The sequence below is a fragment of the Lactuca sativa genome, chromosome 5 (assembly GCF_002870075.4).
Source record: "Lactuca sativa cultivar Salinas chromosome 5, Lsat_Salinas_v11, whole genome shotgun sequence".
Taxonomy (NCBI): Eukaryota; Viridiplantae; Streptophyta; class Magnoliopsida; order Asterales; family Asteraceae; genus Lactuca; species Lactuca sativa.
Window position 1 is genome coordinate 320,545,807 of NC_056627.2, and position 72,089 is coordinate 320,617,895.

The 72,089-nt window shown below is 35.3% G+C and overlaps 3 protein-coding genes across 6 annotated transcripts; all 3 read left to right on the forward strand.

Moving 5' to 3' along the window:
- Positions 1-2,531: 2,531 nt before the first annotated feature.
- LOC111889443 (uncharacterized) lies at positions 2,532-5,187 on the forward strand. 3 transcript variants are annotated; one of them, XM_023885589.3, is made up of 9 exons: positions 2,532-2,641; positions 2,718-2,875; positions 3,889-3,944; positions 4,041-4,184; positions 4,257-4,330; positions 4,406-4,460; positions 4,545-4,607; positions 4,704-4,831; positions 4,938-5,187. In XM_023885589.3, exons 2-9 carry the CDS (start codon positions 2,830-2,832, stop codon positions 5,014-5,016), a joined length of 645 nt encoding a protein of 214 aa, XP_023741357.1. In that variant the 5' UTR covers positions 2,532-2,641; positions 2,718-2,829; the 3' UTR covers positions 5,017-5,187. The 3 variants fall into 3 exon arrangements, with proteins under 3 accessions (XP_023741357.1, XP_023741358.1, XP_052619560.1); XM_023885590.3 differs by having other exon boundaries at positions 2,561-2,641; positions 2,731-2,875; XM_052763600.1 differs by having other exon boundaries at positions 2,599-2,875; positions 4,257-4,320; positions 4,405-4,460.
- Positions 5,188-24,174: 18,987 nt separating this feature from the next.
- On the forward strand, positions 24,175-26,081 carry LOC122198148 (putative cyclin-D7-1). Its single transcript, XM_042902321.2, has 6 exons — positions 24,175-24,522; positions 24,628-24,714; positions 24,826-24,924; positions 25,122-25,329; positions 25,414-25,547; positions 25,635-26,081. The coding sequence occupies exons 1-6, from the start codon at positions 24,208-24,210 to the stop codon at positions 25,878-25,880; spliced, it is 1,089 nt and encodes a 362-aa protein (XP_042758255.2). The 5' UTR covers positions 24,175-24,207; the 3' UTR covers positions 25,881-26,081.
- Positions 26,082-52,297: 26,216 nt separating this feature from the next.
- On the forward strand, positions 52,298-54,917 carry LOC111889444 (uncharacterized). Of its 2 annotated transcripts, none has more exons than XM_052764071.1 (12): positions 52,298-52,508; positions 52,603-52,714; positions 52,836-52,909; positions 53,007-53,053; positions 53,158-53,305; positions 53,379-53,420; positions 53,494-53,698; positions 53,885-53,946; positions 54,039-54,139; positions 54,259-54,313; positions 54,403-54,453; positions 54,628-54,917. In XM_052764071.1, the coding sequence occupies exons 1-12, from the start codon at positions 52,343-52,345 to the stop codon at positions 54,792-54,794; spliced, it is 1,230 nt and encodes a 409-aa protein (XP_052620031.1). In that variant the 5' UTR covers positions 52,298-52,342; the 3' UTR covers positions 54,795-54,917. The 2 variants fall into 2 exon arrangements, with proteins under 2 accessions (XP_052620031.1, XP_023741361.1); XM_023885593.3 differs by having other exon boundaries at positions 54,406-54,453.
- Positions 54,918-72,089: the final 17,172 nt, after the last annotated feature.

Below are 72,089 nucleotides of genomic sequence, written 5' to 3' on the forward strand. Positions count from 1 at the left end.
TGTGAGGATCAATGGGGTGGGATAAGAGTTGCTTTTATATGGTGAAATTATATAATTTTGGATGTTCTATATATATTTATATGATATAACATTGTGGAATGAAAACCCTATATGCTCACCAGGCTCCCAAGCCTGACCCACTCAGTTTTCTTTGCATTACAGGTAATGACACAAGAGTATAAGTTGGTGGACTTGACGAGAGGTTTTGGATTATAGATCAGTAGTTATAAATAACTGTTGTAAGGTCTATTTTATATTGTTTATGCTTTTGGTCTGTATCGGAACATGACATCCCGAGGTTTTATTATTTAATGAAAATACATTCTCCTTGAGAAATGTTTTGATAAGTTTTTATCATATCTTATTTTGGGAACAAAATCCGCAACCGTTTTCTTTAAACGATCACTCTGATTTATAAAACAAAGCATAAACAAATCGGTCTTTTCTGGCCGTGAAATTGGGGATGTCATAGTGTTTGTCTTCTAGTATCATATTATGTAATATGATACAAGCATATACTGTGTCTGTAACGTCCCAACAATTCATAGTAAAATTTTCATTTTTTATAAACAATAAACCACACAAAGAAATTGTTCCAAAACCAATCAAGGTAAATATATATCATCTAAACATCAGAGTAAAAATCATAAAAAGCCAATGCGGAAATATCTGGGGGGGGGGGGATGCAGTGCAATCACGTCAAGCCCTTCCCGTTGAAACCGGAAGTACCTGAAACTATAATCATAAAACCGTAAGCACAAAGCTTAATTTTCCCAAAATACCACATATCATACATAGAATAAAGATTGTTGTGTGTCATCCATAGTCTTAGAGTTACTATCATGACATGAGCCATATCATGGTCTTTCCTTGACATGTTAGGGCCAAAACTCGGGACTTACAAACAAGTGCCAAGAGCCACCTGCTGGTCTTCCATGCAAGTATCACCAAGACAGCTAGCATTCTACATATAACTGCCAAGGTTCAGACCCTGGTCTTCGATACAATTTGTTGGGAGTCGTATCTAGGTCTTTCATACAATTGTTAGGGGCCACCACCTGGTCTTCCTATATACATAATCCAGCGGATCAGCATTGGTGCCTTCGACCCACAAGTACAATGAAGAGACTCCCTGAATCATAACGCCGACTAAAACCCCACTCAAAGCCGCACCGACCACAACCAACAGCTCTCTTAGCCAAGAGATGGTGCTAAACACAACCAACAACTCTCTTCGCCAAAAGATTATGCTAAACACCTCCTAACAATCCATACAAGACAATCCCTAAGTCTACCTTCTAAAAAATAGAAATTTGACCAAAAGTCAACCCATGCCAAAAGTCAACGGTCAACATTGACTTTAGTCAACTGCCACGTCGTGACCTTCATACAATCGAACAAACGGGCATTTTCCAGTGGTCACGTCGTAGCGACCTATGGCCATGCCGTGGGTGCTGGGTTTCCAACAACTTAATGGATTAAGCCATTTTCTTTGATTCTTAGAGCTCCAAAGCTTGGATTTAGTTTGTTCTATGGTCTAAATGGATAAAGTTTCCAACTTTATCAATTAAGACACCCAAAGAGATTAGGATCTCCAACCCTAGGTCCAAATAAAGCCAAATACCACAATGTCTTAATCTGAAAAAGTCCTTAATCCTACCACTCTATAAGGGTTTCTAATATCAAATATATCATAAAGGTGAAAGCTTTATAGTTGCTCCAGCCATAACTCATGCAATTGACAAGAACTCCAACCAAAGTCTAGATCCACAACATATGTTGCTCAAGGGACTCAGGAGAGTAATAAAGTTGCCAACTTTATGAGTTCCTTCCTTCCAAACGTGCTTAAACATGAAGAATATGAGACAATATCTTAGATCTAGCCACTTCAAGCCATAAAGTCTGAGCCTTTGACACTTACAAAGGTCCATAAGAAATGTGGTAAGTTGATGGTGTTGTTTCCTTACAAGAATCCATCAATAAAGCACCCAATTCTCTTTCTTTTCTTCTTCTCCAAGCTAACAAATGCTCCAAAAGGCCACAAATCACCAAAGGAATTAGGGCTAGCGTTCTCTAAGATAAAAGAGTGTTGGAGGTTGGAAACGAACCCTAGAAATGACTTATAGTGGTTTAGATACGAAAGATTCTGAATGGACTTGGGAATCCGAGGCTGAGATGCGGGAACATTACCATGAGTTGTTCACAACATTAGTCTGATTCAAGTAAGGGTTTTATGTTGAGTGTTGACCAAAACACACAAAAATACCAACCATAGGGATCAAAACCACATATGGTATCCAAAATTGGACCACTGAAACGTTATCAAACTTTTTTGGACAAAAAACTACATAATTTTGCCAGTCATACAACCATTTTTGCAATTTTGTCTTAAAAAATATAATGGTTTTAAAAAATTAGACAGTAGAATTTTTTTTTAATGATTTAATTAAAAGCCCAAATACACTTAATTGTATCATTATTTTTTTCAAAACCTTTAATACCCAATTTGATTTGATAGAATAATAGTATGAAATCAATTAGGTATGCCACTTCTCATCACATTAAATTTGGTATAAGGCTATCCATGGTGTAAAAAATAGTATTGGGTCGAAAATGGTGTTACCCCGAGAAACAGTGCTAGGTTGGAGACGCTGTTGTAGTTGAGTTTTTCATATATACATTTCACTTCCAACTTTGTTTTACCGATTTGTCGACAGTTTTCCTTTGCAGTCCCTTTTGATCTCCGATACACGCAGTAAATTTCAGTCGTTTGGTTGTATGCGAATCTCACTCTCCAGATATCGTTAAATTTTCGTAGATACAGCAAAAATGCCTGTGCGAATGGTGGAGTCTCCAGCACCTTCTAATTCTTCAGGTATGTCCGTCAAATGGTTTACCCGATGTGTCAGTAGTCCAATTAAGTTCGTATAAGGAAACGATTGTCGCCAGTATTTCAATCCTTTGAACTCCGGTTACGCTATCCTGTTTGATGCTTGCTGTTTACTGCTTTCATGGATAGAAGTAAAATGAATTGTGCAAAAATAGGATTTATTTGTGCAAAGTACAAATTGAGTTCGATCGATTGGAAGTCTCGCTTGAAGGATGACCAATTTTTTATTAACTAATCATCACATTGGAGATTATATTTGGATATGCATATGTAAGAAAAAAGTTTCAGTTGCGTTCACAAGGTCCTCAAGTTTACCTCTTACAAACTTCCAGGTTGACTTTATATCAAAATTTGGAGAATTGACTCTAGTTTCGCAGTAGAGGGATTACATATTTACATGGAAATTAAATAACAGAAGCCATTGATGACTGCTTGAAGAAATTATTATTAGAGAATCAAGATAGTTATATAGATTTTCAACACTTCTTTCTATCTTTCAATTACAGAATTTGTCAAAATAATCCTCATAGTTTTCTCAGATCCGATCCTATTTGACCAAAAATCTTTGATTCTCATTCATAGTGCCCTTTGGGTAGTAAAATTATACAGAACATAGAGAAGTCTAATCTAGTCAATTTGAGGAAGAAGGTAACAAGATAAGCTAGAGCCTAGATGTAAAGCATTTAGTACAAAATAGATTAGGGACAAACACATGGGAAATGATATATACAAGTAGCCTCAAAGGAAAGAAAAACTAGGTGAAATGAATCACAGTTTCAGTTATGTGACAGTTATCATATTAATGATCCAATACTTATATATGGTATTTTTCCTATTAAGTCATGGCACTTGATTTGTTTCTGTGCTCCTTTTTCCTTTATATCCAAATCTTTAACTTATTATGCAACAGTTTTCCTTTTTGCTAGTAAAACCAATCCATTCAATATTTATTGGATAATCTTAAGGTTTTTCTGATACATACTTTTATCATTATTCAGGTGCAAATTATGGACAAACTTGTCTACAACCTTGTTCACTTTTAAGTGTTGGACAGGTAATCTCTTCATTAGTTGCATCCTTTTTTTTTTTTTCCCATATACTGATTAATAATCTTGAAGTGTTTAATGAAACTTATTGAATGAATTTTCAGGCTTTTTCAGGAACTCAGAATGTTTCAAGTCCACAAAAGGATGAAGCTTGGAGAGTTAATGTGCGAATCCAAGGCTGTGACCTTGATCATGGATATCTGTGTGGGACCATGGAAGCTCTAAATGTTCCAATGGCAGATACACCTGTAAGTAGCATCTGTTTAAAATTTAAATGATTTGGTGCAAGAAGAAATAATTTAAAATTCTAATAACTGCAGGTGGTTACTTTTTGGGAGGGAGAAATTGTTGATACCAAAAATTATACCTTCTTTACTAACAAATGGAAAGCCACGTAAATTTTTTCTTCTCTAATTCAAAACTTCCATCTATAATAACACAAACTTTATAATTTTATAAACTGTGACAGGTCAGAAGTGGACATAGAACACTGGACGAAATTTCCATCTTTTTCACCTCTTCTAGTAAGTTGTTGAAAGACACAAAATTATAGTAAATGTTTATTTTATGATTTTGTAATTAACCTTGTGTTCTTGAATTTTTGTCAGAGTCAAGTTGAGGTTGATGGCGGGAAATCATTAGACCTCAGCAACTATCAGTATATTTTTATGGTAATTTTTTGGTTGCTAAAGTCGTAACAATTAACAAACAAACAGGGGACTATTATTATTATTTATTTATTTATTTTTCATTAAATATTTATGAAGAGATGGAAAGAGCAGTACTTTGTGAACGTTGGAGCGGATTGTGGGTTGACTATTGCTGGTTTTTACTATGTTTGCTTCTCGTGTGTGGATGGGTCTATCAATGGCTATTATTATGATCCAAATAGCAGGTAATAATTAGTCCAATTAAAAACGATAATTTTACTTTTTGGAAGTGAAAATGATTAATCATCAAGTGTTGACTGTTGACTGTTGACTGTTGACCAATAATTGCAGCCCGTTTCAGAAGCTTGAGTTGAAAACGACGAATGAAGGAAGATCCGGTTTCAGTTTCTCTTCTTATGAGTTGCAATAAGAGTCGGGTTGTTTTTTCCACGTCAAAAGGGACCCTAAATTAATTAATCTGAAATTCATGTAGCCATCTTGTTATCCATAAAAACTGAAAATTAATCAATATGGACTACCAAGTACCATCTCAACCACTATTATTGTATTAGTAGATTATTATTTATAGTTGTTTATTGAATTAGTTTGTGATATTAGTTTTTATTTTTAAAAGAATATAATTTCTAAAGCTGTTTATTTTTTTTTTATTTATTAAACTCTACAATTAAAATCTGTTAAAAGGTATCGTTTGTAAAGGGTCCATACAGGGTCCTGAAAAAGACATGAAAAAAGACGGAGACTAGACCCAAAAAAAAGACTATTTGCAACCGGTCCGATTAAATGAATGGACCGTTCCAAAACCAGTCTCAAAAAAAAAAAAAAAAAAAAAAAAGGGAGCCAAAGTTTACTACATATTATTTTTATGTTGATTACAAATTTTCTAATTACATATTATCCAAGTTTTTTCTTGTTTCTTTTATTAAATTTTAGTGTATCATTTCACTAAATCTTAATATATTATTTTGATGTTAATCTTATAATTGTTAATGGAAAAACTCAAAATTGAAATATACCTAAAAAAAACCTTAAAAGCAAAGATTGTGATCGTGAGTCCGGACTGATTAAAAAAAAAACGAGCTCAGTACTAAAAAAGATTGTTCTGGAAAAAGACTGAAAAGATTGGTCCAAAAAAAAAAGCAGACGGTACCAAAATTGGACCAAAAGACTAATAAGATCACCAAAAAAATAATTTTTATAGAAAAAAATAGTTAAAAAAAAACAACCACCTTAGCCCAACGTGTGCAAAATGGAGGAGTTTTTGACGGGTTTTTTTATAAAAATATTTACCAAATGACATCTGTGGGGTTGTTATATAAATTTTCGCCATAATTTTTAATGGTTAAAAATCAAACTTTATTTCAATAACAACAAAGTAATGTAATCCGAGTTAGTAAATTATTTTCTAAATCAATATTGATATATTTTTATGGGAAAATGACTTATATGGGTAATTATGTTTCAAAATTGTTCAAAAAATATCATTCAGGTTTGGTGTGTTCAAAAAGCACCATCCAAGTAAAGTATTTGTACAAAAAACACCAACGAAGTATATTTTTTGTTCAAATTTGACCTTGTGTAATCGACAATTACCGGTAAAAAATAAGTAAAGGCAAAAAAACAAGAGGAAATTACTCAAATGGGTAACTATGTTTCAAAATCGTTCAAAAAACACCATCCAAGTTTGGTATGTTCAAAAAACACCATCCAAGTAAACTTTTTGTACACAAAACATCAAACAAACTATATGTTTTGTTCAAATATTACCCACCAATAATTGGCTCTTACATGTTAAATGATGATTTGGCTTAATTATTATTACATGACGTAATTATTATTGACAAAACAATAAATGATATATTACTCCTTTAAAAATCAATTTAGGGTTTCTTAATGAACAAATGACTTCATCTTCTCCTATGATTGCTCTTCTTCTTCTAAAGTGATGATCTCAAACTCAAGTCCAAAACCCTAATACTGGACTTAAGGAATAAAGGACTCCTTTACCCCTGCATTAAGGTAACACTAAGAATTGCATACATAACATTAAGGTAACACTAAGAATCGCAATCTAATTTAGGCATCAAAGAGCTATGTCGGGGTCCAATTTAGATTGCGATTTCGTTTCCGAAGGCCATAACTGATAACCCTCTGTTGGACCCCAGAATGACGAAATCTAATTTAGCATTAAGATAACACTAAGAATCGCAATCTGAAGGCCATAACCCTTGGTGTGGGTGTTGATGCCTAAATTAGCTCTCGTGGATATAAAGAATGATGTAAACGGACTTAGAATGAAGAAATTATGGCCTTCGGAAGATTGGCAGTTATAGACCTTAGCCGAGTACATTGGGCGTACGCTAAGAGTACGTCGGACGTACTGGCTTGAAATCTGGATCGCAGAGGCTTCAGCATATGTTGGGCGTATGCATAAACTTGGTTAAGTTAGGTCTTGAGCCCACCTGATTGTAGCAGGTCATTTTTTATGCTTAAGGCCATGTTGGAGGTTCTTGGGCCTTAAAGGCCTTGTAGTTGGGCTGAGATGCCTTTTTGGGCTTTTTATGGATTTGGGCCTTAGGGGGAGGGTGGCCCATTGAGGTAGGGGTAAAGGAGCCCTTTTTGCCTTAAGTCAAGTATTAGGGTTTTGGACTTGAGTTTGAGATCATCACTTTAGAAGAAGAAGAGCAATCATAGGAGAAGATGAAGTCATTCGTTCATTAAGAAACCCTAAATTGATTTTTAAAGGAGTAATATATCATTTATTGTTTTGTCAATAATTATTACGCCATGTAATAATAATTAAGCCAAGTCATCATTTAACCTGTAAGAGCCCGTTACTGGTGGGTAATATTTGAACAAAACATATAGTTTGTTTGGTGTTTTGTATACAAAAAGTTTACTTGGATGATGTTTTTTGAACATACCAAACTTGGATGGTGTTTTTTGAACGATTTTGAAACATAGTTACCAATTTGAGTCATTTCCTCTTGTTTTTTTTCCTTTACTTATTTTTACCGGTTATTGCCAGTTACACAAGGTCAATTTTGAATAAAGAATGTACTTCGTTGGTGTTTTTTGTACAAATGTTATTACTTAGATGATGTTTTTTAGACACACCAAATTTGAATGATATTTTTTGAAAGATTTTGAAACATAGTTACCCATATAAGTCATTTTTCCTATTTTTATATGTGTATTTTTATTTTCTATGGAAAACAATGGGGCCCTATTGACACAAACATGTCTACCAAATGACATCATTGGGGTACTTATATAAAATTTTGCCGTAATTTTAATTGGTTAAAAATCGAACTTTATTTCGATAACAACAAAGTGATATAATCAGATTTTGGGAAATTATTTTCTAAATCAATATTAAAGATGTTTATATTTGTTAACCTTAAATATAACAAAAACTAATTATAAATAAGTATATATAGTATAATAAAAAGTTGGATTGGGTTATTGTTGACAATAAAGTGTTACAAATTGAACGAGTTGAATAATGAATAGTGTACGAGGATAATAAATAATTTAATTTTTTAATAAATGTCTTGATAAAAATGGTCTAAAGTCTCAAATTCAATCCATATCACTATATATTGACATTGCATATCATATTTGGCACATAACCGTTTTACTTTATAAATTGTAAAGGTTATACATATGTTTTCTCAAATCTGTTTGTAACCAAGAATCTCCCAAATCAAATATCTTATACTACTTGGCTATAATTTTGGAGTTATATAAGTTGCAATGATTTTTTGATGGTCAAAAGAATTGGGAAGGAAAAAAAATTATGTTGTTTTCCAAAACGTATAAGCTTTACAAATAACACTAAGATGGCTGCTCACCATCATATTTTGAAAGCATCTCAAAGTCTCCATAATTTACGTCGTGCCACAATTATTTGTAAACCCTTTCTCAATACCAGGAAAAAAGAGCAAATTTGATTTTTGAAGGATAAAGGCAAAAAATATTATTTAAGAGTTAAAATATGATCGGTCCTAAAGATTTAAATATCTTCAAATACTTACGACGAGTCAGAAAAAAAAACCTTTATCACTATTGTAATTTTTTTATTTTTAAATAAATACATATATAATATATAATAAAAAATGGCTCCCCAAAAAAATGAACACAATGCAGTTGTCCACTTTGTTCCCCTTCAACGCACCTGTGATGACAAAATGTGTCATGAGTAGGGGTGTTCAATAAACAACACAAACCGACCGCAGCGCACCATATAATACAGTTTGATATTTTCGTGATGCGGTTTGCGGTTTGTAAATTTGTCAAACCGTACTATGCAGTGCGGTATGTGGTTTTTAATTACAAAACAACGGTTCAAACCGCAAATATATATATATATATATATATATATATATATATATATATATATATATATATATATATATATATATATATTCTCAATTTTAATTATCATGTATGTTATATTCTCAATTTTTGCATGTTCGTATACTATATATATATATATATATATATATATATATATATATATATATATATATATATATATATATATATATATATATATATATATATAGTATACGAACATGCAAAAATTGAGAATATAACATACATGATAATTATAAAGTAGCTTGATAAGCTCCCAATTTAAAATTGACAAATCCAAACTTACTTCATATGCACTGATAACCAAGATATATTGCATAAGGCTCTCATGACTAGGGTAAAGATATATGGATAAGTTTTAAGTGTTGCATGGTTTTATAATATATGTTTGATAGAAGATGTCTAGTCACCGACTGAAATTTGCTAGCTTGTTTTTAGGAAACAGTTTTGTTTTGTTTTTTTTTTTTTTTTTTTTTTTTTTTTTTTTGAGTTTTATTAAACATTGCAAACCGTATAAACTATCCGCATCAAACCGCATCGCAAAACGCGGTTTAGAACTCTCGCAGTGCAATTTACGGTTTCAAAAAATGTGAAAATGTATATGTGGTGCGATTTGTGGTTTTTGTTTTAAACTGCACACAACCGCACCATGAACACCCCTAATCACGAGATAAATACATTTCTTCAAAAGATGACTGATGCTAAGCAAATTTGAAATACCTCTCACTTAATTATTTTAAATAGCCGTATAAAAATAGCTTTAAAGTATTTTTAAAGTTTTAATTTGCAGAAAATGGTCTCAAAACCATTTTAAAATCATTTCTCAAAGTCCAAGTGCGGAAACCGGTCTCATACTTTCAAGACACCAAAATAGTTTGAAACATGCGAGAGCGTATCATTCACACCAGAGACAATGATTTAAAACAAACACCATCTTTATAAAACAAAAGTCTTCTAAATTTGCCAACACCTCTAAATCTTGAATGGTTTCAATCATCCGTTTGTAACATGAAAAATATATCAATATAGTGGGTTAGGCTATGAAAAAGACTAATGAATACAAATCCTAAGGTTGGCCATTATATTAATTGTATATAAAAGAACACCAATTTATATACAAATGTATAAGCCCATGCATCATCAAAACTTAAGATTTAAGGGATAAATATAGCTTATGTCAACATATACTAGGTAATGATATAAAAACGCATATAAATACCAAGATAATCAATTAGTGATTGATCAAAAAGTATAACATAGATCTAAGTGATCAAATCCCTAAGTCATCACAATTATAACACATCTCACATCCGCACATCTCGATTCTAACCCTTTGAATATAGGAAATATTTATTTTAATTCTCTCAAGTCCAACATATCATTACCCTTAAGTGGGATCGAAGAACAAAGACTAACTACTCTTATTTGGCCAATAACGAATGACCCATCATTAATTAACAATGAATGGAAATGAACAACCCTTATTGTAGGGCAAGCCCGAACTATCTTATGGGGTAAGGATGAACTACTTATAATTGGAGCAAGGACCAACTACTTATAATTAGAGAAAACTTACTCAAACATTCTCAACTTCCTCAAGTATCTTCTTCTCTCATATTTCTCAACTTTCTCAAATATCTATACTCTTTCATACTTTTCAACTTACTCAGCATTTATACTCTTTCAACCATCTTAGCTTATTAAGTTTCTCACTATTACAAATCATATGTGATTTAAGAACATGGACCGCTCAAGCCTCAACCCAACAAAAATGATATATATTCATGCTCAAAATATAGAATTTTAAATAATTCTCACATATTAAATTAGACAAAAATAACTTAAAGCATTTTAATTAGCTCAAATATTGTAGCACCCGAATTGTCAGATAAACCTCGCTTGCAATTGTTTCATTTAATCTTGGACTAGGCAAGAGTACGCTGAGTATACACAAGGTACGTATGGTGTACTCCCTTTGCATGTGCGAATCAGGATAACCCATACGTATGTTGGGCATACCCATGCATACACAAGGCGTACTCAAGCCAGAGGAAAACCCTAATTTTTAGGGTTTGCACTCTATTTAAGTTCATTAAATCCTTCGAGTTCATCTCCTTATCAGTCTCCTTTGCCTCTTGAGCCATATCTCGAAACCCTAATCCATTTCCCTAAAGTTTGAGCCTGTGTGGGTGTTTTGTGTATGTGTGTTGCTTAGAAAAGTGATGGGTTTTAGCCATAAGAACTTTCCTATGTGCGCATGCAAAACCCTAATGCTTGGATCTAGGCTTTCTAATTAAACATGCTTTGAATCCAAGACTTCTAATGGCTAATTAGGTTAAATAACAACATTGAAACAGATCTAGAACCATACCTTTGAATTCCTTGTTGATCTTGTTGTCTTGGAGCTTCTAGAGTCACAAATGTCACTCCTCTAATGGCTTACAAACACCAATAGCAAGGAAGATGATTTAGGAGAGAGGAGAGGGGAGGAAATCGGCCAGGGTTCTCTTACTTTAGGTGAGGTGCCGATTTCCTTATGCCATAGGGTCTATTTATACTTGTAGACTCCTTAAGGGTTACAACCTAAACCCTAATTGGATAATCTTCTCTTAAGGCTATCCAAATCCTTTCCTTAGATAAGTCATGGACGATTTTGAAGCTATCCTAGCTTCTAGAATCCGTCCACTATATATCTATAAGGATTTATAGTCTAAAGCTTAACTATCAAACAATTGACAGTTTATACCCCTTTATTTAATTAACTTCTTTAAGTCACCAAATTAATTCCAATTAATTCTATGACTTATATTAATCAAATAACAATATATTATTCTTTATATTATTCCCATAATATATTAATAATATTTACTCTCTCTTAATAAATCATCCTATCAAGTTGCTATGGTGAAGGCAACCCAAAAGGACCATGCACAATCGGGTCAAATACTTGCCTAATATAGTTGCAGCCTTAGACACTATTCCAACAGTCTCCCACTTGGATAAGTCTAGTAACTATATGCACAAGTACAATTCGGTTTGCAATCGTAGCTCTCAAAAACGCTGTCAAACTCTAATCTAATCAATCTTGTCCTTTAGATAAGGGATCGTACAGACCTCTGTTAGATATCATGCTGACAATCCTATGGAACGGTTAGTCAAGCATTTAGGTTTCTCGATCTCTGATTTATTTGACATAGAACTTAATCGAACACATCAATTCAGTTCTGACCGGGCCCGGCACATAAGTCAAATCAAATCATCGAGCGGCCGAGATATCGCTTTTACCTTCTTAGATAAAAGTTACAGATAAACTTCGACTTATATGCATTTACTTATTCATTAACCAATTATACACAACAATGCGTTTTATAACACCGAGTTACTGACGCGTTTTCGCATTATCAATGCACAATCAATTAACAAATAACAAACCATATATCTAGGTTTTAAGACTATATGATATTATCGTCTTGCGATCACCCTTTTATATCATATTCCATAAGGTGATTCCAGCAAGCGCGGGTTTGTTCCAATGCTCAAAACTAGTTCATAAGCACTCATGAACGTTGCAACAACCCTTTGCTATGTCTAAAACCATTTAGACATCTACACACCAATTCATGACAATCTTCATTCATATCTACTTCCAACATATAAACGATTGTGGATAATTTGAACAATTCGATTATTCCTAATAAACTCAATTATTCTGGAAGTCAAAACATACAAAGTGAAACAATAGCTAAATAATTAACATAAGATAGTAACATTACTCATAAATAAAACTCCTTTATTTAATCATCAAATGTTAATTACATTTATCTATTACACGTTTCTAATACTATCTAATCTATGCTAATATCATCCTTCAGCCCAATACTCCTAGCATGCTGCAAGTGCTTAACCCTACTCAGTCCCTTCGTAAGCGGATCTGCTGGGTTATCTTCTGATGATATCCTCTTCACTACGAGTTGTCCTTCTTCTACATGATGTCTAATGAAGTGATATTTTCTGTCGATATGTCTTGATCTACCATGATCCCTCGGTTCCTTGGTTAAGGCAACCGCTCCTTCGTTATCACAGAAAATCTTCATAGACTCCTTTATGGCGGGTACAACTCCAAGATCACCGATGAAGTTCTTTATCCATATTGCCTCCTTCGACGCTTCGCTCGCTGCAATGTACTCTGATTCGCACGTTGAATCAGCTACGGTCTCCTGCTTGGAACTCTTCCATGTCACTGCTCCTCCATTTAGGGTAAAGACCCAGCCCGACTGCGAACGGTAGTTGTCCCTGTCGGTTTGAAAACTGGCGTCACTATACCCTCGCACCTTCAAGTCATCACTCCCTCCGAGGACTAAGAACCATTCCTTCGTCCTCCGAAGGTACTTAAGGATATTATTCACCGCAATCCAATGTGCTCTGCCAGGATTCCCTTGATATCTGCTAACCATGCTCAAAGCGAAGGCTACATCAGGGCGAGTACATGTCATAGCGTACATGATTGAGCCAACTGCGGAAGTGTATGGTACTCGGCTCATTTCTGCTATCTCAGCTTCGGTACTCGGACTTTGAGTCTTACTCAACTTGGCATTACTTTGTATCGGTAATTCTCCCTTCTTCGAGTTTTCCATACTAAATCGTTTTAGCACTTTATCTAAGTAAGTATTCTGACTAAGTCCAATTAGTCTCTTACTTCTTTCTCTTACTATCCTTATTCCCAAAATGTAAGAAGCCTCTCCGAGGTCCTTCATAGCGAAGCACTTCCCGAGCCAGGACTTAACTTCCTGCAGAGTCGGGATGTCATTTCCTATGAGTAATATGTCATCGACATATAGAACGAGGAAGCTTACTATACTCCCACTGGCTTTGACATATACACATGATTCATCTTCGCTTCGTACAAATCCAAACTCTTTGACTTTCTCATCGAAGCAAAGATTCCATCTGCGAGACGCTTGCTTAAGTCCATAAATGGACTTCTCAAGCTTACACACTCTATTCGGATGCTTCGGATCCACAAACCCCTCTGGCTGAGCCATGTAAACATCCTCATCCAACTTTCCGTTAAGAAAAGCGGTCTTGACATCCATTTTCCATATCTCATAATCATGAAATGCGGCAATTGCTAGCATCACTCTAATAGATTTAATCTTCGCAACTGGTGAGAAGGTCTCATCATAGTCAACTCCGGGAGTTTGAGTAAAGCCCTTCGCAACCAATCGCGCTTTATATGTGTGTACTTTTCCATCCACGTCGGTCTTCTTCTTGAAGATCCATTTGCACCCAACGGTCTTACGTCCGGGCACATGATCAACCAGATTCCAAATTTGGTTATCATACATGGATTGGATCTCGCTATCCATTGCCTCTTTCCACTTCGCAGACTTCGGGCCTGCCATGGCTTCCTTATAGCTATTAGGTTCATCAAGATTTACTAGTGTACCATCACTAATATACGTGTCCCCTTCGGTAGTAATATGAAAACCATAAAACTGGGGATGAACTCTAACTCTATCGGAACGTCTAAGAGGTAAGGACTCGTCAATCGGTTCAACCGGAGTTTCCTCCTTGGGTTGAGTGCCAGCGGTAGAGGTTCCTTCATCTATCGACTCTTGAATCTCTTCAAGCTCGATTTGCCTCCCACTGTCTCCTTGGCTCACGAGTTCTCGCTCTCGGAAAACTCCTCTCCTCGCAACAAAGACAACATTGTCCTTCGGTCTATAGAAGAGATATCCAAAGGATGTCTGCAGGTAGCCGATGAAGATACATCGCTCACTTCGAGGTTCGAGCTTGTCGTGAGTATCTCGTCTTACGAAAGCCTCGCAACCCCAAACCTTGATATGTGCCAACGAGGGAGATTTCCCTGTCCACATCTTGTGAGGTGTTTTGGCAACCTTCTTAGTAGGGACTCGGTTAAGGATATGGGCGGCAGTCTCTAAGGCATACCCCCAAAAAGAGATAGGTAGTGAAGCACGACTCATCATAGAGCGAACCATATCCAATAAGGTTCGATTGCGCCTTTCTGCTACACCATTCAACTGCGGTGTCCTAGGAGGCGTCAATTGCGAAACTATTCCACACTCCTTGAGATAATCGTGAAATTCAAGACTTAGGTACTCTCCTCCTCGATCGGATCGAAGCATCTTGATTTTCCTGCCTAATTGATTCTCCACTTCATTCTTGAACTCTTTGAACTTTTCAAAGGTTTCTGACTTTTGCTTGATTAAGTAGATATACCCATATCTACTATAATCATCGGTAAAAGTCACGTAGAAGCGGTTCCCATCCTTCGTGGTTGATCTAAACGGTCCACATACATCGGTATGTATTAGGTCCAATAGACCCTCACCCCTTTCACTTGTACTCGTGAAGGGTGATTTAGTCATCTTTCCAAGGAAACAAGACTCGCATGTGTCATCTTCCCTAAGGTCGAATGACTCCAACACTCCATCGTTTTGGAGTTGGGCTATGCGTTTCTTGTTGACATGTGCAAGACGACAATGCCACAAGGATGCTTTATCCATACTAGTGGAAGAATCTATATTCAAAACATCATTTCAACAATCATAACAGTTTCATATATTCCATTACATGGTGTAGCTTCAAAGTAAAAGACACCATTTAGATAAGCCAAAATAGAACCATTCTCATTATTAAAAGAAAATCTAAATCCTTGTCTATATAAACCATGAAATGAAATGATGTTTCTAGCCATTTCTGGCGAATAGCAACAATTGTTCAAATCTAAACACAAATTATTCCTAAGCACTAAAGAATACACTCCAATCTTGGTCACAGGCGACGATCTTCTGTTCCCCATGATTAGATTGATCCTTTCTTGCTCCACATCCCTACTTCTTCTTAGTCCTTGCACATTAGAACAAATGTGGTAACCACAACCGGTATCAAGAACCCAAGAATTAGTATGATTAGAATCGTTAGATTTAATTGTGTATATACCTGCGAAAGATGGCTTGATCTTTCCTTCTTTGATTGCTTGCAGGTACTCTGGGCAGCTTCTCTTCCAATGTCCTATCTTGTGGCAGTGGTGGCACTCTGCCTCCTTCGGGTTAGGACAGGGCTTAGCGGGATCAACTTTGGTCCCACTAGAAGAGGCACCATCTCGGGCTTTGACCTTGCGATAGTTCTTTGATGAAGCCTTCCTCTTCTTTCCCTTTCCTTGACCAATAGCCAAGACAGGAGCAGCAGGCGGATTGGGAGTTGGTGCAACAGACTTGTCTTTGAAGTTGCTCTCAGCAACCCTCAAGAGACCTTGGAGTTTGCTTAGGGTGACCTCTTCTTTGTTCATGTGGTAGGTCATCCTAAATTGGTTGTACATCGGAGGCAAAGAGTGAAGCACCATGTCGATCGCCAAGTCTTCTCCAAAGTCAACATTTAACTTGCGAAGGCGGTCGACATACCTTTGCATCTTTTGCAGGTGCACGGTAAGAGATTCTCTATGACCCATCTTAGCGGAAATCATGTTAGTGAAAATCTCATAACGCTCTTGTCTCGCGTTTTGGTGGTATCTCTCCAATAAGTCTTGGTGCATCTCGTACGGGTACATGTCCTCGTAGGACTTTTGGAATTCGGAGTTCATGGTGGCAATCATGATGCAATGTACCTTCGTTGCATCTCGCTCATGAGTCTCAAAAGCGGTGATTTCGGCCGGAGTAGCGATTTCAGGGTTGATTTTCTTGAGCTTCTCATCGAGGACATACTCCTTATCCTCATAGCGAGCAATGGTGCGAATGTATCTTATCCATTCGCTAAAGTTCGTTCCATAGAAGGTGACCTTTTGGCAAAGGCTCATCAACGTGAAAGAACTAGCAGCAGCGTTGTTTGCGTTCCACATCTACAAAAGAAAAGGACAAAGATAGATTAGAATAAGAATCCCTAATTATCACCCAATGAAAAATTAGGGTTAGGATCCAACAATAACATTTACATACTAGAAAAGGGATGCCGTAATCTAACATGCAAATAAATTGAAGGTAAGTGAATGACGATTCACTAATTCTCCATCACAAAACTTAACTATTAGTCCCAAGTGTATTGAGAATTCCTAGGTTCGAATGAGATTCATTGAAACTATTCAATGGCATGTTTAAATCTCTATATGCCCCTCTTGTTTGTGACTGGGATACCGAGGATCACAAAGCGGATGTGAATTACCATGCAAATTCACATGGTGCCTTCATTGTAACGATCACCTATTCGATGTGCCGATAAACCACACACGCTCCATCGAACTATGATAAACAATGAATCACCCTTTGCCACCTTTGCTTAGAACCAATTAGTGTGCCGGTAAACCACACACGCTCCACTAACTTCTTAGCAAGGGTGCAAAGTGTAATTTCATGGGATTGCATCAATTAACTTTTCCTAAAGTAACTAAGATTGGGAAATTTTAAAATATGTGTAGTTACTTTGTATTACTTATTATACCTTTAATGAGAGGATGAGGTTGCCCTATCCTACCCGTTCGGCTAACGACCCTCCACCAATCAAGCAAGCGGAGGGTGTGAGTGTACACCCGTTAAGCGCCATTTTATAGGCCGCAACCTTATACCCACCTTATAGATCGGCTTCGTGAATTAGGCCTACTAACGGTAAGACTAGCATTTAGTTATACATACATATATATATATATATATATATATATATATATATATATATATATATATATATATTATTCTAGTAATATCATATTAATATAGGGTTGTATTTTAAACCTTTTAAAATCTAGGGTTTGAAATTTAAGTTGTCTAAATTAAAACTTTTAATCACAAATATAAATTTCAAAACTTGAGGGAAAGTTTTAAACATTTAAAACATAGAGGATCAAATAACAAATAATTCCAATTAACAATTAATATCCTAATTATCTATATTTGATTTTATTCAAGATTTCTTTGAAAGATAATTACCAAAATAATTAAAATAATTAATTAATTATCATATAAGGAAATTATATATTTTATTAGTTGATAAATACCTTTAACTAGATCAAGATAATAGCCATATATATCAAAAAAATCGGATTTAGGTTGATCTATTATGATTAAGGTAAGTTTCCATAAGATAATTATGAAAAAAATCCTGAATCTGGCCATTCCTGACGCTTGGACTCGCCGAGTGCACAAAGGGACTCGCCGAGTCAGGCCTACTCGCCGAGTCCACTTTGGAACTCGCCGAGTCCATGACTCAGAAACCAAAAAATCGAATTTTGCAGGTTTGTTTCAGTTAATCAAGCAACAATTTAAAGAAAACCAAGCTAGGCTCTGATACCACTGATGGGTTTTAGCCATAAAAACTTTCCTATGTGCGCATGCTAAACCCTAATGCTTGGATCTAGGCTTTCTAATTAAACATGCTTTGAATCCAAGACTTCTAATGGCTAATTAGGTTAAATAGCAACATTGAAACAAATCTAGAACCATACCTTTGAATTCCTTGTTGATCTTGTTGTCTTGGAGCTTCTAGAGTCACAAATGTCACTCCTCTAATGGCTTACAAACACCAATAGCAAGGAAGATGATTTAGGAGAGAGGAGAGGGGAGGAAATCGGCCAGGGTTCTCTTACTTTAGGTGAGGTGCCGATTTCCTTATGCCATAGGGTCTATTTATACTTGTAGACTCCTTAAGGGTTACAACCTAAACCCTAATTGGATAATCTTCTCTTAAGGCTATCCAAATCCTTTCCTTAGATAAGTCATGGACGATTTTGAAGCTATCCTAGCTTCTAGAATCCGTCCACTATATATCTATAAGGATTTATAGTCTAAAGCTTAACTATCAAACAGTTGACAGTTTATACCCCTTTATTTAATTAACTTCTTTAAGTCACCAAATTAATTCCAATTAATTCTATGACTTATATTAATCAAATAACAATATATTATTCTTTATATTATTCCCATAATATATTAATAATATTTACTCTCTCTTAATAAATCATCCTATCAAGTTGCTATGGTGAAGGCAACCCAAAAGGACCATGCACAACCGGGTCAAATACTTGCCTAATATAGTTGCAGCCTTAGACACTATTCCAACAAAAAGAAGAAGAAGATTTGTGAAGAAGCATTGGACCAGAAAGAGCTTGTGGATCTAGAGATTTCTCATCAGTTCTAGCTTATTGGAGATAAAAAGCTTCTAGCTTGATGACTCCATGTGTTAGTTTGTAGTTTAGGGCTTATTCATCATAAAATGGTCGTTAAGATATTTCTTGAGAGTATGAGTTACTCCAGAAGATTATAATGTTAGACCCTCGTGTTTCTAACGTCCCTTGAGCATAAAAACGGAGTCTTGATGGATTAAGTTCAACTATGCAAGGGTTGAAGTTGGTTTCATGAAGTTAGTTCAAGATTTGACCCATTTAAGACATGCAAAAGCATAAAGTTTGCAACTTTATGGGTTAATACACTCTAATAAGCTTGGATCAAAAACTGGACGTTAGGTCTTAACTGATTAAGACTTAGAAGGTGGACTTTGGCCAGCTGCAGCGTACGCCGGGGGTACCTAGACGTATGTTGTGCGTACGCTCAAGAATCTCATGGATGCGAAGACAGTGAGTACATCAGGCGTACTGGAAGTACGCTGAGTATACTCACCAGAGGCGGGCTTGGGCTTTATTTCGGTCCGTTTTAGGGCTTTAGGACTTTGGGATTTTGTTGGGCCATGAGCTTTTCTGTGATGGGCTTTAGGACTTGGGTCCATTTTTTCATGGCATATCTTTTGGGCCTTGGGACTATTTATATGTGGGCCTTGGTGGGTTAGGCTTAATAAGCCAATGATTAAATAACTTTTTCTCTTAAAGATAGGATTTAGGGTTTGGAAACTCGTGATGGGCTATTGGCCTAATTTCTAATTAGGGTTTATTTTACTTGTGATTTAAAGTGAGAGGATATTGTGAGTCAGTAACTCAAGTGCAATTTGATACCTTCAGTATTATGTAAGTTTCCTTCACTATATTCGTGGGTCGAAGGCACCAATACCGGTCCACTTGTTATTGGTTGTAGTATGATGACTGTCTTTGTGACAATTGTCCGTTATGTCTGTATTTGCTTGATGTCTCTGTGATTCTTTTGTTATGATATTACGTGGTAGTGGAAAAGGGTGAAATAGACCCGATACCGGTTGAAAGAGATCGAAGGGTTGAAATATACCCAATATCGGTTGAAAGAGACCGAATGGGTTAAAATATACACAATACCGGTAGAAAGAGACCAAAGGGGTTGAAATATACCCAGTACCAGTTGAAACAGACCGAAAGGGTTGAAATACACCCGGTACCGATTGAAAGAGATCGAATGGGTTGCAAGCACCCATATATGCTTGACTGTTATGTATGTATGTTATGGGGTATCTTGGGGGAATTCACTAAGCTTTGTACTTACAGTTTTCAGTTTATGTTTCAGGTACTTCCAGCTCGAAAGCGAATGGTCAGGCCTGATCGCAGTGCATCCACCTATGATTTTTCCGCATCACGTGATTTTGGGATTTTGTATTGTGATAATATGTTGTTATGATATACTCTTGACTATTTTAGTATGATTATCATATGATTGAAATGAATTTAAAAATGAAAATTTTATTTGAATTTTTGGAACGTTACAAGTATCCCCTCTTAAAAAACCTCATCCACAAACATGTCCTTAGGTCAAATGTTTCCCGATAAGAAATCATAACATCAAGCAAAGAATGGCACATTGTATACATATAGTATTCAATCAATAGAACATATTGTATTACATATAATGGAAACACAAATAAAACTAAGTCATCTAATGAGGACATATGTTCCAAAGGTAGAGTACTAAATTCAATGTAGTGACAAGTTCTTACTTCAGCTCCCAAATGAATAAGCTACTTAATATTCACTTATATAAGTTTAATTATATATAAGAATACTTCTTTTACTTCACTTATTAAGTAAGTTATGATTACAAAACTTCATAAGTCACAAGGACCTCAAAACATTCGTTACTTAACATTAGAGTACTAATGAAAAGGCCAAGATACAAAGGCATGATTAAAATGATCGAGGAGACCACATGTAACATGTGGTTTCCTTAAGGAATCCCAATGGCATGTGGGTAATATGGGTTATAGAATTGGTGTTTTTTTCTCTTTAAGGAATTGTACTTTGATATAGGCTCTAAAACTTCAAGGATGACATGAGCTCATAAATCATTGTTCTTTCTTGGGAACACTAGCCAAAAAGTTTGTGAGGTATCTGGCGGCAAGATAACCATAAGCGGTTGGTAAATTATTTATTTATATTCTCTTACTTTTTCTGAATCTAGTCGCCAAGTTTATATAAACAAGAGGAATGAATTTTCATGTTTATGAAACCGACCATTTTGACTTATATTTAAGGAGGGAGTTGACAGGGTGTGAAGAATATGACGGTGTCTAAAAAAAGTGTGATAATTCATATTATATGGATGAAACGATAAAAAGGAAAAACCCTACAATATAATAAGAACAAATTTTATAATTTAGTCAATTAAAAATAATAAGAAGAAAAAATTAAACTATAGTTTCAGTACATCAATAATAATTTTAAATTAAAAAATATAACAAAATGTGATGAAGAAAAATTGTTATTACATTAATATGTAAATTGTAATTAACTACAACTTATATTGGAATATTACATAGATAAAACATTAACTTAAGGGATATTAAGTAATCTAACCATAATCTAATTTGTATTTGAAGAAAATAATTAAAAAATTTGTTTTTGGCAAAATAATAACTAGACTTTCAGACTAAAAAAACATTTTTTCCGACAAAAAAAAATACATTTTAGACCGACATTTCACAATTTCAAACCAACATTCCCGGATTCCAAACTTAAATTTCGGAATTTGGTAAAAAAAACTTCGGACTTTCAAAAACAAGTCCGAAATCCAATGAATAATTCTTGAATTTAGAAAAACAAATCTTTTTTACTTAAATCCAAAAGGTTAAACAAACATAGTAAACACGAACTATATACGATATTATAACATAATATCAGACATTTTGTTGAAAAACGATAACATTAAACATTTTGAAATGAACATTTTGGATAAAAATAAAAAGATTTATTTGAATACGATAAATAGAATAAAAACCCCAAAAAGAGACTCCAGAATTTGAAGATAAAATCTGGAATAGAGCATTCAGAAAAAATATTACTCTTTTCAAAAACTGAAAAAATAGTTATTTTTTAATCTCATTTTATAATGGTTAGTTTACTCAATTTTCATTAATTTATACAGTATAAATCATTAACAATTTTTTTTAAAGGCTCTTTCAAAAAAAAAAAACAATTTTTTAAATGGATAAATATAATATATTCTTAAACTACTCTTACTTTCACCTATGTCCCAAACTTTAAATCTCGACCTCAAGAAGGGATAATGACTTAAAATTGTAATATACTTTTTGATTTGTACATATTTAGTTGCTGAGTTTTTTATTTATTTATTTTTTTTTTCACATTACTTTTTCAACTTATTTAACTGTACATATTTAGTTCTTATGACCGACTATTTCAAGTAAACCAGAAAAAATGACATAAAATGGTAATATATTTTTTGTACACATTTAGTCATTAATTTTTTTTGCAATATGTAGTCCTTAATATTTTTTTGTTGCTAAATAAGTCATTATTGTTTTTGTACACATTTAATACTTATGATCGTTTCTTTTAGGTTTTACTTACCACATATTATGCAAAGCAATCATTAATAAGGTGTTTGAGGTTATTCATGCTTACGACCACCGCGACATCGACTGCTTAGTTGCTTAGTTCTTGTGTTCTGAACATCATAATTTCTTCAAACGGTCACAAATTTTAATGATCTTTATATTCACACGTTTATATTTGAGTCTACTATAATTTTCATTTAGATTATTCACATTTAAAAATTATATATTTTAATTTCGATTTTATAAAAAAACATTCATACATATATTTATAAAGAACGTATTGATGTAAAGATCGTAGGTAAAAATGTATTACTTTTTAACAGAATTAATCTAAATGAAAGTTGCCGTATACTCAAATACGAACGTATGGATATAAATATCGTTAAAATTTATTATCGATTGAAGAAATTTTGAAGTTCAGATTACAAGACCTAAGCCAAACCACAAGAACTAAACAACCAATCAACCAAGGAAGTGGTGACCAAAAGCATGAACATTCCCGGATACCTTATTAATGATTATTCAATATAGGATGTTTTAAGAAAATCCTAAAAATACCGATCATAAGTACTGAATGTATATAAAAACAACAATGACTTATTTTGCAATAAAAATATTAAAGACTAAATGTGTAAAAAAAATTAAGTACTAAATGTATAAAAAATAAAAAATATAGTACTCTTTTAAGTTATTTTTCTGGCTTAACTGAAATAGCCGGTCATAAGAACTAAATGTGTACAGTTAAAGAAGTTGAAGAGATAATGTGGACAAAAAAAATATTATTGATCAAATATGGACAAATAAAAAAAATATTACATAAAAATGATTATCCCATGTCAAAATAAAAAAGAAACATCTAATACCCTTTGGATAGAAACCTTTTGGAAATCAAGATACAATCATACAATTAAAACTCATCCACTCCGACTGTTGATTTTGTGTTTCGATTTTGTTAATCGCTGCCTGTTATATGTTCATATCGGCCCATTTTTGATATGCAAACATGGAGGAAATCATAGATTTGTTAGACAATAACAACATAACAAGCCTTCTGATTAGCCCAAAATCAAGGCTAATTATAGCCTAATTACAACCTAATTATATTGTTAACAAATTTACTAAAAATATATCGTTTCAAGAATTGCCGGTTTTGTGAATTAATTACAACAACAGCCGGAAAATCTATTCTGAGTCTGAACCCGACTGTACGTGTGGCCCCCACCGGCCACCATTAAGAGTCGTCTCCACACGTTTAATAAAAACGTCGCCACTTTCCGATCAACACTCGTGTCTCTTCACGCACTTGCTTACTGCAGTAAAACCAACCAATAAAAAAAACACACATAAAACTCACAACTCACTGCATTTACCCTCTTCATGCGGTACGTGTCTTTTCTTTTCAACCAACACAACCCTTCCCCAAACCGCTTTAAACCACCCCACGCACACACACATCCGCCATTGTTATCCCCCTCCATCACCTTCTGTACGTAACACACAATCGAGAGTGGGAATGGATGAGTTTCTTCTTTGTCAGGAGGCCATGTTCGATCGTAAAAATGGAATCTTGGAAGATGCAAACGACTTTCTTCTTTGTGATGAAGTATGGGACATGAGTCCAGTGATTGAACATACACGACAATACCATAAGCCAAAGGAAACGAACACTTTGGTTCACCATATTACCAAAAAAGAATGTGAACGCTCGTTTGCTAATTGTCTACGAAAGGAAATGAAGTATATGCCTGGATCAGGATACGTAAACCTTCTTGAATGCAATCCTTTCGTTGCTACCTGTAGATTCAAAGCGATCCAGTGGCTCATTCATGTACGTTCTTTAATCAACACTCCAATTCTTTCAACTTTGATCGGTTTAAGATCGTGTCTAATTGTTTTCGGGTTTTTTTTTTTTTTTTTTTTTTTTCATATGCAGTCTCACCGGCGGTTTAATTTTTGTGTCGGAACTGTGTTAAACGCTGTAAATTATGTTGATCGATTCATCTACATCAATAAATGCCATGTAAGTCGTGTTTTATGATCATTGTTTGGTTGTTGTGGGAAGTTTTGGCATTTAAAGATTAGGGTTTCTCATGAATACTATAACTAACATTTGTTTCTATTGATGATGAAGGGTTGGAACTATTTGATGATGGAGTTACTTTCTGTGGCTTCTTTATCGATTGCTATCAAATTTGGTGAGACTAGTCCTCCCTCGCTTAATGAAATTCAGGTGACAATTCATTTTGATGACAACTCATTGTTTAGTACTTTAAATTTATTATACGGCTAAATGAAAGAAATAAAAATATTTTCATCGACTTATTTATTATATCATCTTATAATAACTTAAAGGCTACATTATAAGGATAATTTCAAAGTATGATTTTTAAACCGACTTTTTTAACGAGGATCCTGTGGTTGATGCAGGAAGGTCTAGAGTATTCTTTTGAAGCAAAGCTAATCCAAAGAATGGAATTGAGAATACTGGAATCTTTAGGTTGGGAACTTAATTCAATCACTCCTCATTCGTACGTTGAGTTGATCGTTTGGGAATTGAATTCCTATTTCAAGAATCATCTTGTTCTTGATGAATTAAGTTCAAGGCTTAATGACCTTCTTCTTGCCTCATCTCTAGGTATGTACTCCAACATTATCTTAAGTATCGATCACATAATATGTTTTGCATTCATTAATGGCATCTTGCTGAATTACCGTACAGATTATAAATTTCTCAAGTACCGACCATGTGTTATTGTCATGAGCGGACTAAGATGTGTTCTTGAGGACTTTCTCCAGTTGACATATCAAGATTGTCTTTCCCACATCACTAACTTCATTCCTCCAGATCAAACTGTAAGTTAGCAAACAAAGTTTCTAGCTTTATTCATATTTTTTCATGCAAAAAACGCTCATTTTATTAGCTTGGTTCGATTGATACAGGAAAATCTACAAACGTGCTGTAAAATGATTCAAGAAACCTTGGTTAGATGTTGCAAATCTGAAGCTAACGGAAACCCATCGAGCCCTGACACCGTATTAATCAAGGAGCAAGTTGCTATCTTCGAGGAACAGATTGATCTTTCTCTTATTGATGGATCAAATCTGCAGAAGAAGAAGAATCTGGTGAAGAGGAAGAGGGAGGAAGACGATGGCTGTTTTGTAAAGCATAAGAAATATGTAGATTAATTGATTGGTATAATCATGATAAGGATAGTGTATGGAAGACACATAGATACTATAAACAGATGAGTGATAGGCTATACTAGAAGTTTGGTAGAGCCTATGGAGTCATGCAAACAGTCAATGTAATCGCATGCGTGTATTCATGATCCACATAAATAGTGTTGGATTTAATTAATATTTACTATTACTATTATTACCTTTTAATGATCTATTGTACTTTGAAAACTATTGGACCAATTCCCCATGATGATTCTATGCCTACAAAAGGGTATGTTTTTAACTGATCGAAATTATCCTTGTGAAGTTACTACAATCCCTATGACAAATAGGTACACATGAAAAAGTAAATATAAGACAACTTTAAAAATAGTCCTATGGTTTTCGAAAATCTAAAGTTTAGTTCATAATTTTAAAAAAATTCACAGATGGTTTCTGGTTTCAAAACTTTTAACAAACAGTCTTTTTCGCTAATTTCGTTAGCTTTTCACCGTTAAATGAAAAGTATTTCTGTCATTTCGGTACCACAGAGACCAATTATGAAGTTTTACATTATTTTTTTTTAAAAAAAAGAAAAAAATATAATTATGTAATATTAAAGGGTTCTATCTCTCTCTCTCTCTCTCTCTCTCTATGTGTGTGTGTGTATGTCTTCTTCCTAAAAAGAACACACCCTTTTAAAAAACTTTGAAGCAAAATTGTCAAAGAAAATGGAATCGAACTCTAATTTCATATCCGACTTTAACTTCATATCTAATTTCATATGCAAACTTAAATATCTCTCTATACCATGTTCATCTTCATCTGATCATCATCTTCGTTATGGTGAAGCTGTGAAACAAGAAACAACCAGCTTAGGGTGTGACAAATTGATGTCATTGGGGCATTTCCACAAACAGTTGGTGTGGAACTTAAAAAAATCACCATGAAATCTTTGTTTTTACTTCTAATTGAAATCCAAATTGGAGCTGAACTCCAATACACACAGATGTATAATCAAAGAAATTGAAAATATACACATAAACCTGTCACACCCTCAAACCGGAGCGGCGGAAACGTCTGGAGGTGGATGACTTCATGTTAAGTATCACAACACATGCATTATTGTAATCAAATTACAAAAAACATTGCATTAATAAAGTATATGTTTTACATAAGTGTTCAAGTCATTTCATATATGACATCAAAAGTTATATAATACAAAAGATAGAAGACAAGAATCTATATTGCTCAATCTTCTCAAAAATCCTGGGAATGTACCTGTCTACTGGTTCCCTGAGAATACACGTATTTTGAAAAAGTGAGTATCAACATTTAAGTTAGTGAGTTCATAAGTATTTATGTTTAGAAGCTTGTTGTTTGTTTCTTGAAATAGAATCATGTTTATTGTTCCAGAAAATCAAATATTTTCTAATATAACTAAAAAATAGCTAGTTTTAATATCATAAAACCGTTCTGTGTAACTGTTGTTGTACTATAAAATAGTGTAACCGAGTTTTAGTTCACAATAAAACTATAAAAAAAAAATGCTTTTTGTATTGTTATATTTTCCTTTGTTGTAAACTGGTATGTTGTATTTGTATTCATTGAAAACCCTGTAATTGTGAGTGTGTCTGGCTCCACCAGCTGTAATTGTAAGTTATAATGTAATACTGAAATTCGTATTATTGTAAAACCAGTACGTTGTAGTTGTATTCATTTGTTTAATTATTCATTCACTAATCGTATTGTACATATCTTTTTGTGAGTTATTATAACCATATTAAGACTAGTAAGCCTGATACAACGTTTCACGGGCGTTAGAACTGTAGCGACATTTGTCACTCACAGGCATACCAGCCTAATTGTAGCGAACAGTCCAAGTGTGGGATTGTCAATCCCGTATAAATCTATACACATTTGTCTCACTCTCCGTCTGGAGATTCTAGTTATAATTATCAGGTCTTTAATAGTATTGCTTAAATAATTAAGCGAGTGAACTTTGTCTCACAAAAACCATATTGACGATTACGAGTATAAAAATGATGAATAGTCATTCTGCAATAATGAACTGATAGTACTTTCATTTTTAAATGTAAAGTGAATTGTACTTGTGTGCTTAGTTTGGTATTGTATTTATGTCTTACCGAAATAGTGTAATCTTGTATACTTGACTAGTAAAATAGTGTGAATGTATCTATGAAATGAGTTTTTCATGAATGTACCCCTTTGCTCGGCAAGATACAAAGGGTAAGGAATCTGTTTGAAGTAACTTATATATATATATATATATATATATATATATATATATATATATATATATATATAGGGTTAGGTTATTTTGTTTTTACTAAGTATTGTATGCCAGAATGCACAGATCTCGACCAATGGATGAAATTAATCAATGGACACGATTTGAGAGTGTATGATATTACAATGGGATAACATGTAGCATATAATCACACAATTTTAAGCAAAAGGGTATTTTAGACAATTAACTACATTTATAAAAGGAAATTTTCGGATTTTTAGGGATGATTAATTATCCTAATTTAAAAAAATCTTAATTTTTTAATTAATTCAATTTCAATTTTTTACCAATTTTATTCTGTCAGAATATTTTTTGTTAGAATGATGCTCTTTCAGAATTTTATTCTAACAGAATGCCAACCATAAACTAGTAAATATATTTTCGATTTTATTCTTGCAGAATATATTTCCAATGCAGATATTTGATTTGAGAAATAAAAAACAAATTCATTCATATTCTTACAGACTAATATCATTATACATTTAAAATAGTTATACATATTCTAAAAGAATATCATCAAAGATGAATAAAATTCTTAAAAAATAGCATTCTTGAATATACAATTATTGAACGAATACACTTGATCTTCTTCAGTGGTCCGTATAATCCACTTGATCTTCGCATATATACTTGTTGTTGAACTCGATTTCAAATATTTTTCTTGTATAATCAATATTGAATTCCTTCTCTATGCAATTCTGAAAGAATAAGATACATTACTCGTTAATATTACCCGTTAAACAAATATACTAGTTAACAAACATTCGTAAAGACATTCTAAGAGAATACATTCATATAAATAAATTCTGACAGAAAACATTACAAAATGCACTTAAATAACATTCTTTTAAAAATCTTTTGCGAATAATAGGCATCAAATTGATGATTGTTACTAACATCATTCTAAAAGACATTCTGCAAGAATGATTCATTTAAGCTGTAACTAAAAAAACATACTCTAAATTCTGAAGTACACAATACAACCATTCTAATAGAATGTCGCAGACATTGAAATTCTATCAAAATACATATAAATAATTAACCAAAATTCTATTATAATGCATACAAATAATTAACCATTCTAATAGAATGTGGCAGACATTGAAATTCATTTACACAAGTATCTGAATTCTAATTGAAATTCTTACTAACAATTAACAAATGGTTTATTTTTACACCAAATAACATGACCAGAACCAGTAAAAAAAACCTAGATTTCAACTATGCATTTTATCGAACACTTGGTGTGCTTCTTCAATTTCTTCAAAAAAAAATTAGTGAGAGTCTTATCAATTCAGTTTCTTGGTGGTCAATAACTGGAGATACAACTAAAAAAACATGTTATGATTAGTACAAGAGCATACCAATTCAGTTTCTTGGTGGTGTCGTTGAAGACCTAAAATCCCCTGTTGCCTTTGTTTTCACCTCCTTTTGCAGACTCCACAACAGGCACCGAGCACCTCTTCACCGCCATCTGCTGCTGTTGCTTTTCCCCGATTTCTGTTCAACAGATTGATTTAGTTCAAACACAAAATCAATTAATAAGATTAGAATCGATTTTGATGACAGATGACTCGATTAGCGATAAACGATTTCATGGAATCGATATTTTCCTCCTCCTCCTCCTTCGAATCGGTGAATCACTGGAGGTGCTTCCCGATTTCTGATTCCAATCGTGCTTCTCCTCCTTAATCCGACGAAGATGAGCACAGGGGGATCTTCCCCTTGATCTTCTTTGCTGCCGACGACGGGAGAGGAACGAAGAACCGTTGACTGCCTTCCTTCGCATCTTCCGCCATTGAAGAATTTTTCAATCGCATCTTCCGGTTGGTGAACTAGGAGTGAAAAGGGTTTGAGGATTCTGGAGGTTTTATTAGACACGATTTAAGAGAGAGGCTAGGTTAAATATACTTATTCTATTTCCTTAATTGCAAGATTAAATTAAATGATTTCCTTAATTAAAAGTATAAAAGGTCCAAAATACCCTTAAATGATTTATTTAATTGTTTATTATTTCTTGAATTCTCATTGGTGCATTTAGGCACACAATACTTGCTAAAAACATTTGAACCTAGCTCTCTCTCTCTCTCTCTCTATATATATATATATATATATATATATATATATATATATATAATTAAAATTGAAACGACATTCGGAATTAAGAAAAAATAAATTCAATAAACAATCATAAAAGGGTATAATAGTAATCTTATTTATGATAAATATGGTAAATAATTAAAATCATTAATAACCTTTATATATGGAAATTCTATTGATAAACACTACAAAATCACCGAGAGATCCATTTATTCGTCATCCTCCTCTTCTAAACCTAGCCCGCCATACTTCTCCCATCGTCGACTAATGCCAACCCCACTGCAATCAATTGTGGCTTATTTCCCCAACCCGGACGGCAAGGTCAGAAGCACACGACCATGTGTGCCTTCGAGGAGTTGTTCCGCCTTCATCTCAGATTCGATGTCTTTCTATTTCAAACGAAATAGGGTTTACAAATCGAAACTCTGATTCATCATTGCTTAATCCAGGTCAACTTTGTTTCCTCCTTTTTTGTTTTTACTGAATAATTTTGAGATTTCAAGAATTCCCTCCTAAATCAATATGAGCATCTGATCTTGAAACTTTTGGATATTCGATTCCCTATGTATCTATTTCATTTGACATGTCAACTTTTGTGATAAGTCCTAAAAGGAAGAGGCTGATTTATACTCTCAGTTGACAATTCTAGTGTTTTTGGTCTATGCTAATACATGTGTGTTTAATTTATCAGATGATCACATCAAGTTGTTTCACCACTGGGGATGATGATGTTTAGGCTATAACATGGAAGTGTTGGATGACCTGGGTAAACATCATGGTATTGTTCTCAGTTTTTAGCTTTTTGAAATTGTAATGTTTCTTTTCTACTTCACCTGTTAATTTGGTCTGGTGTTAGTTAAATGGGGTCTTTATTTTCTTTATTTTGACTTTGCTTATGATTAGTTATTCCATAACATGATTTAATTTGATTTCTTTGAAGTAATTTCATACTCTTGATAATACAAATTACTCGTTAGTATTTGAAGGTATACACTCTTTTATTGTAAATTTAGTCTCGTTCATGTATTTATTAAGTACATATGTTGTATGTTTCATCAAATGGAGTATAAAGATTTGTACATCTGATTTTGCCCGTCAAATGTTTGTTAAAATGCTTGAATCAGATATTTCAGCCAATTTTTTTTTGTAATCTTTGAACTATCATATCTCTCTCATGCTAGCTTGGAATGATCTGAAATTTGTTTCTGTATATTCTCTTTTGTGTTAGCTACAAGTTAGGTTCAAAAGTCATTTTAATTTGATTAATATTGGTTGAGTTATAGTCCTTCGAACATGCGATGTTACAGCTGTATTTTTAGCACTTTTTCTTTGTTTACAAAAGTTCGTGATCTTTGAACTGTCATATTTACCACATTCTAGCTTGTAATAAGCTGACTTTTTTCCAGAGTACTGTCCATTGTGTTAGCTACAATGTAGTCATTGTAATTAGATTAAGTCGATAATTTGGATCAGGTGGCTCGAGAAATACTTGATCAAGTGACTCGAGTACATTATGTTAGAATAAATTAAAAGTCTTTAATATCTAACACATTCTGTTAGAATATACAGAAAGTTATACTATTTTAAAGTTGATTATGTTTTTTTTTTTTGGATTTAGGTTTTAAAGGGGCTGCCATTGATGTGGAAAATGAAGAAAACATGGAGAACGAGAGTATTCTAGCAGAGTGTTGTTATTTTTTAAAAATGTTATTCATTTTTGTTGATATTCTTTTAGAATATTTATAACTATATTAAAATGTATAAGACTTTTAGTCTGTAAGAATATGTATTAATTTGTATTTAAGTTCGGATGTAAAAAATATATATATATTAGAATGTTGTTATTTTTCAACCTCGGATTGAAGAATTTTGTTATTCTTCATTAATATTCTAATAGAATAAATTTATAAAAGAACAAGTTAGAACTCATGAAAAAACTGAATCCTAATTTATATTAACATCATATTAAGTATAACTTAGATAATCTAGTAATGATTAAAGTGTTATACAACACTTAATTATTGTAAAAAGACTTATAATAATCCTTAGAATGGGGTGTAGGTGTTTTTCGTGTTCTTCGTGAAAACTAGTGAATTTTGGTGTTTCTGTCCAATATAAGGAGACCGGAAGGTGTTTTTGGGTGTGAATTAACAAGATTGGAAGGTGTATTCAAAAGATGTTAAGAACACTTAATGATTCTCGCAAGATCCTAAGAAGATTCATACCAATTTTGCATGATATTCAAGAGAAACAGAAGAGTTTTTAGTTGTGTTCTTGAGAGGATTTGGGATGATTTTGGTTGAAAGATGTAAGAATGAGCTTATGTTTTCGGTCATATGTATTTATAGTAAAGGGCATTTGATGTAATACTTGCATTGAGAAGTGTATCACATCCTTTTAAAATGCGAGCCAAGAGATAAGACCGAGAGATTTCGGTCCTTTTACATGCGAGTTTTGGGTCCGAAAAGGAAACCCTTCGGGTTAGTTTTCTGCTGTCTCGCATGTTTGCAGCCCGAGGGTTCTCGGCCGTAAACGGTTTGCTGCTCTCCAGTTTGCGGTCCGAAGAAAGAAGAGGGTTGCGAGCCTTCTCGGTTTAAGGCATTTCACTTCTAATTTTTGTAACAGTTTTACTAAAGGGTTTATGCTCACTAATATTATTAATTTAACTTAATTAAATTAAGAAAATAATAACTTTGACTTTTATTTGGATGATTGACTTTTTCAAGATAGAAAATAACGGGTTGTCACAAAACCCACCTTTTCTCTCAATCCTAATCCATGAAATCCTCCAAATTCCAATAACTATTGCACCAGAACTGGTACCTAAATCCACCCACAAACCTTCAATCAATTCCTGACTCTGCTTGATCACATCTTCCCCCAGATCGATTATCAACTTGGTTTCAAGCCTTGGAAACATAACACCTTCTTCGACACTCATAACCAAATCCCCCATAAAAGAGTAAACATCATCCAAGTAAGCTCTTAATTGCAGAACAATGTTGTGTTTGGAGTCTTCGAGGGTTAGTAATGGTTTTGGATTTTCTAGAGCATCTTCAATCAACCAATTAAGTTCTCTGTGTAAACTTTTGGAGTCTAGTCCGTTATCTAAATCTATGAAAAATGAACCGACAGATGACACTAAGGTTTTCGCCCAATTCGGCCATTGTTGCAAGTCGGATAAGGTTCCGCTGAAGGTGGGTGCTCGGAGAAATAGGGGGAGGTTAGAGTTTAAGGCAGTGGGTGCATGGTAAACGGAAACGGATGAAGAAGGAAATAGAGCGGTTAAGGGTTCTTGATGTGAATGTAGTTGAGAGAGAAAAGAGTCATGCCAAGCTCAAGAGATTCAAAACCCATATGAAATCAAGCTTGTGGAAATATGAATTTATGTGGGGGTTGTTTCAAATCACAAAAGGATGCTCTCTTTCTGTGTATGAAGAGTGAGAAATGAGTGAGGTTTTGGAGTTTATGATGAAGTGAAGGAGGGAGGAGATCAAAATGGTGTGTTCTTTTTAGGAACAAGACGTACATGAAAAGAGAGAGAGAGAGAGAGAGAGAGAGAGAGAGAGAGAGGTGGGACCCTTTAATATTAAATAATTATATATATATATATATATATATATATATATATATGTTTAGTTGTTTAAAGTAATTATTGTGTTATTATATGCATAAATGTGGACCAATCATTTTAAAAACCTAGATAGGGGTAAATTTGTAATCTTAGCTTTTAATTAATTTTATTAATTAATTATTCAAATCATAAACCCTTTAATTTAGGCAAAATCGTTTATATTAACCCTTTAAAACCCTAGACAAAAACATCGACCTTTTACAATCAATCAAAGATTAGATGAAAGGCGAAGAAAGGTCAAGCTCCAAAGTTGTAGTGATCATTGGCAGCTCTAGTATCGATTCAATCCAACAAGAATCTGAAGACTTATTTGTGATCCGCAATCAGCTTCTTCAAATCGAAGCCTAACAGTCCAATTTATTCGATCTCCTCGAGGTAATTTTAATTTCGTTGTTACTTTAGATTTACCCAACCAATTGTTTCTCATATCTCTGTTGCTCTGACATAAATTACAGAAATATATTGGGAGCTCACAGAATAGGATGCGATCATTGGAGTCTCGTGTATATGGGCTAGAGTCAACACTCGATGAAATTTCATTCTATTTGGCAAAATCAATTGAAAGAATCTCAAATACCGAACCTACCCTCTGTTGCAGGTTACCAAGTGCAGATCTTCAGCTATCGGTTGCTTGTCTCTCGGTTCAGACATAGTGTGTGAAGGGAAGATAGGTGGGTGGTTCAATCGACGAGATGAAGAGGTGACAGTTGGTTTAACGAACTCGTTCGTGTATCTATTGCAAGTGTGTTGCGACGTTTCTTGGTCCATTGAAATTGATGATCAATATGTCGATTCTCATCGGATTCATGATATAAATCCCTGTTTAATTACTGGATTCAATTGACTTTTGCTGTCAAATATCTACTTCCGATTTCAAAGTTGGTATAAATCTCCAGTTATTTGAAATATGTTGTCGCAGACCCACGAATCCTTGCCAAAAGTCATCATCTTTGTTTCTGCGTTTCTAATTTTCACTCCTTCATCAAAATCCTAAAGGTACACAGGGTATGGGAGTCCATATGTCAAGATGGATATGCCTCATGGTTATCATTTACCAATTCAAGACATGGTACTACGAGGGTATATGTGTATTTTCATTCCTTGTATTCTCAATAAAACATTCACTGAATTGATGTGTACACATCACCTTTAATATATACTGATTTATAGCCTACTATTGAATCATAGAAGCAAGGTAGCTTACATACTTGCAATTCATGTTATTTTCACTTCAGGTTTGTTAGAATTTACAAATTAACAATCCTTTGGTGAAATTTGTGATAGAGCTTATTAAGATGCATGGCAGGTGTTTGTGGAAGTTCCTGAAAAATAATCTGACCATACCATGTGGTATTCATTATGTCAGATTTACTAAAATTTTGTATTATTTATTTGCCATGCAAAAGCATTCTCAGAGAATATTATTATTATTATATGATTCGATTCATGGCAGTTATTTTGGTAAAATGTCTAATTTCATTGATGATCAAGGGCTTGAAGATTAGATGATGGCTGAACAATTGTCACTGGTCTTCACAAAGGAAAGAGCTATTCTTCTGATAGAATAATCTACAATAGAATGATAGGAGTATATGTAATAATATATTCTATTAGAATATTCAAGTCGAATAATATACATGGTTTTGTTTGTTATTAGTGAGTATTTCATTGTCATAGGCTATTATATAAAGTTTTTACATTTTTAAGAATGTAATGAAAAATTTGAAGTTTTATCCAAAAATTTGTTATTAGTCTGAGTTGACATTCTAATATAATATCATTCTAATAGAAATAGATATCCTGAAATTCCTAGAGAATATGATTCTAACAGAATGACATTCTAAAGGAATAAAATCGTGTTTAATTATAAAAATTACATTATAATTAAAATTAAAGTAATTAAAAAAATTAGAATTTTAAAATCAAGAGAGTTATCTATCCCAAAAAATATGAAAATTTTATTTTTTAAATTTATCTCAATTGTCTAAAATACCCTTAGAAAGAAATTATATGGTATTTTTCAATTATCTTTAATTTAATAATATGTATTAATCACTTTCTTAAAATAAGTAAAACGATTGGTCCATATTTATGCATACAATAACGCAATATATATATATATATATATATATATATATATATATATATATATATATATATATATATATATATATATCAATAGTTATGAATTCTTGAACTTCACTTGTTGTACGATTATGACAAAACAAAAACCAAAGTTAGGGATAATTACGGCAAATTAAAAAAAGGACTAAATTAACAGTTCTGAGTAAAATATGGGGACTATCTTTGTAGTCGGGGACAATCAAATAAAAAAACAAAATTAGGAATGATAGTGATAATTTTTCTTTAAAAAAAGAACTAAATTTAGAATTATGAGTATATCATGGGCTCATTTTTGTAGTTTACTATATTATTTACGTTTTTGTTTCGGTTGGTTGTGATCGTGAACAATCGAGAAAAAGAAATGATTAATTAAAGTTCAATCTATATCCTATCCTATATAAAAATTTCTAAATGGTTGGGGACACCTCTACTCGTAAGGCTCTTCTTGCATCCGTCTATGTCTGTTCAACCATCATAATTGGTTTTAATCGTTGTTTCACCTACACCTCTACTTGTTTATTTGGCTCTTGTATTAACCCTGGTCCAAGTTGTTGGGTTTTCTATGCATCACGAATTTTAGGTAACCGAAGCATTCAAATATTTCCTTAAGTGTATGTGCACCGTAGATCTAGGTTTTGCTATTATGACAACCTACTTTTAAAACTATGAATTTATACTAACAAGAAGGATAGAAATACTAACATTTCAAGTATAATCATACATACTTGTGATTCCTTTGAAGATCTTGAACTCTTAGTTGCTCTTGGAAGATCTAGCACCTAAAGTAAGAATGTCTCTAATGGTTCACAACCAAAAATCACTACAAACAAAATGACATTTAGTGACATATATTTTTAATGGCATATCTTTTTTATGCCATTATAGTATATTTTTAGTGGCATATTTTATATGCCACTATTAAATCAATAGATTTAATGACACTTAATTAAGAATTTATGCCACTAATATTTATAAGAAGTTCCTAAAGTTATTAAATGTTGGTTTACCTAAAAAAACAGTCTTCGTGTTGTGATTCTTGTGTCTCACCGTAGATGCATCGATTAATTAAGCTAGCGGATGCTTCAAGTAGCTCCTTTCGAGAACCAATTATTGAGAGTTATAAATGCCAGAAACGCTAACCGGTCGCCTATTCAAGAGTTCAAAGGCGGTTCCTACAAGGCTAATCAATTGTAAGATTTTTTCTTCATCTTCTCTTGTTATCCTCCCTCATTTATGTCCTTCTCTATCACCGGTGATTGATGCCCAACCCCACCCTCTGTCACCAACGAATGGAGAGAATTAGCATTTCTTGGCATCCTTCGACCCCAAACCCTCCCCTCTGGTACTCGTGAACCCTACCAGTGGTAAAAATCGCATTTAGACCGAAGACTGTTGTCGATTTCATCTATATTTTAGTTTCAGTTCATTTCTTATTACATTTTCATCCTCTATCACCGTTCAAAGTTTTTATTTTTTCCTACTTGATATTTGATAAATCGAACACCAAGTGTTCGATGAAATTCCTTTGTGAGAAAGAACAATGTATATACACCCTTTATTCGTCACTGTTACCACCGTTGTAATTTTTTTTCTTTATTGTTAATTTTGAAGGTGAAGTAGGAAGAGAAGGATGTCTCATAGGAAGTTTGAGCACCCTTTGCATGGTTCCCTTGGATTTTTATCTAAGGAAACGTGCCTCTCACCATAGAGGGAGAGGTATACATTTTTTGTTTTTGTTACACAGGCTTGGCATTGTATTTCTTCTTCTTTTTGTTGAGAACAATGATGACTCCTCCACAATTTGCTATTATTGGCTCCTTTAACTTAATCCTTTTTAGCATAATCACTTGAGTTACTGATAATCTTAGACCTAAAATCACATTCTGATATGATAAAGTCTTGTTGTCTTTTTTTTTTATTAAACTTTAGTCAAAAGCAGATGATGTGACATCTCAAAGGCTTTCTTATGCATTGCCTTCTTTAGTTGAGAATTTGTTCTTGTATATTCAACTTATGTGTGTAATGGCCATGACATGGCAAACATACTAAGGTATGCAATGGGTTTTTATCTTTATTAAATTCATTGAAAGAAGTTTCCGTATGTAGCTTACTTATCAATTATTCTTCCTTATGTTAATTATAGTGAAGGATTTCACCAAATTTGGCCCAACCAAACCATGCAAGCTAACTACTTCCTTCGGTTACAAGGATTGGATGATTCATGCTGTCAGAGATGTAGAGAAGCTTGGATCAAGTTAGTTTTTGTAAGAAAAAAAGAGTTTTCAAAATCTATAGGGATTCACAAGGATACATGGTTGTTACTATCATCAAGACCATAATTACCTAATTCGTCCATAAGGCTGCGTACCTCGTACTAGATCGTTGTGTACCGAATCGGGGTACGAAGTCGTACCAAGTCGCTCTGGGAATAAGAGTCAAATAAGAATTTTAGCGTACCAAATGGACGATTGGCAATGGGTCGATCGATTGTTAATTTGCGTGTGGGACGATTTATTTTGTGTACCGCCTCAATTGGAATTGCGATTGGGATGCCAATGTCTGTGCCGACTTTCACTTTGACGGGAATTAATGAGACGCTTAGAAAAAGTGGTACGTCTCCTCGATCTCTACCGAATTCCTCTGTACCAAGCTATCAATATTATGGATATAAACATATTGTGATTCACGATTTCTATCATCCCATTCCAAATCTGTTCCAATCTCTTTACTTCTCCAATTTTTGTGATTGAGAAAAAGTGGAGTTTGGAAGAAATACCAATACAATACTCCAACAGATAGTGAAACACAAGGCGACACCAACATTAGTGAAACACAACCAGATTATATTGGTGTTGATGATGAAGTACAACAAACACAACAAAGATCAACGACCCCTGAAGGAAAGGATGCAAGCAGACCACTTTTAAAAGAAGTTGCATTCAATGGTGCAGGAAACAGTAAAAATGTTGGAGGCTCTAAACATTGGGTTTGTAACCACTGTAAAGGCAAATTTACCAGCTCGTACACCCGAATCCATGTCCATTTTTTGGACCTACTGCAGGGAAAACCATCGACATTAGATGTCTAGTCATGGTTAGAGATCAACAGAAGTGAGAAAGTCATAGAAAGAAGGTAATAGAAGCATAAAACAGTGGAGTTGCAAAGTGTTTGAAGAATTTGTTATCTCTAAAAATGCATCTTCAAGGAAACGCATTGAAGAGTCATTTGGCATATTAGAGAGGAACACGGTGGACTTGAAGATAGTTTGAGGATTATATGCCAACAGAATCCCTTCAATATTTTATGCAACCTGCAATTCCTTGAAATGATTAACGCCATCAAGAATGCATCGGATGGATATAAACCCTCATCGTATGAAAAAGCGAGAACTATATTACTTGATGATTGTGTTAGGTACGTTGAGAAGGAGCTTACACCGATTAAGGACACGTGGATCACACAAGGAGTCTCAATAGTCTCAGATGGGTGGTCTAGTGTGAAACATAATCCACTTATCAATGTCCTTGCGGTTAATTCTCGTGGTGCAACATTCATGTACGCGAAATACTTTTCGAGGGTTGAAAAATCGGGGATAGAAATTTCAAAGTTTCTACTTGGATCCATCGATAATATTGGACCAAGTAATGTATTACAAGTTGTAACCGATAACGCGGCTAGCGGAAACATATAAGATAGGAAAATGTATTGTTAAGTATTTTATTAACCACACACATGCCTTAACATTTTTAAGGAAAACTCGACACTAGAATTATTGAAGGTTGCAAAAACTCGTTTTGTTTTACATTATATAGTTTTGAAAAGATTAATGGAGTGTAGGGAGGCTCTTTCTACAACCATTTTTCTTAATTCTTGATGGGAATGGGTCAAAAATAGGGATGAACCCACACAAATAGTTAGGGGAAAAATCGCCAATACAATTAAAGATGATGAGTTTTGGGACGATGTTGAAAATATATTGGCTATTACAAAACCAATATTTTTGCTATTAAAATTTTGTAATGGTGAAGGCCCCAAAATGGGAGAGATTTATGAAAGGATGGACAACATGCTAGGTGAAATCAAGGACGTCACGAGGCAAAATAAATACACAAGTTATTACCCTCAAGTTGAAAAAATTGTTTTGGATAGGCAGGAGAAGATGACAATCCTACTTCATTGTTTAGGATTTGCCTTAAATCCAAAATTCTATGATAAACACTACCTAGAAAAATTGGCACCCGGTGGCATGACATGAAAAGTAATGGGTTATTAGGGTTACAACTACAATGCACTGAGTGGAAAAACAATCAAACTATTTTATTGATTAGGGCAGATGCAACCTAATAATGATCTATGTCTTTCACATATAGCAACATACTATGAATGACTAATCTACAAAACTTTTCTATGAACAAACCAACTCATAGGATAAGAAAACTAACCTTTAAGATTGTTATTGCAAAAAATATTGAATTCTTCCTTGAAAGACTCTTGGAAGCAAGCGCCACAAGTATCGCACCTCTAATAATTCACACCCAAACCCTAGCAACCAAGGAGCTTGAAGAGACAGATGAGAGAGGTAAAACTTTGTCCCTAAGCCTCTAAAAGAATTTAATGGCCGTAATTCTAAGGCTAAGGGTCCTCTTATAGCTAAGGTGACTTGGTGCCAAAGCTAGGGTTTATGGAGGAAACCCTAATCCCTTTGCTTGGTGACCAAGCATCCCATTCCACTCTTTCAAGGGGCTTGGATGAAATTACTTGGGCTTCCCCAAGTGATTTTCGTCCACCTCATCCAATGAGGTCCATGAGCTCTTTCTCTTAACTTTCAATAAATAACCAAACAGACCCTGCATTTTTAATTAATCCAGTTAATCCCAAAATAAATTCCAATCAATTTCTGATTAATTATTAATTAAATAAAACTGTGACGTCCCCATTTTCACGGCCAAAAAAACCAATTTGTTTATGTTTATTTAAAAACCAGAGTATCCTTTTTGAATAATAAGATTGCAGAATTTGTTCCAAAAAATATAATAAATGTATTATCAAAGCATTTCTGAAGAAATGTATTTTATTAATATTAAAACATTGGGATGTCATTGCCAATACAGAAACATAAGCATAACGAAATATTACAAGCCTTACAGTAGTTAAACTAGTGGCTTAATACTCCTTGAATCTCTCATCATAATGTATTTTTCGTATAGCTACCTGTGATACAATAAACTGAGTAGGTCGGGTTGGGAAACCTGGTGAGTACATAGGTATTTCAATCCCATAATGTGACAATAATGTATATCTCAAACCTGTAAATCCAACTATTATCATTAATACACACACACACACACACACACATATATATATATATATATATATATATATATATATCATATCTCTAAAACAATTTATCCCATCCCGTTGATTCCCACGTATAGATCCTATACAATGATCTTACAAGATATAGCTTAAAGGATCAATATGAACAACAAACTGACGATGCTGCTTCGGAAATTCCCTGACAGTAAATGAGGATCAATAAATACATCAAATGAGGGGAATGAAATAAGTTTCACCAAAAACCTCTGTTTGTAAAAACAACAAGACAATTAAGTTAGGGGTGGTTATTGTTGGATTAGTGTCTAAGTCTGTAACTATATTTGGTATGAAGTTGACCTGGTTGTGCATGGTCCTTTTGGGTTGTCTTCACCAAAGCAACTTGACAAGGTAATTTGAGGAGAGAGAGAGGATATTATGGTTTATTAATATATTATAAGAATAATATATTAAAGGAGAAATCATATTTATTTAATTAGTATTGGTCATAAATTAATTAGGAATTAATTTGGTGACTAAAAGAGATTAATTAAATAAAGGGGCATAAACTGTCAAATGTGTGATAGTTGAGTTTTGGGCTGGGAAACCTAATGGACTAAGGGGAAATGAAATTATGATGAAAGATCATCATATTTTCGTCCAAGGCCTTACCTTGGGCTGCTTGGTGGCTAAGTTATCCATTAGGGTTTAGACTGAATCCCTAGCATCCTACACTATAAATAAGACCCCAAGGCTCCAATTTTCAACCACTTGCTTCTAAGAGAAACCCTAGGGCCAAAAATTAGCATCCTCTCTCCTCTCTAAAATTTTCCTTCTTGCTTGTGGTGTTTGTGATCCACTAGAGGAGTTACAATTGTGATTCTAAGCTCAAGAGAAAAAGATTCAAGCCACTATTTGAAGAGGTAAACATCAAGATCTGATGTAATTAGCTAATTTCGAAATTATGTATGCTAGATTAGGGTTTGCAAGTCTTGGATTCATTGCATGTACAATAGAGAAACGTAGATCCAAGCATTAGGGTTTGTATGAGCACATAGGATTGTTCTTATACATAAAACTCATTAGTTATCTAGATAACTGTGCATAGTGTTGGTCTGACACCGTGAGGTATTTTACCCCCAGACTCATCCTATCCGACAATACAACATCATACATACCTGGTAGTGGTCTATTACTGAAACATTCTATTAGGCAGTCTATGAAGTTCCCTCAATTATTTCATGAAAGGAAACGCTGACACACAAAGTCCGTCAAAAGAAAAAGTATGGGGAAATACTAATAAATTACTCACGTACGCTCCCGAACCCTGAAACACAATAGTGTCAAAAAAGCACTTTGTACATGATAGTACTTCTGGCACATTATAGTACCCTGGTATGAGTAGGACTTGTACTACAGAACATAATAATACCCTGGCATAAGCAACACCTAAGATATATAGCTTTGAAAAAGACTTGGTACATAGAAAGTACTTTTGTACGTAGGACATACTCCATCGATCATCAATCTCCTCGAACAGAGTTTATACTCTCTATTCCGATCACACACGTACCCTTAATAATATACTACCCAATATCCAAACTTAATTGAACTAAGCATATCTTTTAAATCTTATTTCATCACTAAGAAAGCCTAAAATGCTTATAATCAACTTTCAATACTAACTCCGTTTCAGCAACACTATCCAAATTTAGTTTAATATTTTATACAGAGTATTAAGTATTAACATACATTTATCTTCTCATTTATAATACTTCTATTATTATGATGATGTAAATACATCTGAACACATATAGAACCATGTCTGGTTCGCATAGCGTATATCATCGAATATACATACTATCAGATCTTTAAAATCTCTTAGCGAAAGTGCTTCCTCATAATCATTCTCATGAATTAGAGCGAAAGCTTTGCCACTTAGATTTCATGGTGTATATGCTCCCATTCATGTGAATCCATCATTTCCAAAATACAATCATAAGATAAGGTTAAGGACAAAACCAAATTTAAATTTAGCTTCCCTTTCATGGATCGAGCTTTGCTTATTCTTAATTTCTTACCCTTTGGTAGCAGAAGGGCCTACCCGTGCTTCCATGTTGTTAAACCGCTCACTTATATTGATCAATGTACTTTCACTGACCAGTATGCTTTGCTTTTGTAGTCAAATGAGAACCATAGGACTCATAAGCATTACCAACACAACTGGAAGGTGCACAGAAACAAGAATGTGTCAACTTAACATGATATGTTATCAACCTCAGGTCGTGTGCTAGCGATAAATAAAATGTTTATTCTCGATTGACTCATGAAACCATTCAAGATCAATAAGACTCCCACTGACTGAAACCCTACCGAATTTTTTAAGTTTTTTTACTTGTGATCAATCTCTAAATCAGGTTATGAGGCCCTTTATTTATAGGGGAAGGGTTGAAACCCTAAGGGATAATTACTTGGTCTTTAAGTAATTATGTAACGCCTGTGTTTCTGGGCCAAGCATTAATGATGATGTAATAGTCAAGGTAAACCATTGTAACTCGTTTTGAAGATATAAAGATGAATTATTTGAGTATTATGTGAATTATGTGAATTTATGTGCTTTATACTTAATTATGATGATATAATAAATTAAGAATGAAAATAAGCATCAAAAATAAAATGTTAGATAAACTCGATATCTATGAATAAAGTTTTAGTGTTCTTGACAAGGATTCCAAAGATATAAAAAACGCCAAAATCCGAGTTATAACGAAGAAATTATGACCTATCGAAGTTTCGCGACAAAACCGGAACGACACCAAGAATTGTAAAAAGTGAGTTTACGATAGAGTAATTTTTATCCCTATAACTCTAAATGATAGTTATAGAGTATGTCTCTACCTTCGCATGGATATAAAGAATGTCAAAAACGGAGCTCGTATGCAAAAGTTATGACCTTCCGAAGATGCAACTGTCTGAGAGCATGACACGTGTCATAAAACCCTAATTTGACTAAGCTCACGACGTGAGCATAGAAATTCATGAAGTGAGGAGTCAAAATGCCCTTTTTAAGGCTAGAATGCAGATGGCAAGTCTGCGTTCAAAACTCACGATGTGAGCATTATTTCTCACGACGTGAGGAGTCAAACGAACACCATTTGAAGCTAGGGACACATGGCGAAGCTACAAGGTGATACAACCATGGCTCATGACGTGAGAATTGATTCTCACGACGTGAGAGACCAAAAATCAGCCTATAAATAGCCATTTCAACCCCAAGTCTCATTACACTTTCTACTTTCATTTTCTCTCGTTTCCGAAGGCCGTTTCCGCTTCCCGAGCCCAACAATCACGAACCGCTGACCGTTTCTAGATAGATTCTATTAAAGCACGCTATAGGTGAGTGCATAGTTACTTTCATCTTACACATAGATATGAAGTATTTTATATAAATTACATGCTATGTGTGCATATTATCTGTTTACCTAATATCTATGTTGGATGAACGTTTTATACATGTTTTAAATGATTTAAAATGTATATGTATTTTATATCTACAAATATGTTAGGGTAAAACATGGATAGATGAAATAGTTGGGGTGTGATGAATAAAATGATGAGAGGCCTCTATGTTGACGTTGATACGGTCATCTAGCGGAGTATGGATGACGACCACAAACTTTTCTAGGAAACACAGTGGAACGCTAGCAGGATCGCAACCTGTAGGGTGTTTGTGAATGACGTGTTCACCGGTGTACTCCATCCCCCACATGGTTGCCTTGCGGACATATATGGCTGAGGAATCCCCTTAGAAGTAGAGTCCATACCGATGATAATCCTTAGGCTAGGTCCCTTATGATAGGTGTTTTAGGGACGTAAAGTGAGGATAACGGGAACGAGTAATCAGGTTGTTTGGTTTTATGAAATTAATAAAATTATTTATTGTGGGTTGAAAAACCTATGTGCTCACCAGGCTCCCAATTCTGACCCACCCAGTCTCTTGCTTACAAGTAGTGGCGCAAGAGCATAGTTGTGATGACCAGTTGAGAGTTCATAGATTATAGGTCAGTAGAAATAAATAGAAATGTTGTAAGGCCTATATTGTTTTTGGTTTATGCTTTTGATCTGTAATGACAATGACATCCTGAGTTTTGTAATGCAATGAAAATACATTTCTTCGGAAATGCTTTTATCTATATTTTTATGGAAACAAGTTCCGCAACACTTTTTGTTAAAATGATTACTCTGATTTTGAAAATAAAGCAGAAACAAATCGGGCTTTTCTGGCCGTGAAAATAAGGGATGTCACAAATTATCCTTAAGTTTTGTAATTATCTGACTTTTAGATTCTTACTATTAAACCCCTTTAATTCTATAAGTTTCATTTAATTAATTAAACACTTACTTAATTAACAAATTATATTCCTATAATTATTTTCAAGTCAATTTTGCTTATTTTCCCTTACATGTAACCCCAAAGGACTCTACTATTAATAATAGTATTTCCAATTGTTCTGAATATGGGTATTATTTCCAACATGATCTACATAGGATATGTTATGACTTGACTGGTCATTATAACTTAGGATCCTAAAGCTTTGTTAGAATAACTAGCTAGAGGTTGTTGCGACATTCTACAACGTCCTCATGTGTATGTATGGATTTTCTAACCTACATGTGGTCTAGTGTGATGGTTCAATAATACATAGTTTTTTTTTAGAATGGGCAATGGTATATAGTATACTACTAGTAATTACGCTTGTGCTTTCCCGTTGGTTTTTACATGTTTTTGTTGCATCTTAGGAGTGAGAATTGATTAAACCAATATAGCATATCACAGCTTCTTGCATTATCATACATATAAGGTAATTTGTCCGGCCGCACGTTGCGGTACCGACAATGTATTTGAGGAATAATGGGTTGCATGTGTTAAACATATATGAAGTATTTAGCAAACATGTAACAACTATATTGAAATTTTCATAGACAAAAATTTATATAAATGAAAATGGTGTAAAAGCAAAGAGTAAAAATGAAACAACCAAAACGCAAGGACTAAAGTTGGACAAAAATAAGTGCGTCGCCGCTTCAGTTTAGATAAAAAAAAACCCAAAAATATACATAAAATTTATTTCGAAACATAAATAAACTTGAATTTATACTGGCACATACATAAAATAAATATGCAAGTAAGATTTTTTTAATTAACAAAGGAAAATGTTGGATTATGTGTCTAAACTCATAACTATAATTGGTATATACTTAAATTGATAGTAGCACAGTCTTTTTGGGTTGCCCTCAAGACTAGCAATTTGACAGGGTAATTTTTGAGAGAGAGGTTGATTTATTATTTGATTAATAAATTGAAATGAATGATTTGTTAATATATTATTAAAATAATATATTGATTAGAAATAATAATGTTTAATTAATATTTAATCAGAAATTAATTTAAATTAATTTTGGGATTAAAAGAATTAATTGAAAGTGCAGGAACTGAAGTGCAATTGTTCACTAGTTGAGCAAGAGACAATCTAGAACCCTTCATAGTCTATGGATGGTTTTCATATGCCTTAGGATTTATAGAATAATATTCGGTAGATAAATAAGAAAGTGGATAATTGTCCGGTTTAAGATTATCTTGGATTATGGTTTATCTAGGGTTTCCTAACTTCACTATAAATAGGGAATAACCCTATTACTATATAGCAATCAAGGTATGAATAATCTAACCCTTATTGTGTATTTCGATTATATACTAGCATTCTAGGGTTTTCCATCTTTTTGTTCAAGTTGCATGTTCAATTAGAGAAAACATAGATAAAAAATTATTTAGGGTTGCATGCACACATATGTTTATATGTTTTGAATTATACCCATCCAAGAGTTCAAATAATAAAAAGTGTATTACATATGATCCAACTTATACATAGAAAATATACATAAAAATAAGCAGGAAAACATAAAAAAAAACGTTAAGTAAAAACGTAGACAAACTCGAATTTGAATACGTCCAAACGTTGATCACCTTCAATTTATACCAACACATACATAAGAGAAAAAGCGAATAAAAAGATTAGTTTTTTTAAGTTAATGAATGAAAGTTTTTAAAGAAAATATGATTATATATACTATGGAGATACACTCGAAAGTTTAGAAAATAGAGGTGGTAAGAGTGACAGTTTACAAAGTTTAAAGTTAAAGGGGGGGGGGGGGGGGTCAAAGTAACATTTCAACAAAGAGGGGTGGAAATGCATTTCACAAAGTAGTGGAGAGATAAACACGAAAATTTAGAAAATGAAGAGGCGAAAGTGACATATTACAAAGTTGAAGGTGGAGGGGGGTGAATGTAACATTTTAAAAAGTAAAGGGATGAAAAATATCATTTTACAAAATAAAGGAATTGAAAGTGGACAAATTATATATATACCTGAGGGATTAAACTTAAACTTAACGCATTAACAAACTTGTATATTATACAAAAAAAAAGTTGTACCTTTAGCTAAAATGTTCTTCCCTCACATAATGAAAGTTGCTTTTTGTATATTATATAATGTGCTAACTATACAAGATGCTCGGATGTGAAATGGTGTGTAGCGGCTCATGTGTCTCCTATACAAGAGCCCAAATTTTAACCGTCATTGTGAGTTTGTCTATTAGATTGACTTGACTTGAGGTTTTGGTAGTAGAAACATATGTATTACATTATATTGAGATTTATTAGATTAATATCATTAAATTTGATTTTATTTTGAAACGTTTTCCCCTATCTAAACCTATGTCTTACTATTTTGAAAGTGTAAACATAAGAGATATCCAAAGATATCTTAGGACAAGGTTTAATCACTTAAACCTTGATCAACATAACAACGGACACAAATAATCTTTCTAGTCAAGCCAGTGGCGAGGCCACATATATTGAAGGTAGCTCATTTGACCCATCTTTTTTTTTTTTTTATAATAGTTTATATGTAGTAAAATAATGTGACCTACCTAAAACATTTTAAATAAACTACCTAATATTTTTGGTAAACAAAAAAGATATAAAAATCATATTTTAAGGGGGTGTTTGGAATATCTTTTGAGAGGGCAAAAGAACTTTTGGGAAAAGATAAAGGACACAAGATGTTTGGGAAAAGCTTCTTGAAAGCTCCTTTTGGATTTTTTAAAGAGGGAAAACTGATTTTTTGGAAAAGTCAGGAAAACCTGGCTTTTTGGAACTTTTCCCAAAAGTTCTTTTGCCCTTGAAAAGATACCCCAAACACCCCTAAAGTCCATTTTTTTTAAAAGCCCAAAATCTTTAGGTATAATCGAATATGTAATTATGTATAGCCCAAGGGCAAGACTTCCATTAATTCATAATTCATTAGTCATCAACGATTGATGGTTCACAAATCAAATTTCATTAAATGTAAGTTTTTTAACTTATTGTTTTATTGAATATTTCTTCCTTTATGCTAGTATTATTAATAATAAATATTTGTTAATAATGAATTATGAATATGAGAATTCGATTATACAATAGGTTTTGTTTCTTTTCTTTTTACTAATAGTGTATATTGAAGTGTGATTTGTGAAATTTTCAATGATTCTACAACATAAAATTTGATTGTTCTATGGTTTTATATTAGTTTTTTTATTGTTTCAATGTAAAATGATTATTTGATTGTTGTTCATTTGTTTGATTATTCAATATTTTGATTGTTGTTAATGAATTACGAATTGTGAAATAAGTAATCATAAGAGAATACTTGCAAAAATGACATTTTCAACCTCAAAACTACAAGTTTTTGCAACATGTTTTTGCTTATACGACCCAGACCAGACCCACAACTAGGTTTTTTCCTTTCATTTTCTATCGGTTTCTTTTAAAAAGTGAACCATGAGGTTTTACGTTCTAGACTCGTCACTGATTTAAGCCTTGAAGATATTAAACAACAAAGTATTCATAGATAGTAAATATTAATAATAAAGAGTATGAACAGGAATAAGAACAAAGAGAATGATTAACTGAATGATTCTTGATTCAAAAGGATGTGTGAAGGTTAAGGAATTACATGGGACGATAGTCCTATTTATACTGACCTAGAACCAATCACAAAAGGAGACAATTATACTAAAAAGTAAACTTCAGGTCAACCATCCGACACAACGTCCTGGTTGACCTTGTCTCGTACATGCTTTACAGAACATAAGACAAATACAAACAAACAAACAATACCAGTCTTGGATCATCCAGTCTTCAAATAATCTAGAAATCTTCAACAACTCAAAAAGTATCAACTTCAGATCTTCATCACTTTGGAAACTTAGATAACTCGGATTGTCTAAGGAACACTTGTCTTGAACTATCAGAAAGCCTTTTTGGGAGTTTGACTTTAAGTTTGGAATGTTGGTCTTTTTCAATACCCTTAAGAGTTTACTTAGAGAATGTTCACTAGGCTTTTCAAATCCATCATATGTATTTTAACATGTATTCAGATTGAAAGACTTAATGAAGATCGAAGAAGAATTTAGTTTTTGGATATTTATCAAATAATAAAATTTGGATTTAAATATATATAAGTTGTTTACTTTACCTTTGTCTCTTATTGTTTTCTTTCACCCTCTTATGTCTTGATATTTTTAAATGTTAAAGACCTAATCTTAATGTTTTACCAAAAAAATTATTGTTTTCCAAAATACTTTAAACTTTTATTTTAAAATAACCATTTCAAACAGCCTATACAACAATTGATGTTTTTATATCATCATTATCTATACCTTTTGAATCTCTGATAACAGATTGATGTCTTTTTCACTCTCAACTTCTTGTATCCCTTCTTTTATCTACTCATGTTATAAAAAGCCAAGCCATCAAGAACATATGCAAAGTTTAATGTTTATATGCAAAATTTAATATCTATGTCCGTCGAGGATATACACAAGACAAATGTGTTGACGAAAATGTCATGTTAATAATGCAGGCATAGTAACCAGATTATATTTCACTTTTTTTTAAAAAAAAAAATGCTCCATTTTTGCCACAGCCACTGTTGCATTTGCATTCAAGGAGATATTGTTTTAGTTATCATCATACAACGAATGAGAAGGCAAACGGGCAATAAGTTGCGCAGCTAAACCCTTTTGTATGGTAAAACCAATTCTTTTGAAGACTACATCCATAGCACAAAAAAGCCATTATAAATCAAATAATTAAAAAATAATTAAAAATATTAAAAATAAGAATTTAAGTAAATATGATATTTTAAAACTTTATTAAAAATAAATATAATATCTAAAAATTAGAGTGGATAAATATGGTGCTTTAATATTTAGTGAAAAACATGACAAAACTGCAAAATTGATCCCTGTGGGCTAAGGTATTTAAAAAACTTTGGATATGGTCCAAAAAGTTTCCAACTTGCATAGATGGTCCAAAATCAAGGTTTTCCTTTGTTTCTGGTCCTAAAATTAAGAAACTTTTGTAGTTTTGGTCCATGGAGCACTTGAATTGACTGTTTTGCCCTCTAAAATTCTATTTTGTATTTTGTTTACATTTTCTAGTTGTCTGTAAATATTAATAAAAAGGTCCACCCCATATCTCCACCCCTCCCCCCTCTCATCATCTTCTTCCTCGCCCTCTGTCTCTTCTCTCTCTCTCTCTCTCTCTCTCACACACACATATATATACAGAGTATTGTATGTATCACAAGAACCCACCCTCCATTTCACCTAAATCCAAATAAATAGAGACACACCCAGTTTATCATTTTGAGTTTGGGAACATCGATTGTTTCCAAATAGTTTGAAAGTCAATTGTTTATAGTTCATTTTAGAAAATAGATAAATCGATTGGAAGCCATAATTGATTTGACTGGATGAGAGACGAAGACGAGGGAGGTTGTGTCTAGTAGTAGATGAAGGTGCTTCACAGTGGACTTCTCGGACGATGCTAGTTATCTGGATAATGAAGAATTGATGTGTTCCAGATTAATGGTACATGAAGATAGAGGGTTATAGATCTGCATACACCAAATAAGGGAGACAGGGTCTTCCAAATCGACAGGTACAATGACCACCGACTACATGTCCTCCCTCATATTTCCTCCATATTCAGCATCGACCTGTATCCTATTCCTTCTGTATTTGTCGAAAAATCTCACTAGAGACGGACCCCCCCACTTAAGTCTCTATTTTGAGAAAAATTAAGGGAAGTAAAGAAGAAAGATACAAATGCAGTCAACTACCACCTTTAATTGCAATAACAGGGAAGAGGGAAAACTAATCTAGGGCTCGGGAGAAACATGTGAAAGAGAGAGAGAGAGATTAAAAATGGGGTGTTTGTGTTTGATTACTGAAGAATAGGAGTTGGTTCTTGAAGGTGGGCAAAATAAATTGAAGAACCATGTTTTTTGGGGTCTCCTTGTTCGTGTAACCTGTAGCAAAAAATCGAGTTTTTTTTTGCATGTGAAGAAGAAGAAGAAGAAGAAGTGTAATCTGTAGCAAAAAATCGAGTTTTTTTTTTTTTTTTTTTTTTGATTTGATTTGAAGAAGAAGAAGAAGAGAGAGAGAGTGTGTGTGTGAGAGAGAGGGAGAGAGAGGGAAGGGGGTACGGTGGGTGGAGTCGTGGAGAGGGTATGTTGACATTTTTTTGTTTTTTTATAATTTTTTAAATACTAAACTAAATAAAAAATAGAAAAAAAATAATAAGGGTAAAATAGACATTTCAACATTTTCAGGACCAAAACCAAAAGAAAACATTGATTTTGGACCAGTGGAAACTTTTTGAACCATATCCAAAGTTTTTTGAATACCACTGGACCAATTTTGCAGTTTTGTCAAAAACATTTATACGAATTTTCTTTTTTAATGTATTTTTATAAATAAAAAGTAAAAAAACTAGAAAAAAATACAATTAAATAATTAAAAAACATGAAAAAAAATACAATTAAATAATTAAAGTCTTAAACCCTCGTCCTGGCTTACTACAGTCTTCAGGTTTTGCAATCGGACTGACAACACTACGCCATGTTTAACCTCGCAACCAAGCTGTCCAGACTAGCCAGGGGCCGTTACCACTCACCCACGGTTGTCAGATTATTCTCCACGAAACTCCATCACCACTTTAAGCCAAACCCAGTTGCTCTTCAAATCATCGATTATGCCTTTTCCCTTTCTAGATCCCAGAAATCAGGTCAGTTTCCCCTTTGTTGTGCGTTTTCGACAATCCCGTTAATACCCATTTCTATCTGTTTACTCTCCACATTTTTACGTATGAGTATGTGTAGATGAATCATATGGGCAAGGTTTGTTGGTGCTAGAACAGTGCGAATCCAATCAGCATGATGGTAATTCCAAGGGATTGGTTCTTCTTGCGATGTCGACCCTTTTGTCTGAGAGGTAATTTTTTCCTTTCTTAATCCATACTCCTTTTCACAGTGGGAGTATTACTTCAATTATCTGAGTAGAAGCGTTTAAATTTAAGCCATCCATTTAATCTGTCACTTCTTTCTATTCACAGAGGCAATTTTCTTGAAGCTATTGAGAAATTGAATACGATTAAGGACCTAAAAGTTTCTTCTTTCCCTCTTAGAGGTAATGCAAAGCAACACCAAATGCATTTCATGTATCTGAGTTTGATCAAGTGTTAAAAATTTACCAAGTTCATTGTTATTTCTATGATTTGGTTTAGTGGCTACTATGGAAGCTCTTGCAGGACTCCATTTGGAATTAGGAGAAGTAAGCACTGTCTGTTTGTGCTTCAATCTTTTATCCAAATTCAAATACATAAACTCTTTATGTTCTTTGGGTACATAAACATCTGGCTATGGTTCCCTATATAGGATGATACTTCTTCAGTGATAGCGGATGTTTGCTTGAATGATTTAGATGCTAACAAACCAGAACTTGATGATGGATTTGGATCATTAAATGCTCGTGCTAGAGCATTAAAAGGGCTTACAGAGCTTGTTCAGGGAAACACAGATTCATGTATGTCCTTGATTTCTGATAGTTGCTTCTTCTTGTTTATATGATAACTTAATCGGACATTTTCTTGATGAAGCCCAATCTTGTTTTACTGGAGCTGAAGATAACTTGGGAATTGGTAAAACTCTTGCAACTCATGTCTCATTTCATATCAAGAAACATTGTTATAACAAAATGTTAATTCTGCATAGGGAATGATGCTTTGTCATATGCTGAATTCTTGCATACAACACGGGATTTTGAAACTGCAAAAAAATTGTATGAGAATGTAATCAAAGGGATACCAGAAAATAAAGATTATAGTGATCCATATAACTTGGCTGCTGGAAACATGGTATGGGAGGATATTCTTTTGGCAGCAACTTGTGGTTTAGGACAACTTGAGTCACACATGGGGTAATACATCATACATCATACATCATACATGTATTTCAGAGTTCTTTCTTTCTCTTTTCCTCCATAAGAGCCTGTTTCTTTTTGTCCACTTGAAGTCAAAAAGAAACAATACCTTACCATAAAATGCTTCTTACTCTAAAATCAAAATATATGGTTACATTATATGAGGTGTGTTTTGTGATTCAGGAACTTTGGTGATGCTGAAGAGATACTAACAAGGGCACTGACAATGACTGAAGAACGTTTTGGTTAGTATACAGCTGTTCATAATCTATATGTGATTTATGGTCAACTACTTGTGTGTATTTTGACTTTTAATGCATAATTGCATATGTTGTAGGTTCTCATCATCCAAAGATTGGAATAATATTAACATGCATAGCTCTCATGTTTAGGCACAAAGCAACAATGGAGCATTCTAGTTCCCTTATGGTCCAAGAGGTTAGAAAGACTCACTAAAACACACTTCATTAAACATTTTATAGACATAGAAGGTTAACATGGTAATTTTCTGTTTATGGCATTTCGTTTTAATTTCTTATGTTGTTTGGATATTATAGGGGCTTTATAGAAGAGCATTAGAATTGCTTAAAGCTCCTCAATTGGAAACTGAAGGTAGCGTTAAGAAAGAAAGTATTGTGCTTATTGCCCCTTAATTGGAAACCAATTTGATTACTTATATTATATAATATCTTTTGTTGTAGCAGTTGAACAATCAAAAGTGTATAGGAAGGATATAATCGCGCTTGCAAGAGGTACAATTAGCTTCTATTTTTAACTGTATCTATAAGTAAGTTGTTATAACAATATAACTATTTGTGTAAAAGAAATGGTCCAAATTGTCACGTAATTTTTGTTCCATTGACATCAGTACAACCTGTTCTGTTCTGCCATGTACTGTGTAACTAACGTGATTATTGTTTGTGAAGGTGGGTATGCTGAGACGCTGTGTGTTCAACAAAACCGTAAGGCTGTGGGGGAGAAGATGAAGAGATGGGCCGAGGGTGCGTGGAATAACCGTAGACTCTCGTTATCAGAGGCATTGGATTTATCCAAAATCTCCATTATAGATGCTCGGATTAGCAGGGCTTTGTAGAGTCTTCAATCCATCAAAGTTTTGATAAAAGTTGATTAACCAACAGTGTGACTGTAAAACCTTGTATAACATGTTTGATCTTTGCAAATATAAATAAATATAATCTCGGAACTTCAGTTAAAACTTTGGTAAAGTAATGTTATTACGTTCTATGATTGATATGATTGATTTTAGAAATAAGCTATTTTTACATGATAAATCTTGAAAGTCGAATATTAATTTAATTTCCAACAAAAACGTAGATGCAATATTTAGGTCACAGCGATACATCCTCAAAATATATCTATGTTTATATTTACGTATATTTTCTCCTAAAATATGGATATCATGAAACGAAAACATAGGCCATCACTTGTCACAAAACTAGGTTAATTTTATAACAGAATGGCTCCTTGAGTTTTGCCAGAAAAATAAATGGTTTAATTTTTAAAGTTAATAAAAAATAGAGTAAATTACAGAAATGGTTTAGGTGGTTCTCAAAACTTAGTATTTCCTGTCCAAAAATATTTCCTAAAGATTTAATCCCCAACTGTGGATGATTTTCTTGTGAAAAAGGTCTATGGATCTTGTTTTTTAATCTTTCTACTCACCAACATACATTTGACTTTAACATGCATTTCAAGAGATGTTGACGTGTTGTAGTAGGAAGATCGAAAAACATGAAGAAAATGTAGAAGATCTTAAAAAGCTTTTATTATTTATTATATAATTATTATTATGACACGATCATGTGAAATTAAGGAAACATTATCTCTTTTCGTGCTTCATAGAAAGACGTGGAGTCGTTTTGAGGTTCTTTGTGTTTTATCACAACTGTATATTGCTTGTTTGTGTTGTATTGATCCATTATATTAATTCTTAATGTAGAATGAAAAGGATTTTTTTTTTCTTTACGTGCTTCAATGAAACCATTAAAGTTCTTTCTATTTTGATGCAAATTTCGATTGCTTGTCTATGGTGTATTCATCCTATATAATTAGTAATTGAGATGTAAAATGAAGAAAACTTTCTCCACCTTTTCAAGCTCCAATTGATAGTTGGAGTATCAAATTGAAATTCTTTGTAGCTTGAGACAACTTTATGTTGCATATGACAAGTCTCAATAATTGTCCACCTAATCTCATTCAAATACAAACATGTGTAATCTCACTAGTCAATTTATTGGTCATAACACATGTTTGAAACATCAAAATAAAGTTAAAGGAATAAAATGTATAAAGATATGTTTAAGAAGTATAAGAAATATTTTTTATACATTAATCGGTCAGTATTAAAATCTTTTGATTATTCAATATCACGACAAATGGTCCTTTTACCTGCTCCGAATCGATAAACTCAACGAAAATAACCTTAGACCATCCATATAAGGCTTTAAAAGTGGATTTGAAAGTGACATGTCATTATTTTGTTCAAAGTTAAAAAGATCTTTCAAAATTTCCAATTTACCTTACAATGCCAACAAAACAAATAGACCATATCTATTCACTATAATTTATAACTTTAATGTATACTTTTATTATTTATAATATCAAATTATATTATTAATGTCTTATCAAAAACGAGCATAATCATAAGTTTAGTATGGTAAAATCTGAAAATAGTTAGCACATCATTCATTCAACCACTCCATGATATTTTGATATAATATTGCAATATGTTTATACCGAACATAAATCCATTCACCATATCGTCATTTGGTACAGTGACTTCGATCAACTTTATTATCTTTGATAATTATCAGTTTAAAATTTTCAACTGTAATTATGCTCTATGTTTGTTTGATAGATTGTTGATCATAATCTATAATATTTATTTATGTGGCATGTCTTTCAAAGGTTTGTAGAAAAAGAGAACAATAGTTTTCAATGTTCTATATATTCAATTTCATTATAAGACTCTCTCTCTTTCTCTCTCTCTCTCTCTCTCTCTCTATATATATATATATATATATATATATATATATATATATATATATATATATATATATATATATATATATATATATATATACACACACACACACAATAATGTGTATATATACAATAATGTTACATGAAACAAAGAAGGAAACAACCATAAAATAAATAAAATGTCGGGTAATATAGGAAAGAATCAATTTGAATCAATCCTATAATTTGGATTATCTTGTAATGCTCTCGTCAACATTCCCCTCAAGTTGGATAATGGATGTCGATCATTCCCAACTTGTTAAGAGAGCTTTGAAACACTCTACTACATACGACTTTGGTCGGCATATCAGCAAGCTGGTAGTTGGTCCTTTGAAGTAACAAAAGGGAGATTAACTATTTTATTTTTCTCAAGATGATCCTTGATGAAATGACGATCAAGTTCCACATTCTTCGTCCTATCGTTTTGGAATGGATTACCGCGGCTTCATTGTCACAGTATAGCTTCATCAAGTCACTTTAACTAACTCCTAGGTCTTGTAAAATTCGCTTAATCTATAATAACTCGCATACACTGTGAACCATTCCCCTATATTCCACTTTGACACTGGATCTACCAACCAATTTCTGTTTCTTACTTCTCCATGTGACCATATTTCCCTCCACACAAGTGAAGTAACTTGATGTTGATTTCTCATATGTTCTGTCTCCAGACCAATCAACATCAGTATATCCCATTACTTTACCTTGATTTTTCCTAAACCATAAACCTTTCCCCGTAGTTGCTTTGAGGTATCGTAAAATGCGATGAACAACATTCGTATGATCTTCACTGGGAGCATGCATAAAACAACTTATAACACTAACAACATACACAATGTTCGAGCATGTATGAGAGATATATATATATGATTTCCCACTAACCTTTGGTATCGTTTGAAGGTTTGTATCAATCAGATACACTTCAAGTATGACAAACAAGAACAAACTAAACTAAGCAAATAAATAACAGAAAAAGTAAGGAACACGAAGAATTCTCTAAATTGTCTTTCACCAAGAAAGGGTTTGTTTTCACCAAGAAAACAAATTGTCACAAAGATGGTCACCAAGACGTTAACATTAGGGTTTCACCCTAATGTTGAATATATACTAATCTATACAAGTATATCCCTTGATTGAAGAGATTGTATCTAATCTATACTAAGAATTGATATTCATAACAAAGATATCAGATCTGTTGTCTATTCTATACTTATATGTATCATTACCTAATATACAAAGTTACACAAGATAACTATCTACACGTTGGCGCTGATAAGTCTTGAGATGTTGGCACTGATGCTTATCTTGACACTGACGCTGTCAGTTAGCGTATAAAGTGTTTGACTCATCAGATCATAAGGTGTGACCTCACACTCTCCCCCTATCTGATGATGTCAAATCTAATCTTCAATATATTCTCCAGTTCGTGCTCCCCTGAGAGTGAGATTGAAACTTTAAGATCTTCATTTTTACGACACTCCTCCTGAAAAAGTGTGACTTCCAATTTTTGATTATTAGTAGTAGAGGCAGAGGACGAATAAAAATCAGTGGATGTGAGCTGATAGAATGTTGATATCATCTTGCCCCCCCCCCCCCTTTAGATTTTGCATTTATTCAAATCAATAACATATAGCAAGGTATATAGCAAGTTTCTCCCCCTTTTTTACATCAGCAACAAATACGAGACTAGAGGAAACGATCCTGGTATCAGAGTTGCAACTTGTAATCCAATAAGTTTGTGATGTCTCTTGATAGTGTGGGTTTGAACTACCAATCACTGACATAGTATTGCGAGATTTTATCAGCATGTGGTTTTATACGCTGAATCATTACTACTTTTATTAAAAGAAAATGACAAGAGTGGTATGAATATCCAACGATCCCATCTTCATCCATCTTATTTATGAATATCCAACGAGTGCCCATGATAGTTTTTCCTTGATGCTTGGGAACAAGAGTACACAAATGGCGACGTTTAAATTCATTCAACTCATCCTACATATCCTTGATCCAATTAGCTTCTTTTAGGGCACCAACGACATTCTTTGGTTCAATCACAAAGAAAAAATTCACAAACATGCAAAAGTTGTTGACTCTACAATGAGTGACAATCCTAGAATTTACATCTCCAATGATTTGAGATTCAAGATGATCTCGAAGAATTCTAGTATTAGAACATTCATTCGTATTACTTGGAATAGAATCTTCCTGATTAGATGGCTCAGCTTCTTCAGAGATGACAAACTGATCTTCAAAGATAGGTTGAGAACTAATAATTTGATTATCATTAGGAATAACAGGCTCAATTTCATTTGGAAAGAATTAAGGAATAGGGTCTGAAGGACTGTAAGTAAATTCATTCAGAATTGATGACGGGTGATCAACCGGTCTTGAATGAAGGAGTCTTCATCGAAAGTGACATGAGTGGTTTCCTTAACAGTTTTCCTTGAGAGATTAAATACCCTGAAAGCTTTGGATATACTAGAGGATGAAAGAGACATGTTGTGAATCATTGTGGATTTCACTTATGTGTGATAGGCCAACAATTTTGTTGTGAAGACCCATTCGTCGGGTTCATTGGTGTTATAATATGGTGTTCGAGCATTATGGAAATACTACTGATGACTCAGTACCCAACGAGTTTAGGTCTGGCTTTGGTAGGATTTAACTTGTTGAAAAAGTCACAATTGTTTATCGGCAATTACTTGTGGAGTTTTCTTAGTGGATCTTCATTCGTTATTACAAGACAATTTTGAGTGAGTTGAGTAGCCAGTGATGGAGTTCGTTGTATGAATTTGTAAGGATTTGTTTGATGGCTGTACCCCTGAGCATATGAGATTGTGGATGCCACCCGATATCATCTTTTGGATTGATCATTGTTACGCTCATGGGAGCAGTGGGATAGTGACGACTTGTAAGGAAGTCAAGCTTGTATTTGAGAACTTTTAGGCGATTTTTGAATTAGGATGGGTTGAAATTCTTGATTGTCAGGCATTATGTATGTATATAAAGTTTAGACTGTTGGTTTCCCAATTTTGTGAAGTATATTTATGGATATGGTTAGTAGATCCATGTAATACCCTGTTTATTTATTAAATAAATAAATTAATTAATAAACAAATGGTAGCCCTAAAATAAATAATTACATATCAAAGGATGGTCTCGAGGAGATAATTGTCACAAGTTTAGAAGATGGAGGTTAAAAGTGTAAAATATGGATTTAATTTGTAAGTATTAATGAAGTCAAGGACTAAATTGTAACTTCTGGACTTCATTTGAAGGGATTTTAGAGGCTTAGGGGTTGTATTGTAAATTAGGGGCTTTATTTTGTAAGGAATTATGGAAGGGAGGGCTAAAGGGTAACTTTCAGATTTAAATTGAAAAGGATATGGTAAGGAGGGACTAGAGGTGACAAATTTGTAGAAAGTTTGGATGGGATACGGGACATTAAACCCGTGCGTTCTTTCCCTCCCATGTTTGGATGAACAAAAACCCTAAACCTAATATCATATGCAGCCGCCACTCAAGTTCATCAACCGCCACCACCGGTTTCTCTCTTGTGTTCCGATTAGATGAAGCTCCGACGACGCCACTTACTGCCTCGACATCGAGATGCCGTCACACCTTGCTGCCGGACTCCATGTACGAAAGAAGAAACCACCGAGAGCAACTTCCGGGTGGCGTGATGGCGTTCTCGGATGCTCCTCCTCTTTCTTCTCCTGCTTCGCCTTCAGCCAACGCCGCCGATGTTGCTAGGGCTGTCAAACGCCACCACCTGTTGTGCATCCGTCGTGGGGAAACTAGAAGGCCGACGAATTTATGGAGCTGTGGTGGTTCGGGGTTGGACTGCTACCTCCCTTCTCCATGTATTGCTGATAACGCGCCGTTCCGAGATGATGAAACTGCTCCTATCGCCGCTGATGCCTATCCAAGCGCTGTTATTGCCGGCTGTTGCGCCACTGCCGCCGCAGCTTACCTTAGGTGGGTGGCTGGGTTCGTTTTGCTAGTAGAAGATGAGTGTGTATGCGTGTGTATTACAGTGAAGTGATGTTTGGGTGTTGCTTGGTCGGATTTCTTTTAAAAAAGGAATCACCACCACCACCACCGTGAGGTGGTGGCTGCCACCATTGTGAGGTGGTGGCTGCCACCATTGTGAGGTGGTGGCTGCCACCATTTACCACCACCAGCCACCATAAGGTGGTTGTGTTTGTGTGATTAGTTTGTTTAGTGTTTTTATTTTGGGTTTAGAGTTTGTAAAATGTAATCATAAATTGGAATAATGAAAGGAAAAATCAAAACCATCACCGTGAGGTGGTGGCTGCCGCCTCCCGCCGCCACCGGCCGCTGTGTCGGGTGGCGGTGTGCCTTGTCTCGATTGTGTTGATTCGTTTGGGGGTTTGAAACCCTAATGGGCCCAAAGAAGCCCTAATGGGCCCAATAAGACTTAATGGGCTTAATAAAACCTTAATGGACCTTAATGGACCCTTAATGGACTTAATAATATTCTAGTGGGCTTAATAGGCCCAATAAAGCCCTAAATGATCTAAAAGCCCAACAAATTAATTAATGGGCTAGTATTGGGTTGGAGACCCTAATTAGGGTTTGGAAAACTCTAATGCCATGAAACCCTAATTTGGGGGAATTAATCGGGACACACGCAAATTATTTAATAACTTGAGATATTAAATAATAATCATTGGCAAAGATTAATCTAAACGACATTAGACTTAATGGATTAAAGTCCTTAGAGGATTAAGTCCTTAATGGGTTAAGTAGGAAACCTAACCCTAATTGTCATATTATATGAAACCCTAATCTCATTTGGGTTTATTATTGGGCCTTGATGATCGGGTTATTAATGGGCCATCCAAAGTCAAGCAATTGGACTAGAATAAGTTAATGGGCCTAGGGTAAGGCCCATGTAAGGGGCTTGGGCCCAATTTGGAAAATTGGGCCATAAATGGGCCATAGTTTGGGCCTTAATGATTGTATGATGTTGGGACTTGATTCCTAGTTGGACTTTGGGCCTATGGATTGGGCCTTGGGCTTAAATAAGCCAAGCCTGGGGTAATGTAGTAATTATCCAAGTACGTATTATGGTTATGAGTTGGGAGCCAATTATTAATTGGGTGTTGTTTTGGTGTGTTGACAGTTCGGGAATCTGTCATCCAACAGTTGGGGTTGAGCCTGCTAGACTTCAGCAGTGTGGGGTTGAGTCTACGGGACTTCAGCAGTGCGATGTGAGTTACCTTCCAGTAGCGGTGGGTCTACGGCCACAATGCCGGCCCACCAGTAGGAGTTGTTGTTAGATGATTGTCTTTGTGATAATTGTCTAAGTTTGCTACTACATGTTATGTTTATGTGTTAGCATGATATGATGTTATGTGATAGTGGTAGTAGGGGTTGAAATAGTCCCTGGTTACCGGTCGATAGGGTCGAAGGGGTAGATTAGTACCCAACTATGCTAGACAGATTATGATATATGTGATATGATATTATGTGGTAGTAGTAGGGGTGAAATAGTCCCCACTTACCGGTCGACAGGACCGAAGGGGTAGGCCAACACCCAGATATGCTAGGCAGTATATGACTTATGTGTTTATGTTATGCTTTTATGTGGTAGTGTTAGGGGGTGAAATAGTCCCCGGTTACCGGTTGAAAGATACCGAAGGGGAGGCCAGCACCCAGATATGCTAGGCAGTATCCGGTCGAGAAGATACCGAAGGGGAGGGCAGCACCCAGATATGCTAGGCAGTATCCGGTCGAGAGGACCGACGGGGAGCCCATCACCTTGGTATGCTAGGCAGTATCCGGTCGAGAGGACCGAAGGGGAGGCTAGCACCCAGATATGCTAGACAGTATCCGGTCGAGAGGACCGAAGGGGTAGGTCGGGCACCCATATATGCCTGACAGTATATGTATGTTATATGATTGTGTGGTATGTGGTATGATGGGGGAACTCACTAAGCTTCGTGCTTACGGTTTTCAATTTTGGTTTCAGGTACTTCGAGTTTAAAGGAAAGGAGTCGGCTTGATCGCAACGCATCACACTACGGTTTTCCGCACATGAGATCTTTGGGATTACACTCTGATATTATTTTATGATAACACGTTTGATTATTTCTACTTTGGTTTTGACATGACATGATATTATTAATGTTTTATTACACTGTTGGTTTATAATGACGTATTTAAAAATGAAATTTTTGGCCTGTATTTTTGGGATGTTACAAGTTGGTATCAGAGCCTTGGTTTGAGGGATTCAGACTTACTCGCGGGTGTGTCTGGACTCAAACTAAGGGCTTGGTATGAAAATTTTTCAAAAGTAAAACCATTTTATAAAAAGGAGTTTGAAAAGAATATGAAAAGATAAGAGAACTTTGAGAAGAACAAAGTGTGTGATGCGTGCAATCAGCTGAGCTTAAGTAAGTTTTCCCCAAGATACCCATACATGCTATGATATGTTATGTTACGATATGATTATGAGAATTGCATGCTAGATTAGGGCTAAGGATCTAGGAGGATGCCTTATATGCCTATTATATGTGCTTGTAGACTTGCATGCTAGTACTGATCAGTCAATGATAGGATAGTCTGTGTAGGTTATGCCTGATTGTATGAGCCTTGTAATTACATGTACAAATTCCTGATTAGAGGATAAAATGATTTGATTGGAATATGATGGTTAGATTTTCCATTGTTTGAATGCTGCTTGCTTTGTGCTTTTTGGGACTCTTAGTAATGTGAGTTAGCTATTAAGTGAATATGCTAAGTCACATGTGGCACAGGCTGGATAATCTAAGAGTGATAGATTTGACCATATTGCGCAGCTCTTGTTTGAGTCCAACCGTTCTAAGGATGGGTCTATTACTCGAAGGATTATCTGATCTCGGTTGCATGTGGCTATATTCATGAGGTAGCTAGTTGACATTACTGGGAATCTTTCAGCAGCTGAGGACTGGGTGAGTTTGGGAACCTAGGGAAGCCTAGGATATGTTTCAGTAAGTTAGTAGTGAGGCTCAGTTAGACTTGGGTGTACCAGTTGAGGAAGTGACTTGGAGGATCCGGGAGGATTGCTGAGGAAAGTATGGATAGGTGTGGAAGGTAGTATTGGGCCCGTACTACTGAAAGCACAGGATCCATACTCGAATCAGTGAGAGTCTTGGAGAATCTAAGAAGCTTCAGGGAAGAGTTTGGGGACATAGGATGTTCCCGTTGTTGCAGCTTAGCCATTGGCAAGCGAGCTAGTGCGCGTGACAGGGTGTCTGACCCTGAAAGATATGATTTCCAAGAGTTGCAGATGCGGGATCGATTTGGGAGCACCCTGGAAAGAGAGGTGCGTGCCAGGTGTGTATAGTAGAGGGTCCCGGGAAGAGACCCATGACTTCTGATCATCGGGTGAAAGGCCAACAGGGCCTGAGTCAGTGCAGCGCATACGAGAAAGTACATGAGGGAGTTTGTCACTCCAAGGGTTCAGGTTGCTACAGGGTAACAGGATTGGTCGTGTTAGCAGAAGGGGATCAGTATTCCTCCAGATGTTGCGGGTATGTCATCTTATTAGATGGATATTGGGAATACGTACCGCTTTGGGATTGTGAGTGAGTTCGGATAAGTCGGACCTCGAGTCAGTTTTCTGCTAGTGTTCGGTTATCAAGGACCGTATATGCCATCTTGCATGCCGGAAGGTCCTTGATGAACCTACAGAGGGACGTATCTTGCGAAGTGGGTTCCACGCGTACCGTTATCATTTCGGATCCTTGTCGGGATCTATGCAGGAGTATTATCTAGAGAATACTCGATCAGGGTTGGAGTGATAGTTTTCCAGTGAAGTCAGCGTTCAGTGATCCTATCATTGTTCAGGTATGGTCGGTAGTTGTTTATGGATGAACTTTGGAGTTCAAGGCACTACTGTTGCTAGGACAGAACTGGTGACAGGAAGAGGGTAGTGTCAGTCGCGGGTGTTAGATGCATAAGTGGTTGGTCATCGCATGTTCATGATAATTGTGTTTTCGCATGGGCTGTGTTCGGTTAGAGTTCAGTGGTACTGCAAGATTGGAAATGAGAGCGAGGAATTGTCAGCCAGAGTGAAGATTGAGACCTACAATTGACAACATGATAGATGAATCGAGGTGTCAGACTGGATCAGATGTCAAGAGTACTCATCGAGATTTCCGAGGATGTGAGATCTCAAGGTTTAATCGGTGATTAAATGCTAGCATTGGCAGGCACGGGTTGTCATCAGTGGGATATTAGAAAGCGAGAAGGATTGGAAATCCTTCAATTCTTGTGTGCAGTGAAGACCTAGTCGAATCTAAGTGGGGGAGAGACTTTTTTATAAAGTTCTCCAATTGTGAGTTCTGGTTGCGCGGGGTGCAATCTCTTGACCACCTTGTCAACCAGAAGGATATTCTAGTTGATTCGGCCAAGATAGAGGCCATGATACAGTCAGAAATCCTGAGGTCTCCATCTGAGATTCAGAGTTTCCTGGGTATAGCAGGTTATTACCGGAGATTTACAAAGGACTTCTCCGAGATTGTGGTTCCTTTGACCCGACTGACCAAGAAGTTGATGGCCTTTCGTTGGGGGCCGAGCAGCAGGCAGCCTTCGAGGCTCTCAAATAGCAGTTGTACGAGGCACTGATTCTCACCCTGCCAGAGGATGTAGATGATTTCGTGGTTTACGACGATGCTTTGATCACGGGCATGGGTGCGGTACTGGTACAATGGGGTCACGTGATAGCAGGTTTCGGGAACTAGGTTAGAGTTCCGGTTAGGACTCGAGTTCAGTTAAGGGTTAGGTCAACTGCGTGTTCGACCCGTGTTGGAAAGTGTTGTAAGACTACGGGGGTAGCCGTAGCATTCACTAGACGTCAGTTAGTACGGAAAATGTTGTAAGACTACGAGGGTAGCCGTAGCATTCACTAGCAGCAGATAGTGTGAGGGGTGGTGTAAGTCTGCGGGTGTAGCCGTAGCCTTCACTAGCAGCTAGATAGTGATAGAGCGTTGTAAGTCTGCGGGTGCAGCCGTAGCATTCACTAGGTTAGTGGATAAGTGTGAGCGCGTTGTTAGGACGCGGAATGAACAGTAGTACGCACCAGTTGGGTGCAACATTGAGGATATGGAAATCCACGGATTGGATTTCGGATTTACCCATAAGGATTAGATCAGGTTGAGCCAGCGATACGACTGTAAGAGCGCCACTACAGTTATGGGATAAGGAAGTAATGGATCGTATAAGATTGCTTGTGATATAAGGATACCATCGGTTAGGTAGCAATCACTTTTAGCTTTGGATTTGGTGACGTCAGGATTTGACGCATGGACCTGATCAGTTAGATCGAAAGGTTAATAGAGCCTCAGTGGCATGCTAACTAGTGGCAACTAGTTCCAGAGAAGGATTTCGTTCAGACGTCGTGTGAGGTGACTAAGTAGGGAGTCCTTTGGCTCCGCAGCCGGGTGGAAACCCAGTATTTCAGAGGATTGGCAAGCGAATTGAGACCCAGGAGGTCTCGGTATCTTTTGGTAAGCAGCTATGTAGCAGCGTATACTACTTCAGGCAGTTCAGTGTTCGGGCAGTTTCAGCGTTTGGGCAGTGACAGTATGTGTGTTTTACTTGCATATGCGCATGGAATAGGTGGTTTATTGGGGACTGACAAGTCACTCACAGCGGGATTAGCTGAGCCTTAGCCGAGAATAAGTGATCTGCAGAGGTAATTGGGTTTGTGACCCAGGTTTATGGTGGGAACTACATGCTATCAGAAGTTAAGTAGTCAATGGAGGGATAAGCGGGTTGGTTCCATCGGTAATGATTTAGTATGAGTGGTCTACCAGGTATTCAGACCATCTTGAGACAGCAAATTTCGAACGAAGTACATGTGGTCTTATTGCAAGGAATTCGGCACCTACGGATTTTAGGGCTTTATGAGGATTGGTCATGGCTACCCTGGGAAGGCTAGGGCATGCCCAGATTGGTGACCATGCTACTAGAGTGGTTGGGCGAGCAAGGACTGGTAAGGAGTGATTTCGAGGACGAAATCTAATTTAAGTGGGGGAGAGTTGTAATACCCTGTTTATTTATTAAATAAATAAATAAATTAATGAACAAATGGTAGCCCTAAAATAAATAATTATATATCAAAGGATGGTCTCGAGGAGATAATTGTCACAAGTTTAGAAGATGGAGGTTAAAAGTGTAAAATATGGATTTAATTTGTAAGTATTAATGGTCAAGGACTAAATTGTAACTTCTGGACTTCATTTGAAGGGATTTTAGAGGCTTAGCGGTTGTATTGTAAATTAGGGGCTTTATTTTGTAAGGAATTATGGAAGGGAGGGCTAAAGGGTAACTTTCAGATTTAAATTGAAAAGGATATGGTAAGGAGGGACTAGAGGTGACAAATTTGTAGAAAGTTTGGATGGGATACGGGACTTTAAACCCGTGCGTTCTTTCCCTCCCATGTTTGGATGAACAAAAACCCTAAACCTAATATCATATGCAGCCGCCACTCAAGTTCATCAACCGCCACCACCGGATTCTCTCTTGTGTTCCGATTAGATGAAGCTCCGACAACGCCACTTACTGCCTCGAGATCGAGATGCCGTCACACCTTGTTGCCGGACTCCATGCACGAAAGAAGAAACCACCGAGAGCGACTTCCGGGTGGCGTGATGGCGTTCTCGGATGCTCCTCCTCTTTCTTCTCCTGCTTCGCCTTCAGCCAACGCCGCCGATGTCGCTAGGGCTGTCAAACGCCACCACCTGTTGTGCATCCGTCATGGGGAAACTAGAAGGCCGGTGACTTTATGGAGCTGTGGTGGTTCGGGGTTGGACTGCTACCTCCCTTCTCCATGTATTACTGATAACGCGTCGTTCCGAGATGATGAAGCCGCTCCTATCGCCGCTGATGCCTATCCAAGCGTTGTTATTTCTGGCTGTTGCGCCACCGCCGCCGCCGCTTACCTTAGGTGGGTGGCTGGGTTCGTTTTGCTAGTAGAAGATGAGTGTGTATGCGTGTGTATTACAGTGAAGTGATGTTTGGGTGTTGCTTGGTCGGATTTCTTTTCAAAAAGGAATCACCGCCACCATTTACCACCACCGGCCACCATAAGGTGGTTGTGTTTGTGTGATTAGTTTGTTTAGTGTTTTTATTTTGGGTTTAGAGTTTGTAAAATGTAATCATAAATTGGAATAATGAAAGGAAAAATCAAAACCACCACCGTGAGGTGGTGGCTGTTGCCTCCCGCCGCCACCGGCCGCCGTGTCGGGTGGTAGTGTGCCTTGTCTTGATTGTGTTGATTCGTTTGGGGGTTTGAAACCCTAATGGGCCCAAGGAAGCCCTAATGGGCCCAATAAGACTTAATGGGCTTAATAAAACCTTAATGGACCTTAATGGACTTAATAATATTCTAGTGGGCTTAATAGGCCGAATAAATCCCTAATTGATCTAAAAGCCCAACAAATTAATTAATGGGCTAGTATTGGGTTGGAGACCCTAATTAGGGTTTGGAAAACTCTAATGCCATGAAACCCTAATTTGGGGGAATTAATCGGGACACACGCAAATTATTTAATAACTTGAGATATTAAATAATAATCATTGGCAAAGATTAATCTAAACGACATTAGACTTAATGGATTAAAGTCCTTAGAGGATTAAGTCCTTAATGGGTTAAGTAGGAAACCTAACCCTAATTGTCATATTATATGAAACCCTAATCTCATTTGGGTTTATTATTGGGCCTCTTACTGGGCCTTGATGATCGGGTTATTAATGGGCCATCCAAAGTCAAGCAATTGGACTAGAATAAGTTAATGGGCCTAGGGTAAGGCCCATGTAAGGGGCTTGGGCCCAATTTGGAAAATTGGGCCATAAATGGGCCATAGTTTGGGCCTTAATGATTGTATGATGTTGGGACTTGATTCCTAGTTGGACTTTGGGCCTATGGATTGGGCCTTGGGCTTAACTAAGCCAAGCCTGGGGTAATGTAGTAATTATCCAAGTACGTATTATGGTTATGAGTTGGGAGCCAATTATTAATTGGGTGTTGTTTTGGTGTGTTGACAGTTCGGGAATCTGTCATCCAGCAGTTGGGGTTGAGCCTGCGAGACTTCAGCAGTGTGGGGTTGAGTCTACGGGACTTCAGCAGTGCGATGTGAGTTACCTTCCAGTAGCGGTGGGTCTACGGCCACAATGCCGGCCCACCAGTAGGAGTTGTTGTTAGATGATTGTCTTTGTGATAATTGTCTAAGTTTGCTACTACATGTTATGTTTATGTGCTAGGATGATATGATGTTATGTGATAGTGGTAGTAGGGGGTGAAATAGTCCCTGGTTACCGGTCGATAGGGTCGAAGGGGTAGATTAGTACCCAACTATGCTAGACAGATTATGATATATGTGATATGATATTATGTGGTAGTAGTAGGGGTGAAATAGTCCCCACTTACCGGTCGACAGGACCGAAGGGGTAGGCCAGCACCCAGATATGCTAGGCAGTATATGACTTATGTGTTTATGTTATGCTTTTATGTGGTAGTGTTAGGGGGTGAAATAGTCCCCGGTTACCGGTTGAAAGATACCGAAGGGGAGGCCAGCACCCAGATATGCTAGGCAGTATCCGGTCGAGAAGATACCGAAGGGGAGGGCAGCACCCAGATATGCTAGGCAGTATCCGGTCGAGAGGACCGAAGGGGAGCCCAGCACCCAGGTATACTAGGCAGTATCCGGTTGAGAGGACCGAAGGGGAGGCTAGCACCCAGATATGCTAGACAGTATCCAGTCTAGAGGACCGAAGGGGTGGGTCGGGCACCCAGATATGCCTGACAGTATATGTATGTTATATGATTGTGTGGTATGCGGTATGATGGGGGAACTCACTAAGCTTCGTGCTTACGGTTTTCAGTTTTGGTTTCAGGTACTTCGAGTTTAAAGGAAATGAGTCGGCTTGATCGCAGCGCATCACACTACGGTTTTCCGCACATGAGATCTTTGGGATTACACTCTGATATTATTTTATGATAACACGTTTGATTATTTCTACTTTGGTTTTGACATGACATGATATTATTAATGTTTTATTACACTGTTGGTTTATAATGACGTATTTAAAAATGAAATTTTTGGCCTGTATTTTTGGGATGTTTGTAACGCCTGTGTTTCCGGGCTTGCCGTTTTTAGCAATATAATAGTCTAGGTTAACCTTTGTAACCCGTTTTGAAATAATAATCATGTATTATTTGAGTATTATGTGTTTTGTGCTTAATTGCTTAATTATGTGGTTTGATTAATTAAGAATAAAAAATAAGCGTCGAAATTTAAGTTTAAAATAAACTTGATATCATTGGATAAAGTTGTAGTGGTCGAAACAAGGATTCCGAAGATATAAGGAATGCCGAAATCCGAGTTATAACGAAGAAGTTATGACCTGTCGAAGTTTTACGGCAAAACCGGCACGGCACCGGGAAGCGTAAATAGTGAATTTACGATAGAGCGAGATTTAGCCTTATCAATCTAAACAAAAGTTGTAGATTATGTTAAGATAAGAGCATCAATAAAAAGAACGCCCAAATCTGACTTCGTATGAGGAAGTTATGATTTTTCTAAGATTCGGCATAGCAGTGCACGACCCGAAACTCGAATTTTAGTTCGAGCGGTTTTTGGCTTACGCGACCTAAATGAGAGTTGAAGATCTCATTAATAGGAACTCAACGGTAAAAATATGGACGAAAACGGAGTTCGTATGAAGGAGTTACGAATTCTTCGCGGTCATTTAACAGTCTAAACGCCTCCTACTGTTAAATTTGAGATCGGTCAAGATTTAGCCGACGGAGTCTAAACGAAAGTTGTAGATCTTGATTTTACCTACGCGTGGATATAAAGAACGTCAAAAACGGAGCTCGTATGCGAAAGTTATGATTTTTCTAAGTTCGAAGGCTAACACGCGATAGGGGTGACGTGGCACCACCCAGAGTTTGACACGTGGCACCAGCAGAAAGCCGCCACATGGACCGACTCGGCGAGTAGGTGTCCCCTACTCGGCGAGTATGGGCCAACTCGGCGAGTAGGTGTCCCCTACTCGGCGAGTACATCAGATATTTTCACTATAAATAGGATGCGAGGGTTCAGGGTTTATTTGCTCATTTCTTCTCATCTTTGCGCCGAAGCTCTGCATTTTTTTACCCCCGAAGCCCCGGTATCATACTCTAGCCCCGAGGCAAGTCCCGAGATCCCGAAGATCCCGAGAAGCGCGGTTCCCGAGTCGAAGCTCTGCCCGCGAGAAGTTCGATTTTCGAGGAGATCTTCCAGATCTGCTGTGGATTACTACTTCTATAAGCCGTAGTGCTGTCGGATCGTCTTCTGATCAAGTGAGTGTGTAGTTATTTCTTCTAATACAATAATACGAAGTATTTTATATAAAAATACGTGCTATGTGTATATATTTGGTTGTGTTATGTGTGAATGAGTATTCACTCTCTTCTATCTTATAGATCTGCTTATTTCTTTATGAGATATGTGTTATGTGTGTGTGCCTCATCTGTTATGTGACATATGTGTTGATTAAATCATGCTATACAAGTTTTCTTTAAACTACGTATGAAAAGATATATTCTTATCTACTAATATGTTGGGTAGAACATGGGTAGATAGTTGGTGTGTAATAAACAGATGAGAGGCCTCGATGTTGTTGTTGTTGTTGATCTAGTTATTCAGCGGAGTATGGATAACGACCACGGACTCTTTCTAGACAGTCCAGTGGAACACTAGCAGGTTCATAACCTGTAGGTGTTGTGAACGATGTGTTCACCGGTGTACTCTATCCCCCTCATGGTTGCCTTTAGGATATCTATTGTTGAGGAAACCCCTTCGCAGTGATGTCCGTCCCGATGAAAATCCTAGATTAGGTCCCTTGAGATAGTTGTTTTAGGGACGTAAAGTGAGGATAACGGGAATGGGTAATCGGGATAGTGATTGGTTGGTGAAATTAAATATAACTTATTTAATGTGGGTTGAAAACCCTATATGCTCACCAGGCTCCCAAGCCTGACCCACTCAGTTTTATTTGTATTACAGGAAGTGGCACAAGGGCGTAAGATGGATGGATCATCTTGTTGTTTTGTTTACAAGTCTGTATATGTATATATTTGTTGAATGACTTGTAATGTTTATCGTTTATGCTTTATGGTCTGTATCGGAACATGACATCCCGAGTTTTGATTATATAATGAAATGCATCTCTTGATGAAATGCTTTGATAAATATTATTTTATCATGTTTTGTTTTGGGAACAAATTCCGCAACTCTTTCAAATCAAAAGGATTTACTCTGAAAATATTTAAAAGCATAAATGA

Excerpts from the sequence above, each read along its gene's own strand:
- LOC111889443 (XM_023885589.3), top strand. The coding sequence starts at position 2,830 with ATGCCTGTGCGAATGGTGGAGTCTCCAGCACCTTCTAATTCTTCAG. Across the intron at positions 4,331-4,405 it reads ACTAACAAATGGAAAGCCAC|GTCAGAAGTGGACATAGAAC; the intron begins GTAAATTTTTTC and ends AAACTGTGACAG. Across the intron at positions 4,832-4,937 it reads TATTATGATCCAAATAGCAG|CCCGTTTCAGAAGCTTGAGT; the intron begins GTAATAATTAGT and ends CAATAATTGCAG.
- LOC111889444 (XM_052764071.1), top strand. The coding sequence starts at position 52,343 with ATGTTTAACCTCGCAACCAAGCTGTCCAGACTAGCCAGGGGCCGTTAC. Across the intron at positions 53,947-54,038 it reads AATGACTGAAGAACGTTTTG|GTTCTCATCATCCAAAGATT; the intron begins GTTAGTATACAG and ends CATATGTTGTAG. Across the intron at positions 54,140-54,258 it reads GTTCCCTTATGGTCCAAGAG|GGGCTTTATAGAAGAGCATT; the intron begins GTTAGAAAGACT and ends TGGATATTATAG.
- LOC122198148 (XM_042902321.2), top strand. The coding sequence starts at position 24,208 with ATGGATGAGTTTCTTCTTTGTCAGGAGGCCATGTTCGATCGTAAAAAT. Across the intron at positions 24,523-24,627 it reads CGATCCAGTGGCTCATTCAT|TCTCACCGGCGGTTTAATTT; the intron begins GTACGTTCTTTA and ends TTTCATATGCAG. Across the intron at positions 25,330-25,413 it reads TCTTCTTGCCTCATCTCTAG|ATTATAAATTTCTCAAGTAC; the intron begins GTATGTACTCCA and ends ATTACCGTACAG.